Here is a 72,089-nt window from a genome sequence, read left to right as displayed (position 1 = left end):
TCACTGAAGAACTCATACAGCGAGTCAAACGCTGAGTCATAGCTACAAGCCATGACTCAGCATTTTTAACTCACTGTATGAAGTAGATTTAGTCCACTCTGCAGAAGGTCACCACATGATTAACCTGCAAGACACAGATATAAACCAATATTACATTTAATACATTGTAGAAAAAAGAAGAACCAAACAAAAGACATTATATACTCCTTAAAGGTAGGGTAAGTTATATTTTTGGTATTTTTAGTTTTTTTTTGTTAAAAGGTTAAAGTATTATATTCTGATAGTAATCATTGCTACAGAGCGTTTGTTTGGTCACAGGGGTCTCTCCAGCTCTTTAATAAACAGAATATAGTACATGTTCAGGTAGGTGAAAACATTTAAGCCAATCAGGAGAGGGCACTGAAAATGCATGTTCTGTTTAATAAAGAGCTGGAGAGACATTATGGGTGCTTTCGGAAATTGCGCACCGGAGCACACTCGCCTATTAGTTTGTATTGGCCAGTGCGCTCAGTGCTGTATTTTCGAACGCGCCCGAAGACTCCTTTTACTGAACAAACACTCTATAGCAATGAGTACTATCACAATATAGAGCTATTTAACACTATTTTAACCAATGTAAATCACTTACCCTACCTTTAAGTTTTTTAGGCTAGTGTTTGAAACTGTCAGGCAGAAATCTCTCGTCCTACTTGATCTATACTACAGCGTCGCATAAAGCATCAACAGTAGAAGATCTACAAGCTTGAAACGTGGCGCAAAGCGACACGTTTTGAGCTTGTAGATCTGCTACTTTTGCCATTTTTGAATCCTGAAAAGGTTTTGGACATAATGAGGTTTCCTCCCGATGGAGACATTATAGTTTCATCTTAGCCTTGGATCAAGACTCATCATTATTGTTATCGGTTTTGATATCGATATTAATTTTAGATTAATCTAAAGAGTAAATAGAGTTTTTAATCTCCTGTTACAATGTAGCACTGTTATCTCTCCCAATAGGCTTTTATTTGTTTTGTTATAGATATTTTTATGAAAAGTATGAAATGTGAAAGGTGCTGTACAAATAATGTTTTATTATGATCTAGCCCTGGTCCAAAGCGTCAGTGAGTTCTCTCTAACGCTCTGCCAGGCGCTCTGCTCTGCTTATAGACAAGGAATTCCACTGCCCTGCGAGGGCTCCCAACAGTAGTGAAAATAAACAAAACCATTTCGCTACACACCTAAACAAAGGTTGTTTTGTGTTGTTGAAAGTTCTCGGAGGTGGGAAGCCTCTCAGCACCGCACCTTCTCTGTATAATACACTTTTTGGCCAGAAAAGAAAGTATATCACCGGAAGAAAAAAATGTTTTTGGTTGCTCCACTGCGCCCTCTACAGATCTGGTCAATGGATTTTTTCTATTGACCAGATTTTGCCTTCCGGTGAAATATTTTCTTTTCTGGCCAAAAAGTGTATTTTACAGAGAAGGTGGGGTGCTGAGAGGCTTCCCACCTCCGAGAATAGACTTTCAACAACACAAAACAGTCTTTGTTTTGGTGAGTAGTGAAGTGGTTTTGTTTATTTTTTACTACAGTTGGAGCCCTCGCAGGGAAGTGGAATTCCTCGTCTATAAGCAGAGCCGAGCGCCTGGCAGAGCTCACTAACGCTCTGGACCAGAGCTAATTATGATCCTATCTATTACATTCTTGAACACTCCAAAAAACAGTGTGTGTAGTTAGTTCCATGTTAAAGTCTCAAACATCTTGATAAATGTATATTACTCTAAATATAAAGTGTTTATCCCAAAGCTACAGATGTTATCCCACCATATGGACCCTTTATGTTCAGTAACATTTTCACTCTTCATACCAGTAACCTGTAAGCTGATTGTATGATATTCTGTATAGTAGTTGTCTATGTCTGTCTCTTGTATGTCATCATGATTTGTGTGCATGGGGATCTCATCTTAAACAAGCTCAGTGCTTAATGAGTCTCCCAGTTTAGTAGACCTTGTATTGTGAATGTACTGATGTTCTCATGTCTTACTATAAAGTACATCAATCAATCAAAATATCACTGTATATATACAGTGATATATATGTGTGTATATATACAGATATATATATCATTCAATATGGATGTAAGTGGTGCTGATGCAGCAGGTAAACGCCGGTATTACACCCCATGTAATCCAGGAAATACAATGATGTTCATCCACAGACGGGATTAAAACACTTCATAATAAACTATACTGAATATCAAGAGAACACCAACACCCCGTATGTACGGATAACATCTGTGTCTTTAAGATAATCACTTTATATTTACAATGTATACAGACATGTAGACGCACGAGCCTTAAAACACAGAAAACCACACAATTTGGGAAAGTGTTGCAGCAGGTGACCGCAGGTATTACACGCCAAGTGAATGTGGAAATAGAACGGCGTTCAAAAACACACGGGATTAAAACACATCTTTACTAAATGGTAAGTAATATTACGGAACAAACCTGACCCGTATGGATGGGTAACATCCGTGGCTTTGGGTTTAAATGCTTTATGTGTTGGATTGGGTTCATTTATGGGTATTTACGAGCCGTTTAAAACTACCAATAAACATCAGACTCGATCACCATAAATAAAATCCCTGACCAGTCTTGATTCAAGGCCTAAATAGATTACAAGCCCACATGAATGTATGTATGGTGGGGTTAGATCTACAAACCCCCACGCAGTGAGCGTGGTTTAAGGTTTAAACTTTAGGTGACAATTTAGTTGTGATCATTTGGAACAAATGTTTGTTTGATGCAGTAGCCTTGGATCAAGACTTATAATAGATGTATTTGATCATTTTTTACTTATTTGCATATCTATGAGGTAAAAGTCAGACTCGACATAAAATGACTAGTTTGATGCATTTCTCCCTCGGTTGTAAAACACAATATTTCATATTTATGTCCATTTTGGTGTGATAATAATTCACAGTAGAACACCTCGAATGCTTAAATAATAATGGTGTTAAATATTGGTGGATAAAAACGTGTCATGTTGATATAAATCAAACATCAGTTTACCTTCTGCTACAGGGCGGCATGCCACGTTACAAACAAAACTGTTCGAACCAGCCGTGGCGCGCCTGTGTGCAATTTAAACCCGTATTCACATCCGGTCTAGAGCCCCGCCTTCTGGATCCGGTGTGTTGAACACGTACATTGAGCCATCATTTCCGTTTCCGTTTTCCAACCGGATCTTCACCCTGCAGAGTGAATTGATCACCAGACTGCTTTCAACATAGACATATAAAGGTAGACGCCTCCTTCGGCTCTGAAGCGTTCGTATCTCGGGCGCGCTTCCTTGTTCCGCAGGGCTATCCCATATGCGAACAGCGTATTACTCTAATGTCGAAGCAAGGGGGCGGGAGCCTCGCCCCGAAGGGGCGAGGCGCCCCCGCCCTCTTTCTTCTACAATAGAAGAGTTAGGACGTCACATTCTAATACAAACAAAATACCCAATTTCGGCACCGGCCTCAGTGGCGCACCTCGCTAATCACTAGACTCCCACCCCACTACCATTGGTAGGCTGGGTTCGACTCCCGCTTGGGGTGAAACTTTTTCAGTCATCCGCGGACTTCTTTTTTTCGCCGATAAAGTATATTTTTGGACCATGACGGAGGCGCGCCGACTCAGCAGACCTTGAGGCCGAGGAGTTGCGCCCGAGCGCCTCCAGGCGCGAGTGCCCGCAACGACCGGCCGAAGGTCTGCTAGTCGACTCAGCGCCGTCCGAGTTATGTACCGATAGGGACAGAATCGTAAATATTTTTGGTGGGGACTGTGTTTGACCCACTGACTGCGTTTGCCCCAACTGCCACTCAAAGTGACTACTGGCCAATCACAGTGCGTCTCAACTTCCGGGTACACCCGCACCCCCCGCCCCCTTGCTTCGACATTAGAGTAATAGACCGTTCGCATCCCATATAAGGCTTGGGCAAGCTGGAAACTTCCGTGTGCGTCACAGAAGGGGGCGTTCGGTAGGCCAATCAGAGGCAGGTGGGGCGGGTCTTTTCTTAAGAGGCAGCCGCGCAGCAACTAGTCAGTTAGACGCGCTGTGATTGGCCAGTAGTTAACGCGATGTGATTGATCAGTAGTCAAACAGCCCTGCGGAAGAGCCTTGTATTGAGATACCAGTCGCTACAATGAACTGCAGAGGCCAATGAGGTATCTAGGTTTCTATATCTATGGCTTTCAAGCCATCAACACTTAATCATCTACTCCTGTGTGGAGGGTGCAGTGGTGTAAAGTAACTAAGTACATTTACTCAAGTACTGTACTTAAGTACAATTTTGAGGTGTTTGTGCTTTACTTGAGTATTTCCAATATTATTATAAACAAATGCTAAACTTGTTATATTAAAAGTAGTGATAATATAAACATAGCTACTCTGTTACAAGTAAGTCCATCTATTCTCAATTTGCATGAGTAAAAATAATAATAAAACATTTTGGACGTTCAGCTGATATGGGATTCTTCTTGTAGTTTAAATCGTGCACATTTAATGAGACAATTTACATATTTGAATAAATTGTCTATTCAAAACCACACATCAATATGAACTTGTTTTATTTATAGCTTTTGTTTCTCAGATATACACGCTCACAGCAGCACCACTGATATTTTAGAAATGTTTTGAAAAATCTCGAAAATGTGTGGGAAACGTTTAATAATGTTTAATTTCTTAACCTAAATCTTCTCTTCTGGGGGTCCCTGGGGGTCCCTGGCACAACATCATTTCAGATGGGGGTCTGTGGCCAAATGCATACATTAATGTGGGGTCCTTGACATGAAAAAGTGTGAGAACCACTGGTTTATAGCAGCCATAGTCAGACACATGATGTAGTGTCTGCTGATGGACACTAGATGGCGTCTGAACAGCGGTTTTGCCAAGTGCTGCTGGAAAAGGAAATCAGCATCTTATCTCCATTAAGATGGTCAATGTAGGAAGAAAAACTACATTTAGATTAACTTCCCATGTATGAAATATTACCCAAACTATTCTCTGACAGTGGTGGAAGAAGTACTCAGATATTTTACTTAAAAGTAGCAATACCACAATATAAAAATACTCTGTTACAAGTAAAAGGCCTGTGTTTAAAATGTTACTTGAGTAAAAGTACAAAAGTGTTGGCATCAAAAATGTATATAAAGTACCAAAAGTAAAAGTACTATTTGTTTGAAAATAGCCTAGGTATAACATAGGGCTGATGTGGTTAATGTATGTTTTATAATACAATATATTTATATCTGCAAAGTAACTAGTAACTGAAGTTTTCAAATAATTGTAGTGGAGTAAAAGTACAATATTTGCCTCTAAGATGTAGTGAAGTAGAAGTAAAAGTACTGAAAATGGGAAATACTCCAGCAAAGTAAAAATTCCTCAAAAGTGTACTTAAGTACAGTACTTGAGTAAATGTACTTAGTTACTTTACACCACTGCCCAAACTATTATCTGACTATGCCGATGATGATGATGATGATGATGATGATGATGATATCTTGGACATTTAGACCAGTGGCTCTCAAAATAAATTCATGTCAAGGACCCCCACAATAAAATGTATTTGGCCACGGACCCCCATCTGAAATGTTTTAATGCCAGGGACCCCCATCTGAAATGATTTAATGCCAGGGACCCCCATCTGAAATGTTTTAATGCCAGGGACCCCCCATACAAGCATTTGTGTTGTTAAAATGTTAAAGAATATATATATATATTGCAATTTCTTTCCAATTTCTTCCGAGATTCTTTTTGTATATAGCAGATCTACAAGCTCACAACATGTTGCATCATGTATGTAGCAGAGTGGCTCACAGCCTGATGAGATAAAAGTCTGATATCTATAAGAAATAATAAAGTCTGCACACTAAAAAAAGAAGAGGCTCCCAGTCAAGGCTTTTTAAAGCCTTGACTGGGAGCTTCTTTTACATCTTTCAGTGTGCAGGCTTTATTATTTCTTATATATATCCACTGTTGGTCCTGCACCTGCCGTCCAGTGGATGTGCCAGTTTTATTGTTTCTATAAAACTCTGATATAGGCTCTATGCACAGCAGCCATATTGTGAAGACATTCACAGGTGTTGCCAATGATACTAATGAAGGCTCTGTTCCATTCTGCTCAAACAGAGGTCAGGGTGTTGATATTGTGCATGTTGGCTCACTGGAAACACTCTGCTACACTACAAATCCACCGTGCACTAACTTATATGGCCTGCTGCACTAAGTGCCTCTAAGATGTGGGTCCAGGGACCCTCATGGTTCCTTAAGGGGTTTCCAAATGGCCCCTTACGAGTGTGTAACTCTGAGAGTGTACAAATGGAACCAAATGGACCCTTACGGGTCCATTTGGTTCCATTTGTACACTCTCAGAGTTATGGGGGTCGTGGAAATTGAAAAATCTGAGAACCATTGTGCTACACTAAATGGAACAGAGCCTTAGTATCTTTGGTAACACCTGTGAATGTATTCACAATATGGCTGTCCATACACGCGTACAGCCTATATCCCCCAGAGTATGGAAAATACCCTTTAGTCTAGCGGTTAAGATGTTGGCTTCCCACGTGGGAGACCGAGGTTAAAATCCCGGCCATAACATATTTAGGATAAAAGTAGTCAAGTTGATCTTGATGCTGAAATAACTCATTTAGATGGGGACCCCCTGGAACCCCCTCAAGGACCCCTGGGGGTCCCCGGACACCACTTTGAGAACCATGATTTAGACAATTTAGCACTCACGCACTTGCACACGCACACGCACACGCATACGCACACGCACACACACACACACACACACACACACACACACACGCACACACACGCACACGCATGCACACGCACACACACACACGCACGCATTCATACACACAGAGAGAGACAGTAAAAAGTCCAGCCTTTCAACCCTTGTAAGTGGTTGTAGCAAGATTTCTATTTTTCATATAACTTACAGTACAATAAAATAAATGAAATCTACCATTCGTTTTTGGATACAATGTGGTGAAAAGGGTAAACAGCGGACCCTTTGCGGCCGTTCAACCGATTCTGGGAGACCTCGGCATGGGACCTCATCTCGGAGCTGTATAGCGGAGTGAGCATTATATTTTACCTCTATGGGAGTGAAAGGTTCTTAATGTGACCCAATACAACAGCACTACAACACACCACTGGTTTAACAGTCTTGTCTGCACTTAAGTAAAACATTTGAGTACTTTTTCCACCATTGAAGTGCAATACGTCTTGTTGAAAGCTGGTGGTTCTCAAATGAACCCTTACAGGTCTGTAACTCTGGGAGTGTACACATGGAACCAAATGGTCTCGTAGGGGTTCCACTTGTACAATCTCAGAATTAAAAAGAATGAGAAAGAAGAATGATTTTTACATTGTAGATTGGAGTCCCAGAGATTCAAATAATCAAATGGGAGTCCCCAGACCTGATGTTGAGAAACCAATGGTTTAAAGAAGCATGACCAGTTAAAGCTGCAATACATAACCTCTTTTAGTGAATAAAACATCATTTTAACCAATCTGTATGATAAGAGTGTTAATACAGTAACTTTCGATGCTCAACTTTATTCAGGACCAGAGAACAATAAAACAAGCCAATATCGTTTCCGGAATTCCAGACAATACAACTTTCTCCACCCTCCCTGGAGCCAGGTAGCTTATTGTGGGCCAGCAAAGTTGAAAAAAACGCAACGTGTTGGAAAACTTGTCAGGTGGAAATGGGTGTGGCTTATTTGTGGAGTTGCGTTAGAATATAGAATATTTTGATTGTATGACCTAAGGTTCAATTGCTACAGTATAGGGCAAAATGTGAATCTGCCTGTTACAGCGCCACCATGTGGCCGATTTGAAAAATGTTAGGTGATATTTCTTTTTTGGCCTAGTTGCCACGTGAGTGCAAAGTTTCACGGCAATCGGGCACTATGGCTTCATGATTTCAGGCATTTTGTTCAACACGTGCCACTCCTGCAAATTCTGGAGGGCAATCATAGCCAATCAGGATGGAATATGAAAAAGTGGACAGATCCGTCGTGATCACATGACTATAGAGATGATGTGTACCGATTTGCCTGATGTTTGGACAAAATCTGTAGGAGTATTAAAAAAAAAGTTTTGAAAAACTTAACAACATTAAATAAAATAATCTCTTTTATTAACACGTTCCCCCCGGAAAATCCTGGGATGAAAGACTAAAAAACGAAAAAGAAAAAAACGACCATCCAGATCCTACAGCGGCGTGGAACAGATCACCGTCTGGAAGGGAAGGAGGTTAGAAGCCCAATCAGTTTGGATATCAGATGTTTCCTAATCTGAGTTCCCAGAAGTTTTCGCCAGCTCTGGCGAGGAACTTCTGGGCCACAGCCCTGGTATTTGTGGGCGGGATGTACGTCACGCTCTGAATCTGAGCGGACACGCCTCTTACCGGTCTGAGAGCTGTGCAACTCGTCTAAAAAGTCCGACGAGAGGCAAACAGCAGTACACAACAATGGCGGCCGAAATTTCTCAAGGGGAAATTGCTTCCCGTCGATCCTATTTAGATGCATCACCCACTGCATGTGGATCCCGCCCCCTTTTCTTCATTGGCTGTTGATTTGAATCACAACGCAGTGGCCGCGCCCCTGCTGTCCAAGCTCCGACGCTAACCCTCCCAGACTAGATGTTTCCTGGCTGTGACCTTCATGTATTGTAATTCATCGTGCAACATTGTTGTGTAATCATTAACATTGTAATGTATGGAACCTGGCTGGTAGCCTACCTTGCCTAATTGGTTGACGATGCCATCCGCTTGCTGAAAAACAACACAGAATACGTTGACAAAAGTGTCTATGAGATGTTATCTGTGTGTGTGTGTGTGTGTGTGTGTGTGTGTGTGTGTGTGTGTGTGTGTGTGTGTGTGTGTGTGTGTGTGTGTGTGTGTGTGTGTGTGTGTGTGTGTGTGTGTGTGTGTGTGTGTGTATCTGGAGCTAATCTGACAAATCATTGTACTGATCAATGCCAAATGTCTTGTGCACGCTTCCAGTAAGCCAAGGAAGGCAATTTCCTGAATATATATTTAAAAACTTTTTCTGTACATTCAACTTTTTATCAAGTTATAAATTCAATAAAAAGTGATTGCCTGGAAGTCAATGGATGGTTGGATTGGGCTGAAACTTTGCCTAAATATGGATATTACTGAAATCATAGTAATGACATCATAGATGCGTCTTGGACTTTTTTTGTTCCAGAGGGACAGAGACGTAAACAGAGAAGGATTGGGAGAGGGTATTGGTAGCAGTGGGCCATGAAGTACTCTGATTTATTAAGTGAAAGTAGCAATACCATAATGTAGTATTGAAAATGTGACTTCATAAGTCACAGGTTTTTTCTTTCAATCATTTTAAAAATGTCATCATAGGCCTTAATTGTTAATGTATGTTTTGTAATAATAATTTAAATTACAGTAACTTGTAATTAACTTTTCAAATAATTGTAATGGAGTAAAAAGTACAATATTTACTCTGATGTAGCAGGGTAGAAGTATAAGGTACTGACAAATGGAAATAACCAAGTAAAGTAAAAGTACCTCAGAATTTTACTTAAGTACAGTACTTGAGTAAATCTACTTTCCACCAATGGTTGGGACGGAGTGTGAGAGAGAGGCAGGGGGAGAGAGGTAGGGGAAGAGGGAGCCTTTTTCACCCATGCCGTAACCCACCCACTGAGCATTTTTCGGGCTATTAGAAGTCTAAAATACGTCTAAGGGTTAGGCTAAAACGGGGTTATAATTGGTCTAACAGTGAAAGTTTTTTAGCGGTCTAGGCTTAGCCTAGACGTTGATTAGCTGTTTTTTAAGCGTCTATTTATAGACCGTCTATATTATAGACGTTGAAATGACGTCTATAATATAGACGTCTATAAATAGATGCTTAAAAAACAGCTAATCAACATCTAGGCTAAGCCTAGACCGCTAAAAAACTTTCACTGTTAGACCAATTATAACCCCGTTTTAGACGGAGGTCTAATAGACGACTATGGCTCAGTGGGCAGCCAATGCTGGGAGCAGACACTGAAACCTGTCAATGTTATCGTGCATCATCTAGGTTCTATACAGTGTCACACATCTACGGTCTACAGATCTACAATTTCACACGTCTAGGTTCTACAGATCCATGTATTGTCTTGTTGTGTTTGTGTTTTACCAGGGTCTCACCTGGGTCGAGGTGACCACTTTGCTGCCAGAGATGTATGGACAGACGGAAACGATGAACACCAGCAGATTGAAGACACACTGCACCCCGGATAGAACCTTCAACAAGCTCTGGAAACAAACACATCGTGAGAACAAACGCACAACATGTGAACAAACACGCTTCGTCTAAACAAACACGCTTCATGTAAACAAGCATCACGTAAACGAGCAGTCTAATCAGGTTCTCATTTGGACCTGGTGAGTCAGGTGAATGGAATGAACTAGCTGGTCAAATAGAAAGCTAGCAGCAGTCTTCAGTGAACTAGTCCAGAGATTCTCAAATGGGAGTACGAATACCTCAAGCCCCCAGAACCAGTCCCAGAGGTTGCATTGAAGCGCATTGGACATGCTGGCCATTCTAGGTACTGCAGCTTAAAACGGACTGGGCTGGGGTCACCAGGGTTGAGCTGTAGGGGGTGCGGGAGGTGCGCCGCACCCTTAGTTCTGACACTGTGGGGGCTGGGGGCTCGCGCGTGCTCCACATGCACGCACCGTCAGCGGCGGTCTTTAACGTCTTAAAGTTTAAACAATAGCCTCTCAACAAGGTTCGCGCCGTCAGTGGCGAGCCGTTCTCAATAGCGTCTACCTGGCTGCTTTTGCATAACATTAGGCTACTGGAGAAAAGCCATGGACTTGAATTGAATGTGTTACATTCCTCTAACAATGACAGACAACAGTCTCTGCACTGCAAGGTGTGAAGGGGATCGCTTAGCAGAGGACCCAGTTCTCTGAGACAAGACAAAGACAAGTTGTCTGATTATTTTAACTACATGTGTGGGTGAGTCTATGTAAAGGGCTTTTATAAAAAAATAAAAGGAAAATAAAATAATTAATTTGAAACAAAAATAAAAACAACAAATTAACAATGCAACAAAATAATAATACTTATAATTACATTAATAATCACATGTTGAATACAGTATTTCAACTAGCACTGAGCTGAGTGGCTATGTGCACATGCCTGCGCACGTGACGTCATAAAATACAGCACCCTTAGTTCAAAAATCCACAGCTCACCACTGGGGGTCACTGTCGCGAACAAGCGAAAGCGGTTTCCACCAATGGGCTTGACTGAAAGCAAAACGCGTCACCTCCGCGTCACCTGACGCAAAACGTGTCACAGAAGCCCCAAATAGGCCCCGCCCGTCAAAAAAACAAGCAACCAAGAGTATACCTAGCGCTAAGGTAAAAGTGCAATATATCAGCTATCTACTTTCTTCAACAGATGAAACAACATAGCAAAATCAAATGAGCAAGAGCTAAAACAAATAAGTGTATCGACTAAACAAGATCCAATAAAACAATACAACAATAAAACAAGAGTTCGTACAACGATATTTTCGTTCAAATGTGTCGAAAAGCCAAACAAATGGCCCAGATGTAGCCCAGGGCATACTGTAATTATTTAGCTAGGGCACCCAAGCCGGCAACCTTCAGGGTCACCATAGCGGCCAATCCAAAATGTCCGCCACCAGATGAGCTACAAATGCAACTTGGAGTCTATTTAATGTTTTTAGACAATATTAGAAACACATTGGAATGCTCAGATGTATGATTAAATCTATCTAAGCACTCTAATTTGCTTATTTTCAATATGGCCACTATATCCAACAAAAATCACACCCTGTGTGAAGGAAGCGGTGCCTTTGATGAGTTTATGTAATTGGGCTATATATGAAGTAGAGAAACAATGTTAAATCCCTGTAAATTTATTCCAAAAATGTGTTTTACTAAACTCTGCCTCCTGGTGGCTGAACACTGCGTTTGCGCGCGCGTGTGTGTGTGTGTGTGTGTGTGTGTGTGTGTGTGTGTGTGTGTGTGTGTGTGTGTGTGTGTGTGTGTGTGTGTGTGTGTGTGTGTGTGTGTGTGTGCAATCAGCCGCAGCTGTTGAGGTCATCCTGAGTTCGTGCTCAAACATACACAGAGACAAACATACACACGGACAAAGTCAAATGTAGAGCGGTTGGCACCGCTAAAAATGTATGCACGTTTCCATCCATTAGTATGCACTTATTAGGAGATGGTTCATGAGATAAGCAGTAGGTAGCAATATTTTCCTTTTTTGATTAAGCCGGCAAGATCCGTCTCCCTCAAACGTAAAATACCTTTTTTGGCCAAATATATAATATATATATTTTAAATGTGCATAGAAAGTGGTTGATGGAAACCCAACTTATGTGTAAATAAAAAGTCTTACCAATGATGTGTGATTTGTTTGCTTAGTCATAAGCATCATCCCTGTGGCCTCGATGCCGTAAAAGACGATGGCAATACATGACACCGGAATGATCAACACGTTCATGTACACAGAATGTTGAATCTGAAACATAGAACAGCATTAGAATATAACTTTTATATGACTATGAGGAAAATAATTTAAACTGGAATACAATTAAATGAAATAAATATAAAGTGGAACACCACAAAAACGCAATTATAATATCATGTAAACATTGTAATTGGTGGGGAAAGGTCAGCTCATATTTTTTTTGTAGAGAGCAGTGAGGGTGTGGTCGTGGGTGTGGCTTACTGACCGTGCTGCGGCTCATCGTCCTATCAGCAGTCACCGTCAAGGACCCTGCAATGATGTACTGTGGGAGGAGCCAATTAAAGAGAAACAACCAATCAAATGCTATACGATGGTGTTCATAAAAAATATTGATGACTCTTCTTTCAAAACAGAACAGTAGAATTAAAATGAATGATGACAGTATGCTTAGTATGTGTGGATACTTGCAGGAAATCAAATACCTTAAATAATAATACAGTTTACAATCTAATCCTGAAGAATTTCACTGTCCCTGGGTTTTCTCTGGCTTTGTGTATTTTTAGTCACACACAAAAAAAGTTATGGATTGCAGCTCTAATCAAAAGATTTAGATGCATATATTTTTTGTATATATATAAATGTACAGTATTGGTTGGGTGGAGGCTGTAGATGTGAACTTACAAGTAAACAAACAACACCGACAAACAAGACAGAGTACCATGTTAGAGACACACCGGAGGAGCACACGTTCACCCCACACAGCAAGAGCAGCAAACCCACCATTATCTGCACTGTCTGCAAGGAAACACACACACACACACACACACACACACACACACACACACACACACACACACACACACACACACACACACACACACACACACACACACACACACACACACACACACACACACACACACACACACACACACACACACACACACACACACACACACACACACACACGAGAAATAAACATGAAACCAACCTATGACACACAGTGGTTTACACTGTCTGTCTGTCTGTCTGTCTGTCTGTCTGTCTGTCTGTCTGTCTGTCTGTCTGTCTGTCTGTCCCCCTTCCTCTGCTGCATCAACCTTCATGTGTTTCATTCATCTGAACACTAAACCTGGATTCAGCTAAACATATTTTTTAATCACTACAATCTTAGTGTAGTGTATGTATATATTACATATTAGTATATACATTAGTTTTAATCTGATATCTTTATGCTTATGCCATCAACTTCACTAGACAGATTCCTTGCATGTGCAAACATACCTGGCAATAAAATCATTTAGACTTTATGAAATATTAACTCTTACACTGTGTCGATTAGCTGATCACTGAGGTTATTTTATTCAAACAAAGACTTGGATCTGAATAACAAATAACAGAGTATTTAAGAATGCTTGTTCTGTGACTACTTCGACCATACACTGCACTTTTACTTTTCTGAGAAGGTTTTGCGCTGAGGCCAAACGCAGTCTGATCCTGAGGTTTCATATCATAGAAATCATTTCACAGTGATACTCTGATAGAATGCTATAAAGCATATTTACCCCCAGAGCTTGTGGGCTTAGCCTGGTAACCGGTAGCCTGGTGTCTGGACTGGACCCCGGAACCAACCCCGTCCCAACAGATTGCATTTGGACTGGAACCAACCCCGTCCCAACAGACTGGATTTGGACTGGAACCAGAACCAAGCCATTTGGCATGTTCAGTACGTTAGTAGACATGCTGGAGTCTAGTGTCTAATGCTATTGTGTCTGTTTTGAATTCAATTCAACTCTATTCTAATCTTAGAGGAAGGAAGCGTCTGGCTGTGTCGACTTCTCCGAAGTCAAGTGCTCTTCGACTTGATTACAGTAAGTCTGTTAATGGTTTATGAAGGGAGTTGTAATCAGCCTGCAGCTCCTCAATAAACACATTTCTTCTTTGATTCCCAACAGCTCTGTTCTGATTGTAAACGTCTACATCATTTTGACAGATATGAACAAATATGTTCATGCATTTGCATTGTTAAGCGGTGATTCCCAGACCCGGCTGTGTGTCGAGGTGTCCGTGAGCAAGACAGCAAGCCATTTTAAGCTTTCCGGCAGCCATCGCGGACGCCTTTCCAGTAGTTAGATTTTCATATAGATTTTTAGCATACCCAATAGTAACCGAATCCATTTAAAAAAAATAGCAATTATTTGGGGGTTCAACCATACTGACCCATATAATATTGGAGTTTTTGTATACCAACCATGTTTGCGATGGTTTTTGAAAATCTTATGCCCATACCTAACACTATGCCAAAAATACAAAATGCGTTGCCAAGTGCACTATCTTTATCAAGGTTCAAGGTTCAAGGTTGTACTTTATTGTTACATCGTGTGTACAGGTACATAAGAGTAAAACTTATTTTGGTTTGGCTTCCTATAGACAATGCAGCAGAATAGGTAATAAAAACAATAGAATAATGATAGAAAAACATAAAAAGATTTCCCTCCCAGCTAAGAGTTGGGGGGTTATGGTCTGAACATCCTCACCCAACTGAACTTTTACAGACATTATTCATGCCACTCATATTTCAAGAAGACAGCGACTCTCAGAATCAACTTTATTGTCACATCACACGACTACAGGTGTAACAGAGTGGGTGACATTCTTTTTTGTTCAAGCTCTCAACATTGCAGTTTCAGGAAGCAGTAGAATGAGGAAAGAGAGAAGAAAGGAACACAGAACAAGCTGAATAACAGAAAGACAGCACAGACAAATTAAATATTCAAAGTCCAATATACAGTACTCTACATAAAGTGCATGTTTAAAAATGTGCAATGGATGGATGCATAGCACCACAACGGCAAACATGATGCTTCATACAAAAGTAGCAGGTATATAAAATCACAGTTTCATGTAGAAATGAAAAACAGAGCATCGCACATCAAACAGCAGCAGGTACTGTATAAAAGCATGGTTTCATGTAAATAGTTAAAGTGGCATGGTTCATTCATGAAGTTCATGAAATCAAATTCATGAAGTTCATGAAGTTCAAGAATTTTCAACTTCATGAATTTGAATTTATGAACTTCATGAATTTAATGAAGTTGAAAAATGTAAGATTTTAGATTTTAGTAGAACAACATTAAATAAAAAAAATATCTCTCTCATTAACATGTTCACTCAGAAAATCCTGGGATGAAAGATTAGAAACCAAACAACCATTCAGATCCCACAACGGCGAAGAACAGATCACTGTCTGGAAGGGAACGAGCTGAATCAGTTTTGATATCAGATGTTTCCTTGCTGTGACCTTCATGGATTGTGCAACATTAAATAGTTTTGTCATTAACATTGTAATGAATGGAACCGTGATTTGATTGATTGATTGAATTGAATTATCTATTAGTCAGAAATGTAAACAGCACGTGGTACGGTATTGGTACTATATTGTATAAAATTGTGTTAAAGATTAAACTTTTTTTGTTTACTTGGTCTGCTCTTTTTTCCCTCTACACCTATACCTCTTTGCCAAAAATAGCCGATCTACAAGCTCACAACGCCTCGCAGCGCAAGGCGTTGTGAGCTTGTAGATCGGCCATTTTTGGCTAAAGTTCTCCTCAGAAAGGGGATGCTAAGGTTCAAGTAGTTAAGGTAAAAAAAAAAATCATATCACACAAAGATTTGGCGGACCCCCTGTAGTAACTCTGAGGACCCCCTAGGGGTCCCGGACCCCCTGTTGAAGACCCCTGTTTTAATGGATGGTGTCAGGTCATTCCACATTTTGGTGGCAGAGCAGTAGAATGAGAATTGTTTGTTCTCTATTTGAGTAACAAAAAAAAAGCATCGGTTTCCGAGGCTACTATTTGAGTGGTACCAGATCGTTGGCTCCCTCTAGTGTTGTGGCCGCGGGTGTCACTCACTTTGGAGAAGTGGTCAGGCATGAGGCAGTGTTGATTTTGACAGCAAACTTTGATTTAGTTTTAGTCATAGTCTTTTGAATAAAATTCCATTTAGTTTTAGTCATATTTTTGTAATCTGAAATGTTTTAGTTTTTGTCTAGTTTTAGTCGACTAAATATCATGAGATTATAGTCGACTAAATCTACAGTTGATTTAGTCGACTAAATTGTATTTAGGCAGGCCTTGATGGCGTCGTAATGGCTAATTTTACACTTGGTTGCATGCTGAAAATAGCAGATCTACAAGCTCACAGCGCGACGTGTTGTGAGCTTGTAGATCTGCTATTTTCAGAGCGCAACACCCGGGACACAAACATAAAATGACTTGTCTTTTAGTTCTACTGGATCTCTTCTCCACTATAGTCCCTCACTAACATTTTAGTCTATTTTTATTTGTTGACGAAATTGTCCATACATTTAGTCTTAGTTTTAGTCATCATAGCTTAGTTTTTATTTAGTTTTTATCTAGTTTTCGTCAGTGAAAAAAGGTAGTCGACGAACATTTTTTGTCATAGTTTTAGTCAAAGAAATCAACACTGTCTTGAGGGTACTGCCCCTTTGACAATCTTAAATACCAATCCCATTTTTATTTGCTTAACCCTGTCTTCTATACCCTGAGCCCAAACTATCAAAGTGTGTTGGCAGTTGGTGTTGGGTGGGTCATGGGCTTAAGGCCGAGAAGTAGTCAAATCAGTTAGTTTTGGGAAGTCTGAAGCTTAGTTTTTAGTGACATTGAGATGTTGGAGAACCAAGCCATGCATGCATAGTCAAAATGGCATTGAAGAGGGCTCCAGCTAGAGTCTTGAGCCCTCACCTAATTTTTTTTTGGTTGGCGATGACATCAGATTGCTGATAGACAACTCAGAATAGACCAATGAGATGTTATCTCTGTCTAGAAAAGGGTGTGTGTGTGTGTGTGTGTGTGTGTGTGTGTGTGTGTGTGTGTGTGTGTGTGTGTGTGTGTGTGTGTGTGTGTGTGTGTGTGTGTGTATGTGTATGTGTGTGTGTGTGTGTGTGTGTGTGTGTGTGTGTGTGTGTGTGTGTGTGTGTGTGTGTGTGTGTGTGTGTGTCGTGTGTGTGTGTGTGTGTGTGTGTGTGTGTGTGTGTGTGTGTGTCCTGCTGTGGTCCTGGGCATGACGTTAAACTGCCCCGTTGTAACTACCATCGTCAATGTAGTAGGTGCAGTGGATGCATTTGTAATTTCTGTGGACTATGTAGCTTGCATACAAGAAGGCACTTCTCACTGGTGGAATCTACCAACAACCGACGCTACCTGACGGCCCCTCCCTCCCGTGAACAGCTACCGGGAAGAGAGACAATAGACCCGGCGGCCATCCATCGGTATGTCTGTCCGCTGTCGGAATAGCAACGAGTGAACTTACAGACAGCCTGTTGGCCCAAACAGTGTGCGCTATCTGTGCATGATTAGTGCATGTGAGTGTATGATCTGTTTGTCACGTACGCAGTGTCTCAGAGGTCATGTGTAGCTATTTTTTATCATCCTTTTTCTCACCCTTTTTGTCACCTTTTCGGCAGTCTACGCTCTTGTAAGGGCCTAGTTCAACTCTATGCGTCATTCGCTGACCACAAACGCTTCACGTCCTGTTCTAAGCAGGATTGTATGTTTTCTGTGAAGAGTACAGGAAAGAGACAGATGAGAAAACCGTGTAATAAGCTGTATGGGGGCAGCATAGACGGGCCGGGGGCATCAAGGCCACTAGTGGCCTCAGGGCATATAACTTTTTGAGGGGAAGAAAGGCCAAATTTACAGTCCAATAAATTGTCTTGTTCAAATGGCAGTGTAGCCAAATGTAACCCGGTGTAAAAAAGATACATAAATACAAATGAAAATACAGAATAGCCTTCGTTTTACATCTTGAGAATGAGGCAACACAAGGAACAAGCAGTTACAGTAGGAATTCTTACAAATTCTACTGAGAAATGGCCCGTCTGGCGTCTGCCTATAGACCAATTATTTGTTTACTAACATTGAGCCTGGACGCACAGGTGATTGTTTCACGCAATCAATTCCCAACCTGTTTCGGGGTGCACTGGTTTCAGCACACCCCAACCCCCTCTTGTGTGTGTTGGCTAGTGAGACGCGTCCTAACGAGACCTGATATAATGGGTTTCGTTGCGCGCATACTGGCTGCACGCAGCCAGTATGACGTCGTCTGTTAAGGGGTCTATAGGTTAATTTCAAAACATTCCCAATCAATTACATATGACTATACTGGCAGGCCATGAATAATACATTTTAAAGAATCCCAAGGCCATATTGATTTTAGCCCCCAGGGCCAGACTTTGGACATGTGTGGTTTACATCATTGGTTCTCAAAGTGGGGTCCGGGGACCCCCAGGGGTACTTGAGGGGGTTCCAGGGGGTCCCCAGCTAAATGATGGATAGGAACCAAATGGACCCTTATGGGTGTGTAACTCCGTTTGGTTCCATTTGTACACTCTAAGAGTTAAATTGACATTGATTTTACAATATAAATTGGGGTCCCAGAGATAGAAATGCCATTAAATGGGGATCCGTAGCCTAATGCATGTCAAACTGGGGGTCCTTGAAATTAAAATGGTTGAGAATCACTGCTATAGGGCCATAGAAATCTTCTCTTATGGGGGTCCCTAGCTTATCTTTTCAAATGGGGGTCCGCGGGCTAATAAGTGTCAATTTGGGGGTCCTTGACATGAAAAGGTTTGAGAACCACTGGTTTACATGATGTGTTTGTTTCCAGAGCTTGTTGATGGGTCTCTCAACAGCAGTTCGTCTTCAATCTTTTTTTCTTCTTTCTTTTTTATAAAAAAAATACCAAAAGTAGTTCCCTTTGGGTGGCACCTGTCACGATCCGTCAAGAATGAAGAAACACAATGCAGGACTCAAAACACAATGCAGGACTCAAGGCAAAGATATAATCAAAGATCTTACAGGAGCTGAACGGACTGACACACACACACACACACACACACACACACACACACACACACACACACACACACACACACACACACACACACACACACACACACACACACACACACACACACACACACACACACACACACACACACACACACACACACACACACACACACACTAGCGCCGCTAACAACCAATCAAGTGCTATACAATGGTGTTTATAAAAATATTGAAGCCCCCTCTTTCAAAACAGAACAGTAGAATTAAAATGATGATGACAGTATGCTTAGTATGTGTGGATACTTGTAGCAAATCAAATACCTTAAATAATAATACAGTTTACAATCTAATCCTGAAGAATTTCACTGTCCCTGGGTTTTCTCTGGCTTTGTGTATTTTTATTCACACACAAAAAAGTTATGGATTGCAGCTCTAATCAAAAGATTTAGATGCATATATTTTTTGTATATATATAAATGTACAGTATTGGTTGGGTGGAGGCTGTAGATGTGAACTTACAAGTAAACAAACGACACCGACAAACAAGACAGAGTACCATATTAGAGACACACCGGAGGAGCACACGTTCACCCCACACAGCAAGAGCAGCAAACCCACCATTATCTGCACTGTCTGCAAGGAAACACACGCACGCACGCACGCACGCACGCACGCACGCACGCACGCACGCACGCACGCACGCACGCACACACACACACACACACACACACACACACACACACACACACACACACACACACACACACACACACACACACACACACACACACACACACACAAACACACAGAAACAGACAGGTGTACTGTATGTAGACAGTGTAGACAGGGAACTAAGTTACTAACTAGAGGCAGGTGAACTCAAAAGACAATCAACACAGGATAGTCTGGGGCAAACTAGTCTGGGAGACTTCGGCTCAGAGCCTGGACAGCAGGGGCGCGGCCGCGGCCACTGCCTTCTGATTCAAATCAATAGCCAATGAAGAAAAGGGGGCGGGATCCACATGCAGTGGGTGTTGCATGTAAATAGGAGCGACCATAGATATAGAAAACTAGATACCTCATTGGCCTCTGCAGTTCGTTGGAGCGACCTGTTTCGTATGGTGGCCGCCATACACGCTGTGATTGGCCAGTGCCCGTTCCCCCCGGAAATGGGGGGAACGGGCACTGGCCAATCACAGCGTGTCTTTTCCAGGATTTGTCAGAATCTAGTTGTCCCGCCCCCACCTGCCTCTGATTGGCCTACTGAATGCCCCTTCTGTGGCGCACGTGGAAATTTCCAGCTGCCCCCCAAGGAAGCGGAAGCGCGCCCGCCATACAGACGCTTCAGAGCCAGAGGAGGCGTCTACCTTTATATGTCTATGGGAGCGACGGGAAGCAATTTCTCCTTGAGAAATTGCGGCCGCCATTGTTGTGTACTGCTGTTTGCCTCTCGTCGGACTGTTAAGACGAGTTGCACAGCTCTCAGACCGGTAAGAGGCGTGTCCGCTCATATTCTGAGCGTAAGTTACATCCCGCCCACAAATACCAGGGTTCTGGCCCAGAAGTTTCCTCGCCCCTCCCGTTTCTATGCGAGAGCTGGCGAAAACTTCTGGGAACTCAGATTAGGGGCAAACAGGAAGATAAGAAGCACAAGAACACTAGCCTGGGATCCAGCCTGATTCGCTACGTTCGGCGGACTTTTTTTTCTCTCTCCACTTATCAGTCTGGAATGCACCCCATTGACTCGTTTTGCAGAACAACACTGGAACTACATATGTTACGTTAGACAACGTCGTTGCTGATTGGATGTTGTTCAAACGAATGACGAATCACAACGATCACACTGTTTTTTTTGTCCCGCCCCGCACCACAGACCAATCAGAAGCCACGGCACGACTCGAAATGTTTGTCATGTCCCGCCTCCCTTGGAGATAGGAGGCATTCCAGACTGAGAAGCGAAGAGAGAAAAAAAAGTCCGCCGAACGTAGCGAAGCAGGCTGGATACCAGGCTACAAGAACACCACTTTGGTCTATTCTGTGTCTGGATGAGGACAGACATGATTCATGTTCCCTGTGGGACCAGCCAAACTTTGAATAATGATAATTAAAGTGTATGGTCAGCCCAGTTCAAAAAATATATATATTATTAATTTATTATTATAATTTCTGAAAATGTGACATTGTAGACATAGCTTGATCTAGGATCCACATAGTTACTGTTGGGGCAGAAACCTCTTATCTTCATATTTTATTTATTGTCTCCGCCAGGCCAAAAGGCATGGCAAGAGAGTATGTTTTGCACCCTGTCCGTCCATCCGTCCGTCCGTCCGTCCGTCCGTCCGTGTGTTCGTCCGTCCGTCCGTCAGTGTGTCCTGTCCGTCCGTTAGCAGCTAATCTCCGGCACCGTTGGCCCGGTCACTGCGAAACTGTGCACACACAGTCCCTCAATACCAATTCAGAACCTCTGCCCCACATTTTTCACATTGGCCTGTTATAGCGCCACCAGGAGCCCAATTTGTGCAAAACCCTTTTTTTTAATATTACTCCTACAGATTTGATCCAAACGTCACGCAAATCGTTACACAGTATCTCTATAGTCATGTGATCAACCCGGATCTGTCCGATTTTCCAGAATCCATCCTCATTGGCTAAGGTTGGCTTCCAAAGTTTGCAGGATTGGTCCGTTTTGAACAAAATGCCTCAAATCATGAACGCAGATTGCGATTTCCGTGAAATCTCACACACACATTCCCACTAGGCCGAGGAAGAAATGCCACCCTTTTCACATTGGCCTATTATAGCGCCACCAGGAGGCCACAATAACGTACCTGACCTGGCAGTGACCTGTGCTCCGAGGAGCACTTTTTCTATTTTATTCTGTCTGGATGAGTGTCTTAATTGAGTGACAGAGATGACATTTATTTTAATATAATCTTTTCTTAAATTTAAAGTAGGATTAACACCAAACCTCTTTAGGCTATTGTGTGTCTTGTCTTTCAGCCCGCCTACAAGGAAGTAGTATGTACAGCTGTTGACAGTAAATTCTGCAGTGAAAATGTTGTGGTAAGGTGGTTTCTGGTATATGCAAATAGGGGAAATGTTAGCTGCCTCTTCATAAACCACATACCAAGACACAAAACCACTCGTCGGTTCTCATACTGCCAACATCAACACTTCGTTCTAGCACAAAATGGAAGAGCTTATCGTCTCCAACAACTCCCGTTTCTTCACATCACCAACCTCACCTTCCAGCCCAGTGGAACTTACCCCAAGCCCAGCAGAACTGGCCGCAGCGGTTCTTTTAAGCCTGTGTTGTGTCCTGGGTATTCCTGGGAATGTGGCTGTTCTGGTGGTTCTATTACGCAAGCTGAAGCAAAACAACTTCACTCAACTCTTGATGCTGAACTTGGCTTGCTGTGACCTGATTTCTCTGATCACCCTGCCTGGCTGGATTGTTGACAGGCTCAGACAACCGGAGCTAAACTACCCCCTTTGCAAGTTCATCTCTTTCCTGGTCTACTGCAGCCTCTATTCCAACATTTACACTATAACCCTGATGAGCATCCAGCGCTTTGTGAGTGTGCTTCATCGTCACAGGTGGGCTCAAATAGGTCAAAAGGGTGAGAGGGCTCTGATAGTGGGACTGTGGGCTGTGTCTTTCGTAATGACTTGGCCATCAATCGTCCCCACTGGAAGGATGAAGGATGGACGCTTTGTCTGCAGCAGACCACCAAAAATGGAAGGACAGATCCTGGCTGCCGCAGTGCTTGAGCTATTGTTGGGTTTCATTGTGCCTTTCTCAGTCATGGCATCTTTCTACGTCTGCCTTTACCGGAAGGTGAAAGAGACAGCTCTGTCCAGCAACAAGCGAACAAGCCAGCTGATCTCAAGAATCATCATAATCTTCCTTGTTCTCTGGGTTCCAGCACACATTGTCGGCATTGTGGGAATAGTGGGAGCTTTACTTCGTAGCTCACAACCTGCTGTAGCATATAAACTGGATTGCTTCACGGATAATTTTGCGGTGAGAATCGTTCACGTTTTTCCCTTGTTCAGTTCAGTCATAGACCCATTTCTCTATGCCTTTTCGTTTCGGGACATTTTGCAAAAGAACAAAGAGAGAGAGACTGAAGATGATGTCGTGTAAACTAACAGTGTGTTATACGAGCAATCGTCCAGAATCTTGTTCTGTTTGTTTGAAACCAGAGTTTTGGTTAGTTATCCTACATGCATTATGGTTGTTATAGTTTTTTAGCCATGTACAGTATTGCAGTAAATTGATAAACAAGTACTTGCAACAACATTGTTGAATTAAAACATTCCTAAGGACGGAAAATGTAAAACATGAATGGACAGTGAATGAATGGAGTGTTTCTCAAATGGTGGTGAGAGTGCTCATGGTAGGCCTACTGTATGTGAGATAAAATGGACAATTTAAGATTACTTTTCAATGTTATGTTCAATGATTAAACATTGACAATTGCTGTGAACCTGCTGATATGTAAAGTGGCAAACCAAATTAAATCAAAAACTTGACTAGCTGACTGTTATTGAATAGAAAGCAATATTTGCACATTCATTGGACATATTGACATCAAAACTGGACTTACTGAATTGTAATGACCACAGCTTTAAATAAATCTGCCCAGGAGGCACTGAATACAATCATTCCCTCCATTCTTTATTTGTAATGTTATATTATCCAAAGGGTGGGTTATCATTCATTGGCATCATAATGCTATGGTTTGCAGTGAGGCAAGAGGCAAATATGGGAAATAGGGGAAATGTTAGCTGCCTCTTCATGAACCACAGACAGACCGCATGAAGGCACAAAACCACTCATCAGTTCTCATGCTTGCTGTCAATGCCAACATCAACATTTCGTTCTAGCACAAAATGGAAGAGCTTATCGTCTCCAACAACTCCCATCTCTTGCATCAGACTACAGAGTCTTTGATTGTATTAAAGAAGAGCTGACACACAGGGACGTGCACAGATAGACTCTAGGTGGTGCTAGAGCACCTGCCCTTTGCCCTCTTGACCAGAAGTGCCCTTTTGAAAAAAGACGTTTTTTTTTCCAGTTTACAGCAGGGGTCTTCAACAGGCGGTCCGGGACCCCTAGGGGGTCCTCAGAGCTACTACAGGGGGTCCGCCAAATCTTTATGTGATATGATTTTTCTTTTTACCATAACCACTCGAAACCTAGCATCCCTTTTCTGAGGAGAACTTTAGCCAAAAATAGCAGATCTACAAGCCCACAACGCCTCGCAGCGCACCTGCCCCTCAAAATGTCTGTGCACGCCACTGCTGACACAAGTCATTTTCTCCCAGTGTCCTCTCTCATCATCTCTTATATCTGTATACCATAACCACACCCACCGCTCGCTCTTATCCCCTCATCACCTGTCTTCACATTAGAAGAGAAGAGAACAAAGGACTGACCCTTGGCGGGGCAGAACTGCATGCACCAGCTTAGATAACACCTCAGCTGTTTTGATGTGTTTCAGCTTTTAGGGTTTCAGTTTCAGAGTTTCAGCTAGTGGTGGAAAAAGTACTCAATTTTTTTACTTAAGTAAAAGTATCAATACTGCAATGTAGAAGTACTCTGTTACAAGTAAAAGTCCGGAATTCTAAATTTACTTGAGTAAAAGCACGAAACTGTTGGTATCAAAATGTACATAAAGTACCAAAAGTAAAAGTACTAAAATGTTTGAAAATAGCAGATCTACAAGCTCACAACGCGTCGCGACACATTGTGAGCTTGTAGATCTGCTATTTTCAAATAGCCTATGTATGAAATAGGGCTAAAGGGGTTAATGTACTGTATTTTTTATAATTGAATAATGTATATCTGCAAAGTAACTAGTAACTAAAGTTTTCAAATAATTGTAGTGGAGTAAAAGTACAATATTTGCCTCTGAGATGTAGCCTCAAAATGTAAAAACAAAAAATGTAGCCTGAGATGTAACCTCAAAATTGTACTTGTACATGTACTTAGTTACTTTACACCACTGGTTTCAGGCCAGCCCAAAACAAATGGTCTGTTTATACTGATAAAGCCTTATTGTGCAACATGCTTATCTGTACATGAGATGTCTTATTGCTTTGACCGTGAGAAAATGTGTGTACAGTAAGTATAACACTTATATCATACTAAATGGAGAAGTAGGGGAATTTATCAGATGGTGTGATTAGGTGTGAGTTCAGCGGTTGAAAGTTGAAACAGAAGTTAGAGTTGTGGTAAAACTAGACTGCAGAAGCAGAGGAAAGAGAAAAAAGGAAGATGACATGGAGGCTCCCCTGTGAAGATAGAGCAGAGAGAAAAGAGTATTATTAAGATATTTGTTTTGTAAGCTGTATTATTGAGCTGTATTAGTAAACTGGTCCTTCTCAATCTCTGTGTCGGTGTGATTTCCAATGGAGGAGAATGCAAGGCAGGATCATACATTTGAATTATTGGTAGCACTCATGTGTATAACGCATCATGAACATACTTATAAGGCATTATAATCTGCTCATAACCCTGTATAATCAAATTTATAAGAGCTCATAAATACTCATAATGCTTTATAACCATAACCATAACACATTACAAGGCCTTTTATAATGACTTATAAGTATCAAGTGTTATAATACTTCATAATTGCTGCCAAATTGGTAACAGTTGCTATGCATCCCAAATTAATTCTCATAGTTATAATCCATTCTAATCAATTGATAACGCTTTATTATCACTGTTATAATGTGTCATAACCATTATAATGCATTACCATAATGCATTATACTACCATTATAAGTTATAATAAGTGGTCATTTGTTACTGTATGATCATTTTATAAGGCTTTATTATCACGTTTATAATGCCTTATTATCACTTATAAGGCGTTATACCGTGATTATAAGTTATTATAAAGTGAACATTTTTGACATTATGATTATGATTGCATTTTTATCGCCTTTAAATCACTGTTATAATGCATTATAATTACTGTTATAATGCATTACACTATGATCATAAGTTATTATAAGTGGCTATTTGTTACTTTATGATCATTTAATAATGCTGAATAATAAAGTATAAAATGCCTTATACTCACTGTTATAACACATGTTAATCACTGTTATAATGCCTTATTATCACTTATAATCTATTACAACTGTGATTATAATGCATTGTAGCAGTGATAATAAAGGATTGATTATAATGGATTATAACTATGAGAATACATTTTGGGTTGCATAGCAAGTGTTACCAAGTGGGTAGCAATTATTAAGTATTATAATACTTGACATTATAAGTCATTATAACATGCTGTATAATGTGTTAGGATTACATTATACGTTGTTATGAATATGTATAACTGTAATCATTACGTGTTATAAGCATAATACAATGTATTTATACTTGAACGTATAAGTCATTATAACAAGCTTTATAATGTGTTATGGTTATGGTTATAAAGCATTATGATTATTTATGAGCTTTTATAAATATGATTATACAGGGTTATGAGCAGATTATAATGCCTTATAAGTATGTTTATAATGCGTTATACACATGGGATGCATAGCAAGTGCTACCGAATTATTCTTGATTGATTGGTTGGTTGGTTGATAAATTGATTGATTGATTGATTCCACCCATCGATCGATCGATCGATCGATTGATATCGTTATTCACCAAATATACTGAGTAGAATGTCACTAACATTTTAGTCTAGTTTTATTTGTTGATGAAATTGTCAATATATTTAGTCTTAGTTTTAATCATCGTAGCTTAGTTTTTATTTAGTTTTCGTCAGTGAAAAAAGGTAGTCGACGAACATTTTTTGTCATATTTTTTGTCAACGAAATCAACACTGATGAACCCTATATAATATATATAATATATAGTCAACAAACAGCAAGGTAGCCCCTATAATAGTCACACAAGTAAAGAGCAAACAGTAGTGCCTCAAAGAAACCGTGATAACAGGTAAACATCAGACATAGCATCTGTCTAAACAACATGGCGTCTAAATAGCGTTCATAACATGTCATCAGTAAAAAAAAACAATGTGTCTGCATCATAAACTTAGCCTAGCATTGGCCAGACTGATAACGTGGATTCACTCTCACGTACCTCCCCGGTATCAGTCTGGACTTCGGCCCATAGGGAAAATTATTTTGATGTTTTTCACTGTTGTACGGACAGCAATTGAAACGCAGTCACTGATTGGCCCGATCATTTTCTGATTTCTCATACTCGCTCCCTACTTATAAACAGTGTGAAGTGTCCTTACAATAATTCATTAGTAGAAGTGATTTCAACCAGCAGAGGTCACTACAGAGCCTCAACAGAATGTTGTTGTCAGTGGACAGTTGTGTCAAGTCAAGTACATTTTATTTAAAAAATATATGTATATATATATATTTTTTTACTACATCTCAGAGGCAAGTATTGTACTTTTACTCCACTACAATTATTTGAAAACTTTAGTTACTAGTTACTTTGTAGATTTTGATTATTATTACAAAACATACATTGACCACTTCAGCCCTATACATTTAAAAATAGCCGATCTACAAGCTCCCAATGTGTCGTGATGTGACGCGTTGAGCTTGTAGATCTGCTATTTTCAAAACATTTATGTCAGGGACCCCCAGAAGAGAAGATTTGTTCCAAATTATTCAAAAAGTTTCCAAAATTTTATATACTTTTTCAAAATGTCAAAATACCAGATGTACAGATGTGCCACTTCAAAACTTCACACGTTACTGTTCTTTCCCTGAAAGTGGCCTGAAAAGGCATGTTTTCCTCCCTGTTCTGCCCTTAAAATTGCACTGTTTTGCCCCTGAAAATAAGTTGTCACTAAACCCCCCCGTTTTTCCCTTCAACAGACACCCATATGCATGAGAACAAAAGAATGTGTGTTGAGAAGGTGTCAGACTCATTATGAGGCGAAAGGTGATTTGAAGAGTTGCTCAAATTAATTAGCATCATAAAAGCAGTGATCATCAAAATAATTCATCATTTTAAATGCCCTTCTTTGTCCCTCTTATTGCCCTGGGAATCCCCTGAAAATGTACTGTCTTGGCGATGGCAGGACATGTGAAGTTTTGAAGTGGCACATCTGTACAAACTCGCTGTGAGCTTGCATATCTGCTATTTCTGAAACGTATAAAGCCAACGTATAAAATAGTGGGAGTGTAGATCGGCAAAAAGTCAGTGAAAACCCTTAAACGTTCAAAAACGGACTCGGAGGCAGGTTTTCCCTTGTGCTTTATACCCCTTTTTGTCCCCAATGTAGACGTTTTGCCAATTGATTCTTCCCCCCACACTTGGGTGTTGTCTCCTAGTAACGCACCTGCCAGTGAGGAACCCCCACTGGGAGGACTAAGGCACTGTTTAGACTGGCAGCCAAATCCAGCCTAAAGATCTATGTCATATCCAGAATGGAATCCGATTTGTTGTATGAAGTCTGAACAGGTCACATGGAATCCGATGTTCACAAAGCCGACTTCTTCCAGATTCAGAGGTGGTTTCAAATCTGATCCAAATCAGATTTCTTAAAATGCGTCCCAGTCTGAACGCAGTAACCTGCTCAAACCACCCAAGTCGCATATCAAACTGTCCAAAACGTCACTTGCAGCACGAACCGAGCGCCACTGACGTCATTACAGAGCGTGATAATTCTGATCATTCTGATTTACGAGAGCAAGGGGTGTAATGAAAACAAAACAATAGTGCAGCATAGATTTTAGAAGAAATGGCGAGCAGCCTTCAGTGGACAGACGGAGAAATTCAATGTCTCCTAGCACTTTGGGGGGATGCCTCAGTACAAGCAAACTTGTAGGAATTTAGAATTTGCAGAATGTCCTTGACTTTTTCTTCTTTGTAATATGTCTGCTGATGTAAAGCACTTTGTGAGTTGTCTTTGTGAGAAGTGCTACCTAATATATGTATATGCATTAAATGTACTTACTTACTTACAGTAGTTGGACATATTAATTACTCATCAAGGATTACATTTACCTGCATTTGGTCAAATATTATGCTTCAAATAATGAATCACCAAGCCAGTGTGCAAAAGTAGGTCACATTTACATATTTTTGGCACCTCAAATATATTCTGCTTAGGGCAGCCTTGCATAGAGTATGTGGTCAGTCAACTTACCAGGTATGTTCTTAATGACTTAATGACTATGTTGACCTGAGCAGGGAGACACGGACACATTTTGTCAAACAGGATTCCTACATTCCTGGTGTCACAAACACCAGATGAAAGAATGTTTATGAAGAAAGGCCTGAATAGATATGATTCATTCTACATTTATTTATTTGCCATCCTGATAGGAACATGTAGAGAGTTTGATATTATTCATTCTTTTTAAAAAAAAGTTTAGTTCATTTCGATCCACATCAGCAGTATCATAAAACATTACACACAGTAATCCAACATTTCTTTCTGGTTGATCGAAAAGGCATAGGCTGAAGCTTATTTATGCCTATCCTTTATACATCAATTACAAAGTTCATAGTGAATGAACACTCAAAAATATTCTGTTTTTACACTCAAGACTACTTGCATTGTTTGTAATAACCAAACACTCAAAAATATTCAACGCGACGCGTAGGCTAGCATCATGTTGATGGGCTACTTTCATCATTTGATTTGTCCTAATGTTGGTGCTAAATAACACTTTAACTCACTGCCAGACCGGGTGGGGAGGAGGGGCCGCTTCAGCTCTGAGCAGATCCACATGGGCACGCATGCAACTTGAGGACGCACACAGGCTATGACTCGGCGGCGGAGAAAATTCCAGTATAGGCTATTATCATTGCCTAAAATGGTCTAATGCTATGGTGCCTATAATTGTAGTTGTGTTTTTAATCTTATAATTAAATAAAAATAATTCATAATTTAGTTATTATGACGATCGTCTTGGTTCATTTTGGGGACCTCTCGGCACCGTGGTGCCCTACTCACAGTGCGTGTTGTGCGTGTGCCTAGCGGCGGTACTGGCTCTCTGTCTCTCTCTCAATCATCTATCAGGAGACCACAAGGGGAGATAAATGCATTTTCTTTCCCATAGAAAGGAGGTGTCGTTCACCGCTACCGTTTACAACAACCTGGCAGGGGTGAAAGTCTTCATTAAGCCAGAAGTTATTGAGAAACTTGTGATTGACTTGAATCAATCCGTGTGTGTGTGTGTGGGGGGGGGGGGCACCCACTGTGTTCCCTGCCTGTGCTGTGACTCTATATGATATAGGATATATGATGATGGGATAACTTTGAATGATTCGTTCTTATGTTCTGAGAAACCACTGTGAGTGTTCCTGCAAACAAACCCAAGCAGAAAAGTGAGCGATAATTTGTCGCCCACTAAGGCAGAGTTTGTGTTTGATGTGAATAGAGACGCATTCATTAAAAGTGCAGCAGAATGACCGTCCATCAATTCAATTCAATTCAAAGGGCTTTATTGGCATGAGAAAACATACGTTTACATTGCCAAAGCAAAAAGCACAATACAACAATACAGCAATACAATCAAAACAAAAAATGTACATTTGAAAGTCAGAATCTTCAATAGATCAATTTCTATGTACCAAGATCACTGGGTGCAGGTATAGTGCAGGAATACAATGATTAGTCTTTAGGGTGGTTGTGTTCCGTTCGATATCCTTCTCCTATCACAGCAACTCACGAATCTTGCTGCTGTGTTTGCACATAGTTGTACTTCGCCCAGCAGATATGGGAGTTTTTTGTCATTGGTCATGTTTTCAAAATCTCTGTGTGTGGTTGTAATCTGTGGGAAGTATGTGTCTCTGATGTCTTGGTACAATGGACAGACGGTTAGGAAGTGTAGCTCGGTTTCCACTTCCTTTTGTGTGCATAGTCTGTCTTCTCTCGGGATACAGGTCTGCCTGTGACGACCTTTCTCGATCGCAAGACTGTGCTCACTGAGTCTGTACCTAGTTAAGATTTTTCTTTGTTTTGGGTCGGTCACGGTCACTGTATGTTGGGAGGCATAGTGTGGCATTATACCCTTGGCACAGAAGCAAAATGCTTATGGAGCCCTATACCCCAGGCCCAGGGATAAGCATAATGCTTAATTCTCAGTTGCATGTGTTTTGCACATATTCATACAGCATACCCTCCCACACACGTGTGTCCCTCGTTCACTCTCTCTCTTACAAAACACACACACACACACACACACACACACACACACACACACACACACACACACACACACACACACACACACACACACACACACACACACACACACACACACACACACACACACACACACACACACACACACACACGTTGGACATTATGCCTGGAATGGGCCACTTAATTGCAGCTTTCTTAAAGGACAACTTTGGTTTTTTACAACCAAGGCTTATATTTTAGCTTGTAATTAAAGTAAATAAAAGATGAGTGTTAAAAAAAATATATTTACTGCTTTCTATAGTTTTAGCAATTTTCGCAATATTTTTTACAGTGTGTGTCTAGTGGGCGGGGGCATTCTGTCCGGTGGTTAAATATGTCTTTTTTTACACAATAACCCAGTGTTTTCTTTATTAGTATTTACAGAAGCTTGTTTCTAGCCCCCAATAACTCACATCTGGCCATCAAAGACCACAGGACCTTTTTTTATTGTGTAAAAAAGGCATATTTAGCCACCGGACAGAATGCCCCCGCCCACTGCAAAAAATATCGTGAAAATTGCTAAAACTATAGAAAGCAGTAAATGAAAAAAAAATAACACTCATCTTTTATTTACTTTAATTACAAGCTAAAATATAAACCTTGGTTGTAAAAAACCAAAGTTGTCCTTTAAGAACCGCTCCTCCTGGGGAGTTAAACTCTCTCTGACAACTCAGACAGGTCAAGTGTAGCTAGGCTGTGACCCCCTCAGGCAGGTAGAGGGGAGAATGTATGGGTGATGGGTGCAGGGGAATCCAGTGGGACCAGATCTCTCTAGCTGAATTCACTCCCACTCGTTCACTCCCACTCGGTCACTCCAGCTTGACCCAGAAATAGCTGCCCATCACACACACACACACACACACACACACACACACACACACACACACACACACACACACACACACACACACACACACACACACACACACACACACACACACACACACACACACACACACACACACACACACACACGCTTAACTAAAAAGCATTTCTGTATCGGTTTGTTGAAGACACACATTTTCATAATTATAGAGAATTATTATTATTATTATTATAGAACCATCTTACTACTATATAATTGACAAAAGCTCCGAAGTTCGGCAGCGATTCGCAAGCACAGGATCACTCCACATTCCACACTCCACACGCCTGTCCTGGTTATCTGTCGAATAAAAACTGGCCTGTAGTCTCCTTATGTTCTTCAAGAACATTATTTTAAATCAAACACCAGATTATTTTTGCAAACAGTTATTAAAATCAAATAACACACACAATTATTTCACCAGGAATGCCAGCCGTGGCCTTTTAACACTTCCTGCCCCAAGAACTGATCTACTCAAACATAGTTATATATAGAGCTATATCCTTCTGGAATTTGTTACCATCTCACATTCATCTTATATAAAATAAATTATCCTTCAAAATAGCGTTAAAGACACACTTGTTGCAGCAGACCACATGACCGGAATCTTAATCTTGTGTTGTATTTAATTGGACCCCCCAGGAAGACTAGCTGTCGCTTTGGCGTCATCTAATGGGGATCCATTCAATAAACAATAAACAATAAACATGCCTCCAAGACCGTCACAGACTGTTGATCAGAGCTATGGCTAATATGTTTTAGGCATCTTACCCCACCTCGACAGTGATCGGACTCTCGGTTTGATTGATTCTCTGATTCGCCTATCAGACCCTCAGCCTGATCTGGCAGGTTGCCATAGCAACCAGATACAAGAAGTCTGACCTCTTTATCACATGACCGAGGTTGGGAGGTTGGTATAGGATGTGACTAGAGCTTAGGGCCGCAAAGCAAAGCGGGGAGGGAGGAGAGGGGAGGAGAGGAGCCGAGAGGAGAGGAGAGGCCAGAGAGGCCGGACTTCGCATTTATTAATTAGGCCAGCTATAATTATCTATAATAATAATAATAAGCTATAATTAGGCACATGCCACGGAAAAGAAAACTATCTCTGGGTCGTCGGACCCGAAACGCGGGTGAGGGCAAGTGTGAAAGTTTGTGGTTTGGAATTCGGCTTCTGTCACTCCGCCCCGCTCACTACCCTGGTCTATTATCTGACACTGTGACTGTTGACTTTCTACAGACAGACGAGGAGTGTGCAACATCAGGACGTGTGACAGGTAAGGGCTCTAGCAGGAAAACAGACAATACAATAATGGTCTACAGTAAGTTATATTTGAAACAGATGAAAACAGACAATACAATAATGGTCTACAGTAAGTTATATTTGAAACAGATGAAAACAGACAATACACTAATGGTCTACAGTAAGTTATATTTGAAACAGATGAAAACAGACAATACAATAATGGTCTACAGTAAGTTATATTTGAAACAGATGAAAACAGACAATACAATAATGGTCTACAGTAAGTTATATTTGAAACAGATGAAAACAGACAATACAATAATGGTCTACAGTAAGTTATATTTGAAACAGATGAAAACAGACAATACAATAATGGTCTACAGTAAGTTATATTTGAAACAGATGAAAACAGACAATACAATAATGGTCTACAGTAAGTTATATTTGAAACAGATGGAAACAGACAATACAATAATGGTCTACAGTAAGTTATATTTGAAACAGATGAAAACAGACAATACAATAATGGTCTACAGTAAGTTATATTTGAAACAGATGGAAACAGACAATACAATAATGGTCTACAGTAAGTTATATTTGAAACATATGAAAACAGACAATACAATAATGGTCTACAGCAAGTTATATTTCAAACGGATTTCTTATTTTGTTTAAGATTTTTTCCCTCCTATTTGTCTCTATTTCTGTTCTTGTTTTTTTGTGAGTTCTTGAACAACAAAGATGAGAGACAAGCATTATACTGGATTGGAAACACAACATCAGGGAATGAGAAATGATGATGGGAAGGGAGGAGGAAGTAGAGAGAGTAAATTATGTTTTCTACTATTCTCCATGACTGCTTCCCATGTCTCACCTGCATTCTCTTTTATTGGGAACGATGTAATTACCATCCCCCCTGTGGGCATCTGATGGGTTTGTCTTATTCGGTTGTATTTAAAAGAAAACTGAATTAAATTAAGTGAAATGAATGGGACAGAAATGGCCCAAACATCAACTTGGGCCATGATTTTAAGAGGGTGACAAATTGTGTTTTATTTTACAATAAATACAACTGTCAGGGTCATCACCAGACTGGCTTGTGGCGGACATTTTTGTCAAAATTCTATTGTTTCCATGGACATAGAAAATGAGCTGACAATATTACTGGAAACACATAAAGAGCTCTATAGCCTTAAATGTATTAGTGTAGTTGTTCTCAAAGTGGGTCGTTCTTATGGGGGTTCCAAATGGACCCTTACAGGTCTTTAACTAAGTGTACAAATGGAACCAAATGGACCCTTACAGGTCTGTAACTCTGAGAGTGTACAAATGGAACCAAATGGACCCTTACAGGTCTGTAACTCTGAGAGTGCACAAATGGAACCAAATGGACCCTTACATGTCTGTAACTATGGGAGTGTACACATGGAACCAAATGGACCCTTACATTACTATTTGAGAAATACCCACTCTTCCTTGAATTTGAACATGTAATTTGAACGTGTAATTATTTTATAATTACATGTTCAAATTCAAGGAAGAGTGGGTACTTCCAATTAAAATGTTGTCTGAAATGTAAACAATGGTCTTAAAGGAGTAGTTCCCCCAAAAAAATTACTTAGTTTCTATCAATTACATACGGAGCCCGGGAGTGGCCGTTGAGGGGAATTGTTTTTTAATGTGTGCCCGCAAATTACTAATCCGTGGCCATGGATTAGTAATTTGAGGGCACACGTTAAAACATAATTCCCCTCCGCGGCCACTCCAGGGCTCCATCATTACACACCCCGTGATTTGTTTTTGCTTTTGTCACATTCCTAAGCCAATAATGCAGGTGAGAGAGGTGTGTTTCGTAGAGGTGGAGCCCTGCACCAGGCAGTACCAAGCACCATTGTACCAGCACCAAGGAATGACCTCCGCTGTCAAATATGGGGAGCTCATTGTCCTGGGGTATGAAATGTACATTATTATTAATATTCATCGAATCGACCATGTTCACACTGCGGCTCATCATTAGAAATAAACAAATAATTGATGTTCATCATATAATCTGGCCAGGTTGATCTGATGATTCTTTTATTTCGCCATGTTACATGACAATAAAAGTAAAAGACAGCATCTCTCTACACTAGATAAGGCATTAGTGGATTACTTACAACAAACAATGTTATGAATAGCATAAACTTGTGAGTAAAGCATTTCTATAAAAACAAATGAAGCTCCATATTACTGCACTGTCCACACGTTACTGATGTTCTAAAGATCTGAACAGATATGAAGCTTGTAGCAGCAAGCTTGCTTTATTAACCACAGCGCTCCCACCTCTGTTTCATCTTCTCTTCTCAGCGGGGACGAGGCCAGGAGGAAAAGCCCCTTCGCTTTGTTGCAGAGACCCAAGGCCAACGGTGTGAAACCAAGCATCACCAACCAGATCCACCATCCACAGGCAGCTAAGGTACAGTCAGTGGTGGAAGAAGTAGCTACTCAGATATGGGACAATACCACAGTGTAAAAAAAATACTTTGTTCAAATAATATTCCTACAGTAGAAATCTTACTCATGTCAAAGTTCAAAAGTACTATAGCATCATTTTGTGCCCATAAATGGAGCTTACTGACTTGTTTGCACCAGATGCCATGACGACACATTTAGCACACTCCATATTTGGGCGTAGCTTCTATGATAACTCCTTATATGGTTAGGGCCGAGTCATAGTGACATGAGCATTACAACGTGGTCCTCCCTTAAGCCCTCCCTTGAGTGTACAAAATGGAAACACATGTGGTTCCATTGGTTAATCTCAGAGCTACAGACACATAAGGGTTCATTTGGTTCCTAATTTACCTGGGGACCCACTGGAACCCCCTCAAGGACCCCTGGGAAGGTGGTTAAGTACCAAACGGCATTTGAAAATAACATGTGGTTTCCAGTGGTTGCGGTAGTAAGAAAATAACATTTACTAGAGCTATGTACTTAGGCACATTTTTTATAGTATCTGCACTTTGCTCAAGTATTTATTTGTAATTTTGGATACTTACTTATGACTTTGAGTACACTTCAAGACAAATATTGTACTTTTGACTCCGTTCCACTCCACTGTTACTAATTATTCACTTGTGCCCTATCTCAAATATATTGTAAATAGCAGATCTAAAGTACAGGCACACAACCTGTCGCGATGTGACACCTTCGAGCTTGTAGATCTGCTAATTTCATTATTATTTACTTTTTTATTTCAGGATTCTTTTGGGGAAAATGTCTAAATTTCAATACAGCAATGCCTTGGTATTAAAAAGAAAATGTACTTTTGTTTTAATGTCTTCTTTTGAAGTATTTTTTTTTTACAAGCATGCACTTTTGAATAGTATTTGTTTTACTACAGTACAAATTTGACAGAGCAACTTTCACTTGAAGTTGATTCATCTATGCTTTGACTCAAGTACTGAGGTTGAGTCCTTTGTCCATCACTGGTGGTTTCTATCTAACAGTGAACTTCTCTGTGTTCCATAGACTATCGGCGTCATGGACCAGTACAGCATATCCTACGCTCTCTCCGAAGTGTCCACGGCCGTGGTGGAATACGCTCCTGACAGCAATACAGACATGTTTCAGGTCTGTAGGATCCATTATGCATACGTTATGTTTTCCACTATATACACCAGCGATTTGTTGGCCGTGAGGATATTGCAAATAGGCCCCCAAATAATTGCCAAAACGCTAAGATTGTATTGATAATATAACCAATACATATAGCAATACATAGGAACTTAAAGTACTGTATACTATGTTAGTTACCACTGACCCAAGGTAGAACACAATCGATTGATTGATCATTAAAATAAACAAGCTCTGCTCTGAAAATACATGCTATATATTCTGATAGTTACAGCGTGTTTGTTCAGTAAGAACTCTGTCTCTGGCCCGGACCGCTGGCGTCACGGTCTGGGTACCTATATAGGCTACAATTTAGCCTAGCAAGTCGCGGATTCGAGTCCTGCTCCCGACGGCCTTTGCTGCGTGTCACTCCCCAACTCTCTCTCTCCCCCATTTCCTGTCAGCCTATACTGACCTGTCCATAATAAAGGCATAAAACCTAAATAATTCAAAAAAAGAAGGAGAAAAAAAAGAATCCTGTCTCTCCAGCTCTTTAGTAAACAGAAATAAAAAAAATCACCAAAGCATAAGCAGACAAAATTTAAACTGCACATTCAAATTGATGAATAGTCTTTGTGTGGGGTTCTCTCTCCTGATTGGGGGATAAGTGTCTTGCTAGGAATCAAACCTGGGACCTTTCCCAGGCGGCCTATCTATTCAGCTATCGCCACCCTCCTATAATGAGTAACTATAATGAAATGCGAAGAATATAGGGACACTAGGGTGAGAGTGCTTAACACTGTGTACAGATGTGCCACTTCAAAACTTCACATGTCCTGCCATCGCCAAGACAGTAAATTTTCAGGGGATTCCCAGGGCAATAAGAGGAACAAAGAAGGGCATTTAAAATGCTGAATTATTTTGATGATCACTGCTTTTATGATGCTAATTAATTTGAGCAACTGGTCAAATCACCTTTCGCCTCATAATGAGTCTGACACCTTGTTCAACACACATTCTTTTGTTCTCATGTATATGGATGTCTGTTGAAGGGAAAAACGGGGGTGTGTAGTGACAACTTCTTTTCAGGGGCAAAACAGTGCATTTTAAGGGCAGAAAAGGGAGGGAAAAAAAGCATTTTCAGGGCACTATCAGGGAAAGAACAGTAACGTGTGAAGTTTTGAAGTGGCACATCTGTATGTAAACAAGCTGTGGGTAATGTGAAACCCCTTGTGTGTTTGTCTACAACAGATCGGTTGTTCCACGGAGAGTCCCATTGACTTTGTGCTGACGAACACAACAACCGACAGCCAGAGGCGAATCTCGCGCTTTGCCTGCCGCATCATCTGCCAGAGGAGCCCGCCCTACACCGCGCGCATTTACGCCGCCGGCTTCGACTCCTCCAAGAACATCTTGCTGGGTGTAGGTTATGAAATATCAAATTAAATTGTGTGTGTGTGTGTGTAACAGGGCGTTGCTGAAAAATAGCACTCATGCTCAGCATAATAAAGCAAAAAAACTAAACAGGTTTTTCATAACTTGTTTGATGAATTGATCAATCCATTATGAACAAATGCGTTCAAAATGAATACCTCGAAAAATAGGCACATCACATCACAACACAGCACATCACATCACAATGTGCTGTGGTCTGAGCTTTTAGATCTGCTGCTTTAGAAAAAGAGTTTGGTATACTTCTACTTTGCTACTATTACATACATATTTTGATGCCAATACTTTTGTACTTTTACTCACGTAAAATTTTGAATACATGCCTTTTTACTCCCCCCCCCCCCCCCCGGCAGAAGGATGCAGTTACATGGAAGACACAAGATGGACAGGTGGACGGACTGACCACCAACGGCGTGCTGGTGATGCACCCGCTCCATGGCTTCACTGACTACTCCAAGCCCGGACTGTGGAGTGAGATCTCGGTGTGCGGCAACGTCTTCACCCTCCGTGAGACCGCCTGGACTCGAGGGAAGATGGTGAGGACTATATACAGTATATACATGCAAGGACGTGCACAGATAGACTCTAGGTGGTGCTAGAGCACCTGCCCTTTGCCCTCTTGACCAGAAGTGCCCTTTTTACAGCAGGGGTCTTCAACAGGGGGTCTGGGGGGGTCCTCAGAGTTACTGCAGGGGGTCCGCCAAATCTTTATGTGATATGATTTTTCTTTTTACCATAACCACTCGAAACCTAGCATCCCTTTTCTGAGGAGAACTTTAGCCAAAAATAGCAGATCTACAAGCCCACAACGCCTCGCGCTGCGAGGCGTTGTGGGCTTGTAGATCGGCTATTTTTGGCAAAGAGGTATAGCTGTAGAGGGAAAAAAGAGCAGACCAAGTAAACCAAAAAAGTATAATTTACATGAGCACCTGCCCCTCAAAATGTCTGTGCACGCCACTGTATACATGTATACAGCATATCGTCTCTGTCTGGCAGAAACCAGCTAACTATTTTTCAGCTTAACTTTGTTTTTTTTCATAAATCAGTGCTATTGAACACCCTTTACGTCTGTGTGTTGGTTAAAAAATATTGAACCATTCATATCCATGTAAACACGTTTTAAAATATTACGTTGGGTTAGGGTTAGGGTTTCATCTTTCAATATATCTCGTTTTCAATTATAAAAATGTTAAAATTCACTCATTACATTTCCTATAATGAAGACAATGGATAATGATATCTGATGATGTCATCTAGCTATAATAGACTAACATCAGAAAACACTTAAAAAAAGATAACACAAAAATCTCTTAGCTTATTTTCACCTAATGTTCACCTATTGTGACATGCCCAGAATAGGGATACTAGGGTTCATGTGGTTAATATTAGTTAGGTAATTTATTTTTATGTACAGTATGCAGTGGTGGAAAAAGTACTCTAATGTTTTACTTAAGTAAAAGTACCACTACTCCAATGCAAAAGTACTCTGTTACAAGTAAAAGTTTGGAATTAAAAATGTACTTGAGTAAAAGTACAAAAGTATTGGTATCAGAATGTACTTAAAGTACCAAAAGTAAAAGTACAAAAATGTTTGAAAATAGCAGATCTACAAGCTCACAACGCGTCGCAATGCGACGCGTTGTGAGCTTGTTTATACATAGGCTATTTTCAAATAGCCTATGTATAAAATAGGGCTAAAGTGGTTAATGTAGGTTTCATAATATCATCATTTATATCTGAAAAGTAACTAGTAACTACAGTTTTCAAATAATTGTAGTGGAGTAAAAGTACAATATTTGCCTCTAAGATGTAGTGGAGTAAAAGTAAAAGTATTGGAAATTCGACATACTCAAGTAAAGTACAAATACCTCAGAATTGTACTTAAATAAATGTACTTAGTTACTTTACACCACTATGTCTCTGCTACCCTCCTCCCCCAAACACATGGCACACACTCAATTTACACTTGTTAATTTTTTTTTTTATCCTTTTGACTTAATATGTACAAATCTATGTTTATCATGTTTATGCATTCTTGTCAACAAAAACATCAACCACATCTTATCTTCTCATATTTCCGTTCCAGGTGCACGGCGAGTCTCAGGAACTGGTGGACGGCTCGCTGATCGACCTGACTGGTGTGACCCTCCTGTGGCGCACGGCCGAGGGCCTGGCGCGCAGGCCCACCAACGAACACCTGGATAATTACTGCGCAAGGATCTGCCCCGGGCCCCCGAGGGCCCCGAGGTCCCCAAGGCCCCTGAGGGCCCCGAGGTTCTCGGGGCAGATCCTTGCCCCAGTCAAATATGGGGAGCTCCTTGCCGTGGGGTATGGAACGTAAATGTGTTTTGATATTCATCGAATTGACCATGTTCACACTCAGTGGTGGAAAGTAACTAAGTACATTTACTTAGGTACTGTACTTGAGGTATTTGTACTTTACTTGAGTATTTCCAATTTCCAGTACTTTTACTTCTACTCCACTACATCTCAGAGGCAAATATCGTACTTTTACTCCATTACAATTATTTGAAAACGTTAGTTACACGCTACTTTGCAGACATAAATGATTACATTATAAAATATACATTAACCCCTTTATACATAAGCTATTTGAAAATAGCACATCTACAAGCTCACAACGCGTCGCATCGCGGATACCAATACTTTTGTACTTTTCCTCAAGTACATTTTTAATGACGAACTTTTACTGGTAACGGAGTACTTCTACATTGCAGTATTGATACTTTTACTTAAGAAAAACACTTGAGTACTTTTTCCACCACTGTTCACACTGCGATCATGTCGCTCATCATTAGAAATAAACAAATAATTGATTGTTAATCATATAATCTGGCCAGGTTGATCTTATGATTATTTTATTTCGCCATGTTACTGTACATGTAATAAAAGTAACAGACAGCATCTCTCTACACTAGATAAGGCATTAGTGGATTACTTACAACAAATAACGGGTCTGGTCGGAAATGTAGCACTGGTGCGCATTGCCGAACGCACCCAATGTCATGAATAGCATAAACTTGTGAGTAAAGCATTTCTATAAAGAAGTGAAGCTCCATATTACTGCACTGTCCACGCGTTACTTTTGGTTCTAAAGATCTGAACAGAAATGAAGCTTGTAGCAAGCTTGCTTTATTATCCACAGCGCTCCCACCACTGTTTCATCTTCTCTTCTCAGCAGGGACGAGGCCAGGAGGAAAAGCCCCGTCTTTTTTTTGCAGATACCAAGCACTGTACACGCCCCGAGGTCCCCGAGGGTCCCAAGGGCCCCGGGGCAGATCCTTGCCCCAGTCAAATATGGGGAGCTCATTGTCCTGGGGTATGAAACGTACATTATTAAAGAGGTGGTGCCATGGTTTTGCACTTTTTCTGTTTTTCATGTGTCTATGAGGTTGATAGAACTTCATTAAGTCCCCTGGTGGTGTTTTTATGGTGTTTTATGTCTTCTCTGACTATTTTGAGTTTCTTCCTGGAGGCTGAAACCTTGAGGGTCAAACGTGCCAATAGAGAAACAGCGCTTTAGTGACATAGTAAAAATATACCCTCCCCCTCATTATCATAACACAACAGGTGTGGGCATGAGGAGGAGGAGGGACTAGGACAGGTGGGTGGTGCTAAGGTGGTGGAGGAGGTGCTAAGGTGAGAACCAGGTATACTTAATGAACTGGAGGCGTGTCCACATAAAAACGTAATTTTAACAATTTCTGTACACTTTTTTGAAAAAAATCTTCCTCCTAGTATAACCATAATACCTGATGATTATGTTTTTTTTTGGGGAGGGGGGGGGGGGGTAATTGCTGTTCAGCATATAATCTGGCCAGGTTGATCTAATGATTATTTTATTTCGCCATGTACTTTTGGTCCTAAAGATCTGAACAGAAATGAAGCTTTGTAGCAAGCTTGCTTTATTAACCACACCGCTCCCACCACTGTTTCATCTTCTCTTCTCAGCACGGCCGAGGCTTGGAGGAAAAGCCCCTTCGCTTTGTTGCAGAGATCCAAGGCCAACGGTGTGAAACCAAGCATTGTACACATGGACTGTAATCCACAGGCAGCTAAGGTACAATCAGTGGTGGAAGAAGTACTCAGATGTGGGACTTAAGTAAAAGTAACAATACCACAGTGTACAGTATTTTGCACTTTAACCTGGTTAACTTGTCATTGCATAATCGCACTTTATTAGCACCTGCACTTTGCTTGTGAAGTTGTTGTTGCACATCCTGTTAATATTTGCACCTTTCTACTTTTGCACATCGGCCTCATTGTATTTTAAGTGTTAATTGTACCTGTGTATTTTAGTTACTTTAGCGGCGCCATAGGAGGTTACTGTTATTTTTAGGATTATATTTTTGGCTTTGTAATTGTATTTTATCGGCCTAGAGGCCTATGTAAAGGTAACCTAATAATAAATGTGTACTTACCTTTTTGCAAACCGTTTCTGTGTCAGCTCTCTCCTGGGTTTAGTGTGTTGTTCTCAAGTGTTCTCAAACTTACCTGGTATTAACTCGAACCTTTGTGTATCCTGTAATTGAAAAGTGGTGTGTACTATATATAGGGGACCTTCCTTTTAAACAAAGGTGGCGTAGTCGACAAACATTATTATTTATTTGGGTTTTACAACAAGTACGCACTCCGCACTTTAAAGAGTGTACCTGATATTTTATAGTTTGTAAGCTCAGTGTAAATAATTGCAAGCAATTAAAACTTAACATGACATTTTTGAGTATAACTGGGCAAGTCAAATGTGACATAGTTGGCCACCTTCACACTGTGAACTTCTCTGTGTTCCATAGGATATCACCATCATGTGCCAGGGCACCATTTACTACAGTCTTTCTCAAGCCGTGGTGGAATACGCTCCTGACAGCAATACAGACATGTTTCAGGTCTGTAGGATCCATTATGCATACGTTATGTTTTGCACTATATACACCAGTGATTTGTTGGCCGTGAGGATATTGCAAATGGGCCCCCAAATAATTGCCAAAACACTAAGATTGTATTGATAATATAACCAATACATATAGCAATAAATAGGAACTTAAAGTATACTATGTTAGTTACCACTGACCCAAGATAGAACAAAATCGATTGATTGGTCATTCAAATAAATATGCGTCCCATTGACCTTGTGGTGACGAACACAACAACCAACAGCCAAATCTCGCGCTTTGCCTGCCGCATCACCTGCCAGAGGAGCCCGCCCTACACCGCGCTCATTTACGCCGCCGGCTTCGACTCCTCCAAGAGCATCTTCCTGGGTGTAGGTTATGAAATATCAAATTAAATTGTATGTTTAATGTATGTGTCTGTCTGTTCACAAACAGACAAGGTCATTCAAATAAATATGCTCTGCTCTGAAAATGCATGCTATATATTCTGATAGTTATAGCGTGTTTGTTCAGTAAGAACCCTGTCTCTGTCCCGGACCTCTGGCGTCGCGGTATGGGCACCTAGGCTACAATTTAGCCTAACAGCGAGTCGCGGATTCGAGTCCCGCTCCCGACGGCCTTTGCTGCGTGTCACTCCCCAACTCTCTCTCTCCCCATTTCCTGTCAGCCTATACTGTCCTGTCCATAATAAATGCATAAAAAGACCTAAATAATTCAACAACAAAAAAAGAAGAATTCTGTCTCTCCAGCTCTTTGGTAAACAGAAAAACGTTATCACCAAAGAATAAGCAGACACATTTTAAACTGCACATTAAAATTGATGAATGGTCTTTGTGGGGTTCTCTCTCCTGATTGGGGGATAAGGGGGGTTAAGTGTCTTCCTAGGAATCAAACCTGGGACCTTCTATTTCCCAGGCGGCCTATCTACCCATTCAGCTATCGCAGCCCTCCTATAATGAGTTTCTATAATGACATGCCAAGAATAGGGACACTAGGGTGAAAGTGGTTAATACTGTGTATGTAAACAAGTTGTGGGTAATGTGAAACCCCTTGTGTGTTTGTCTATAACAGATCGGGCGTTTCACAGAGCGTCCCATTGACCTTGTGGTGACGAACACAACAACCAACAGCCAAATCTCGCGCTTTGCCTGCCGCATCACCTGCCAGAGGAGCCCGCCCTACACCGCGCTCATTTACGCCGCCGGCTTCGACTCCTCCAAGAGCATCTTCCTGGGTGTAGGTTATGAAATATCAAATTAAATTGTATGTTTAATGTATGTGTCTGTCTGTTCACAAACAGACACACACACACACACACACACGGACACACGGATGGACGGACGGACAGGGTGCAAAACATACTCTCGCCATGCCTTTCAGCCTGGCGGAGACAATGAATACCTCAAAAATAGGCAATCACAGCTTTCAGATCTGCTGCTTTTGAAAAAGAGTTTGGTACTTTTACTTTGTTACTATAAGTATACATATTTTGATGCCAATACTTTTGTACTTTTACTCAAGTAAAATTTTTAATACAGGACTTATTACTTTTACTCCCCCCCCCCCCCCCTCCCCCTTCCGCAGGAGGATGCAGTTACATGGAAGACACAAGATGGACAGATGGACGGACTGACCACCAACGGCGTGCTGGTGATGCACCCGCTCCATGGCTTCACTCAGCACTCCAAGCCCGGCCATTGGAGGGAGATCTCGGTGTGCGGCAACGTCTTCACCCGCCGGGAGACCGTCTCGACTCGGGGGAACATGGTGAGGACTATACAGTATATACATGTATACAGCATATCGTCTCTGTCTGGCAGAAACCAGCTGACTACATTGTTCTGCTTTTTAACTGCAGATGACAACAGGTTACAAATGTGTGCATTTAGATGAATCTTGTAGGCCCGTGCTGAACATGAAATGAAAGGAAGCTTGTTGCTTGGTGGGTGGCGTGTGCCCGAATCGCTCCGGGCACACGCACAATGCCCACAGCGCTTCAGAGGAAATCAGAATGGGACATTTCTTTCAACAGATATATTGGCATGAAAATAAGCTTTTCAGTGTAGAGTAGTGTACATATTTAGCATCATTATTTTTGATGGTTTGCCAGGTGGCAATCAGGAGGTCCAAGAGACCCTTATTACATGTATTCTGTATACATTTGATATGAGCATGTTGCTTTAATTGAAACCCTATACTTAATTGGCCGGGGTCCCCCAGGGCTCTATACTTTGTCCCCTCCCCTTTCCCCTCTACACCAAATCTCCTATTTTCATCTAATGTTCACCTATTATGATTGCCCAGAATAGGGATACTAGGGTTCATGTGGTTAATATTAGTTAGGTAATTTATTTTTATGTACAGTATGTCTCTGCTACCCTCCTCCCCCAAACACATGACACTCAATTTACACTTGTGCATTCAAAGGACCACATAGAAACATAGAAATAAACTTTCAAGCTTTTCTTTCTTTTTTATCCTTTTGACAAATTATGTACAAATCTATGTTTATCATGTTTATGCATTTTTGTCAACAAAAACATCAACCACATCTTATCTAATCATATTTCCGTCCAGGTGGACGGCGAGTCTCAGGAACTGGTGGACGGCTCGCTGATCGACCTGTGTGGTGTGACCCTCCTGTGGCGCACGGCCGAGGGCCTGACACGCACGCCCACCAACGAACACCTGGATAATTACTGTACAAGGATCTGCCCCGGGGCCCCGAGGCCCCTGAGGGCCGGGCATAGACGCACGGTGGTCTTCAAGTAAAAGGCTTTTCCCCTGTATGGCCCCTCAAGGGCCTTTCTGTGTGGAGTTTGCATGTTCTCCCCGTGTCCCCTAGGGCAGTGGTTCTCAAACTTTGTCATGTCAAGGACCCCCAAATTGACACTTATTACCCCATGGACCCCCATTTGAAAAGATAAGCCAGGGACCCCAATAAGAGAAGGTTTTTATGGCTCTCTAGCAGTGATTCTCAACCATTTTAATTTCAAGAACCCCCAGTTTGACATGCATTAGGGCTGCGGACCCCCATTTAATGGCATTTATACCTCTGGGACCCCAATTCATATTGTAAAATCAATGTTAATTTAACTCTGAGAGCGTACAAATGGAACCAAATGGACCCGTTAGGGTCCATTTGGTTCCATTTGTACACTCTCAGAGTTACAGACCCATAAGGGTCCATTTGGTTCCTGTCCATCATTTAGCTGGGGACCCCCTGGAACCCCCTCAAGTACCCCTAGGGGTCCCCGGACCCCACTTTGAGAACCAATGCCCTAGGGTAGGTACCCTCGCAAAAAACATGCAGTAATCCTGGTCTCTATACTGCCTCAACCCTGCATGGTCAGCCGGGGCGCCTGATGGAGGGGAAATGAACTGGTTGGAATAACGTGTTCCTTCCACACGTTACGTCCTACCAGGGAAACTCCCCCATCAGGTGATGAGAAGCGGCCTGCTCACTCCTCATGCATTGAAGGAAGCATTAGCTCAGTTTGGGGCTCTCCCCAGGCTGGCAGAGGGAGAGTAGCGCCCAGGATTACAGCTTAGGCAATTGGCACACTTTCTTCAAGGAGACCACAACCAAAACGTTACGTTTTTACTGCCCTAAAGATACACCTTCAGGCTGCAATTCGAAAATGGCCCCTGTCTAAGTCTTAACCTACACCCCCCAACCCCGCCCCCCCATTTTTTTCTTCTCTTGTACATATTTTTCACTCTTCATACCAGTAACCTGTAAGCTGATTGTATGACGCTCTGTATAGTAGTGTGTTTATCTGTCTGTCTCATATGTCATCATGATTTGTGTGCATGGGGATCTCATCTTAAACAAGCTCAGTGCTTAATGAGTCTTCCAGTTTAGTATACCTTGTATTGTGAATTTGTACTTCCATGTACTGTTGTTCTCATGTCTTACTAAATAAAGTACATCAATCAATCAAAACACATTAGTAGACATGCTGCTACATTTATTGTATTTTGGCTGTTTTGAATTCTATTCTATTCTATTCCCAGAGGACGGAAGTGTCTTGCTTCTATCAGAGCATTAGAATGTGTTGACTTCTCTCAAGTCATCTGCTCTTCTACTTGATTACAGTAACTCTAACTGTTAATGATTCATTCAGGGAACTGTAAACTACATTTCTTCCTTGATTCAGTTCTGTTGTGTAAACACATTACTGTCTAAGTCCTCTGGAGGGTAGACTACCACTGCAGATGTACTGTATTAGTTACATTGTATTAATATACTCTATTGGTTAAAATAACATTTAGTCATTAAAATAAGCTCCGGATTGCAGTTTCAACTTAATTAGCTGTTTTAGTAGTTGCTGGAATTATCCTTGGGGGCTTTGGTTTCAATTTACAATGTACAATTTAGGCCTATTGCACTTATCCAGAGCGACTTACAAGTGCGAGACCAGAGTAAGCAGAGTAAGCATGAACCATATAGTCAACAAACAGCAAGATACCGTATATAATAGTCACATAAGTAAAGTGCAAACAGGCGTGCTATAGGGGGTGAGCTAGAGTCTGAAGAATGCTGCTGACAATAAGGGAGTTTATTTCACATTTTGTTAAATTCCTTTTTTTTTATTTATTAAAAAGATATATATGAAAAATAAATGAATTAAAAACACAGCTCTCTTATCTGTTCTTATGACTCAGCTGAAAACTAAAGGGGTCTAGATTGTGCTTTTTCAGTCAGTCAGTCCAGATAGAACGCCCTACCTGACTATTGCAAGAGTGCTACATTTGTGACGAATTTTAAATCACTCCTCCACTTTTAATTATTCATTGTGGTGCTTTAAGTTTTTTTTTTGTCTATGTTGTCTACATTGTTTATTTTATTCAATGTGTGTTTTATATTGATAAAATCAATATTTGTAATTTGCCCTTGAAATCTTTCAAGTCAAGTCAATTTTATGTATACAGCACGTTTAAAAAACAACCAAAGGCCGACCAAAGTGCTGTACAGCATGAAAATTACAACACACAAAACATAACATTTAAAAGCATCAAATACAGAATAAATCCAAACAGGAAGACAAATAGCTGAGGTTAAAAAACTTGGGAGTTTACAAAGCACATGAAGAAGTGTCCAACCATTTATCGATGAAAGCAGGACGTTTTTAAAAGGCCAGGGAAAACAGGTGCGTTTTGGGTCTGCTTTTACAAATACCCAAGGAGGGTGAAGAGGTAGAGGTTGGTTGTTCCACAATTTTGGAGCAAAGACCTGAAAAGGCAAGGTCAATTTAAACTTCAAGCGGGTGCGTGGTGGGACTTTGAGGAGCAGATCTACAAGCTCACAAGTTGTGAGCTCGTAGATATTGCTATTTTCTAAAAACACATCTCTGGAACCAAAACTGGTTCTTCTATGGCATCACTCTGAAGAACCAGTTTTGGTTCCAGTTGGCACCTTTATTTTGCTGTGTATTTCCAATTTTTAGTACTTTTACTTCCACTCCACTACATCTCAGAGGCAAATATTGTACTTTTACTCCACTACAATTATTTGAAAACTTTAGTTACTAGTTACTTTGCAGATATACATTATTATATTATAAAACATAGGTTAACCACTTTAGCCCTATGTTATACCTAGGCTATTTGAAAATAGCAGATCTACAAGCTCACAACGCCTCGCATTGCGACGCGTTGTGAGCCTGTAGATCTGCTATTTTCAAACATTTTAGTACTTTTACTTTTGGAATTTTAAGTCCATTTTGATACCAAACTTTTGTACTTTTACTCAAGTACATTTTTAATTCCGGACTTTTCTTGTGTAGCAGGGCCATGTAAAGCAATGACTACGCCCCACATATATAGGAGTGAGGGATCCTTTAAACACATTAACCATATACTGTATATATATATAGATATATAGGACTGAACAAGGTAAGGTTCCCCAGGAAGGTACGGGTTCAGAATTAACAGAACCAGAGGCTGATGTATCAAATGTGTCAAGTTTATTCAACAGTTGGTATAAAAATAGTCAGGTTAAAATATGGAAAGGAAGAAAGCGGTTAGTATTAGAGTTCTGCAAAAGGGACTAAACTCAAGAGGCAATAAGGGTAAGGGCTTTGGGGCCTACCTGGGCCTCTAAACTATACAGAGATTAAACAAATCAAATCCAAATAATGCAAAACCAAAACAAAATAAAGTAAATAAGTAACCAAAAGCAAATCAGCAAATCAAAACAAACTACAAATAAGCAAAACCAAAATCATGCAATGCTACTTAATGGCCCAGTATAGCTCTGTCCTCAGTCAACCCTATTGCACTCAGTCTAAATAATAATTTAAAAAAATAGATAGATAGATAGATAGATAGATAGATAGATAGATAGATAGATAGATAGAGAGAGCACGGTGGGAAAAACAGTGATGTTAGTTCAGCTCCTACAAAAATCAAATAATAAAGCATTAGACCAACCCTCCAACAATTCATCCCAATTCATTAGGCTCCTATAGCAAGATGACAAAATACAGCAAAATAACAAACGTACCCAAATATATTCAATATATGCTCATGGCTCCAATTGATAAAGGCCTGCACAGCCACAGGGTAGGCTACGGCTGCTCAAAGGACCTGGAGGCTTCTGGAAGTACAGATATATATTAGTATAATTAACAACAGGCCTAATATTGTCAGCCTATCTAAACTCTTATATATACAGGGGTGCACATAACTGGTGCGCAGGTGCGCATGCGCACCCAAAATAAAAAATGAGCACCACATCAGACGACGCGAGGCGCTTTTGCGTACCAACAGCTGGGACAGGAATTTCCAAGCTTTTATTTTTTAGCAAAAATAAAAAATAAAAGCCTGGAGATCGAGGACGCATGCTGCACGTGATTGTGTGAGTGTCTCGCATCGCCTCGCGTGCACGCAGCCAGCAGCGGCTGTTTAGAGGCACTCGTCACCGATGCTGAACGCACCGTGATGGTGCAAAATATGCCGTGAACGTCCCAATCTGGCGGATAAAAGCAGCGCAGCACAGGGCAGCAACCTTGGGGGCTTCACCAAACGATGTGAGAGAAAAAAAACGGCGAAAATCGGCGGAATTTGCAAGCAGAGCGTCCCCTCATGCCTCCAGGTCTCTCTCACAAACACTCAAACCAGGCCTCTGGCTAGACAGGAGGCCACAAACCTGGCCACCCCTCTTTATGCACTTTCCTTAAAGGGCCAGTACTACACTTGTAACAGATTACTTCTGCATTGCAGTAATGATACTTTTACTTAATTCGAACCCGCAACCTCCGGACAGGCACTTTACCACTGTGCCACCCGAGTGCCTATAGGAGGCAGGCTTGCAGAACAACAAAAAAAGGTTTTTCATTGGATCCAGGCCAGGACAACAAAAGAAGTGGAAAGTCAAGAAAATACAACTGAAAATACATGACAGGAATACATGTTACAAGCAGTGGCGTGCACAGACATTTTGAGGGGCAGGTGCTCAAGTAAATTATACTTTTTTTGTTTACTTGGTCTGCTCTTTTTTCCCTCTACACCTATACCTCTTTGCCAAAAATAGCCGATCTACAAGCCCACAACGCCTCGCAGTGCGAGGCGTTGTGGGCTTGTAGATCTGCTATTTTTGGCTAAAGTTCTCCTCAGAAAAGGGATGCTAGGTTTCGAGTGGTTATGGTAAAAAGAAAAATCATATCACATAAAGATTTGGCGGACCCCCTGTAGTAACTCTGAGGACCCCCTAGGGGTCCCGGACCACCTGTTGAAGACCCCTGCTGTAAACTGGGGAAAAAAACTTTTTTTTCTTCTTTTTTTCAAAAGGGAACTTCTGGTCAAGAGGGCAAAGGGCAGGTGCTCTAGCACCACCTAGAGTCTATCTGTGCACGTCCCTGGTTACAAGCATTATACAATAGATTTCAATATGGATGTGTACTGCTGAACATAGAGAATATTAGTCTGTAAGAGGCTGCTCTGCTCTTGAACACAGGACCTCCTCAGCAGAATGAAAAAAAATATTATTGAAATATGTTTCTGGCCGCGGACCCCACATCTGAAAATATTTGGTTCCATGGACCCCCCAGAAGCAAAGATTTGAGTGACAAATGTTCACTTTGAAATAATATACATATTCACAAATGTTCACACATTTTCAAAAATAGCAGATCTACAAGCTCGTAGCTCAGCGAGCTTGTAGATCTGCTATTTTTGAATAGCCAAAGTGTAAAATAATGTTTTTTTTTTCTTCTTCTCAAATCTAAAAATGACACTGATGCGTTCCCGCTCTTAAAGGGTTAATTCTATTGGCTTTTCTGTTGCTCCTTTTCGTTTTCCTTGGCTCCTCCCATTGAGTGTATAAATACTGACCCGGGGCAACTTTGGAGCTCAGAGTGCTTTCTGCCAACCAGTCTGAACGACCAGTCTTCCCAGTCAGACCAATGGTGGTACACATCAGATCCAGAGGCCATCAGCAGTGTGTGAATACCATGGAAGGACATCATCATCATCATCATCATCATCAGAAAGTGGAAGCCAACATTCTGTTATATGGAGCTGATCACGTTGGAAAATCAGGTATGATTTGTTCCTCTCTATACACAATGTTTATTCAATACTATGGCCAACCTGTAAACCTTGTCAGTTTTTTTTGTCACGGAAAGTAGAATTTCTTTGTTTTTTGTTTGTTTGGTGCTTACATTACATAATTTTATTTTTGTATTACCTTTATATTATATATATAAATAATATATCAATAATAACATGTTTATTGTTTCTAATGAAGCCTATCTTTGTGTTTTCAGCGCTCACTGTCAGATTTCTAACCAGGAGATTCATTGGGGAGTATGGAGATATAGGTAAGACTCCTGTTACACTGTTCTGTAATATAAAGAATGTTTACTAATATTCCAACTTTACTGGAAATGGTTTGAGTGTCCTCGCACCATTTCCAAGTCAGTTACAGTATGTAATGTAAATCAAGTCACTCAGATAGTTTTAAGCAATACCACAACGTAGAAATGCTCTGTTATTTGCATTAAAAATATTACTTGGGTAAAAGGACAAAAGTATCTGCATCAAAATATACACTAAATATCTAAGCCGAAAATAGATGTTCTAAAAGCTCACAACGCGGCGCATTGCGAGTTTGTAGATCTGCTATATTTTCACCAAATGTTTGCCCCAGAATTGGGTTGCTGGGGTTCAAGTAGTTCGGTCAAGTAGATCCACTCAACACTGTGACTTTCCTTCTGTTAACAGAATCAATATACAGTCACGTCGACAAGATTGATGGACGAGAAGTATCCTTCAACATCTGGGACTGTCTTTACTCACAGGTAAGCCAGCTCTTTGTGGCAGTCATGTCATTACAGGTGAAATGTTCCAAAATAGTGAAAACAGACTACCGTATCGACAAGCTCACAACGCGTAGCCTTGCGACATGTTCTGAGCTTGTACATCAGCTATTTTCACTATTTTCTTGCATGATAGCCTACTGTTGTACGGCAAAGTATAAAATAGGGTTTAAGTGGTTCATTGGTTCCTTATGCATATATTTTTTTTAAATATAAAAAAAATGCACTTCTTGATTATTCGATTAATGAAATTAATGAAAAAGTAATCAATAGAACAACAATCGATAGTTCCGTCATGTCTCCATCATATCGTCTCTGTCAGGTGGAAATATGTAAAAAAAAAGACAATAGAATTGTAATACTAGTCATTAAGCTACTAATATAGACTGAAGTAATTAAAGCGGGTCATGTTTGCATGTTTGGAATTGTAACAGCTGAAATCAATAATATATCAGTTTTCCGATATTAACCTGCGGGCTGCATTAAGTGAAGGTGGGGGCCGCATGAGGCCCCTGGCCGCCAGTTGCCCATGTCTGCTGTATATGATCAAGCAGGGCAATACATTTACGGAAAAAAACAAAAAGTTAAACGATGGAGTTAAGAGGTTTCTGCCCCCGACAGCAATGACATGAACGTTCTTGTCCAGGGACGTCACGGGCTCTCAGAAGGTGGGGGGAATGGACTTTCGGTGGACTATACCCCTTATTTTACACTTTGGCTATTCAAAAATAGCAGATATACAAGCTCACAGCGCGGCACCGAGTGCCGCGCTGTGAGCTTGTAGATCTGCTATTTTTGAAATATTGTGAAAAACATTTGTAACTGTCAAATGTAAACAAATTTTGTATTTTCAAAATGTTGCGTTTTTTGGGCGGATTTTGTTAGTTTTTTTTTTCGTGTTTTGGTTACTTTATTTTGGTTTTAGGGTTAGGGTTAGGTTATTTAATTCTTATTTTTGCCTGATTTTACCGATTTATTATCAAAAAATATATATATATATTATTATTATTATTATTTTTTTTTTCAAAAAGTGGGGGGTATGAAATCACGGATCTGTGAGAGTGAGGGTGTCGCGTCGTACGCACAGTGAATGGCCGTGACGCCCCTGTTCTTGTCTCATCCTTGTAGGACAGAGCCATCAGTGACAAACAGCTGCAGTGGGCCGACGGCATCGTCCTCGTCTACAGCATCTGCGACCAGGACAGCTTCGACGTGGTGCGACGGCAGGTGCAGCACCTCCGCTGTCCCAGGAAAACCTCCTCCTCCTCCTCCTCCTCCTCCTCCACCCCCATCGTCATCGTCGGGAACAAGCGAGACCTCCAGCGCCACCGGACGGTGTCCAGCGAGGAGGGCCACCTGCTGGCGCTCTCCCAGGACTGCGGCTTCTTCGAGATCTCGGCCGCCGAGACCTACCACGGCGTCCTGCTGGTCTTCCACGGACTCGCGGACCTCATCAAGGGGTCCCCCGCCCTGAAGAGGGGCGCCGCCAGCGTCCGGAGCATCGTCAGGACCGTGTCGGCCGTTTTTGGCAAGAAACGTGCCGAGTGAGAAAAAAATAAAATAAACTGCCTACGTGATGAAAGGACTGTGTGAAAGGCCTGGCGTCTGTAACGGGGAGGAAACGGTCCATTAAGATAAGATGGACTTGATATGTGATGATTAAAGCTGAACAGTGCATGGCTCGCCTTGTAATTAGGAGGTCACCACCGGGTTCACCTCCCCGGGGGCCGGGCCCATGTCTACGTGCCGAAGTCTTCCTGCATGAGCAAGTCAAGACACTTGACATCTAACAGCTCAGCACGACCATCTGAGCAGCCATCAGCGGGTTGAAGCCATGGTGGGATTTAAGCATGGCTTCTTTGGAGAAAATCCCTGGCACTCACTTTGTCCTTTTAAGGATCTCTTATGTCATTATTCACGCTGAGGAAGGCTGTGTGTTTGATCTGCTGGGGCTATTCAATAAATGAGAGATCCTATTAGGAACAAAGTGAGTGCTGGTGATCTTTTCAAAGACACCGTTTCTGCCAGAACCGTGCACCCGTTAACGTGGACTGTGAACTTTTTCTCTTTCTCAAATTAAAGAAAGGCTTCCCCTCATATACAGTGATATGAAACGGTTACAAACTGGTTATTGTCACTAAATGAAGGGGTCAATAATAGAAGGGTTAAAACCATGCAGTTAAAGCCAGTTTCACAACTACATGTAACACGGATTCTAGTGCAGATTTTTTCAGCACATCTCTTTATGAAGAGGAACGTAACCGGACATGTTGATCTGGAGAAAGTTATCATAATAGTCAGGATTTTGGGTTGGCCTACAGCAGGGGTCTTCAACCTTTTCAGGCCAAGGACCCCCTAGCTGAGAGAGAGATGAAGCAGGGACCCCCTCTATATTGTATAAAATTGTGTTTCAGATAAACTTTTGCTGCTATTTTTTCCCTCCACACCTATAACTCTTTGCCAAAAATAGCCGATCTACAAGCTCACAACGCCTCGCAGCGCGCGAGGCGTTGTGAGCTTGTAGATCTGCTATTTTTGGCAAAAAGTTCTCCTCAGAAAAGGGATGCTAGGGTTCAAGTGGTTAATGTAAAAAAAAAAAAATCCTATCACACAAAGATTTGGCGGACCTCTGAGGACCCCCTAGGGGTCGCGGACCCCCTGTTGAAGACCCCTGGCCTACAGTATATGATTTTAGTAACTTGCACCCATATGCTGGAAATGCAAACTCCATGCATGCCTCCATAACTACAGGTTATTTAGTCCAGGGGCCAACACTGATATTTTCACAAATTGGTACCACCTGAGTTGGCCGTAAAGTTTTTGTATTTTTGTATTCCTACATGTCTCTAGTTTATATTTTGGTATGATACATCTTCCAATTCAGTAGCTTAATGGCAGTTATCACTACCTACCGGCTAATGTATCCGGTAGGAGACACAAAGTAGAATCTTTGTGTCTCCTACCGGAAATACACCCGGGCATCAAATTATAGCGACAAAAAACAAAATATATCCATGTATTCAAGGCTTCATGGGGTGTGCAATTGATAACTTCTCAGATTTTTGGTGTTTGCAAAAAGACTGCTTTCCATAAGCTTGTAAAAGTTGACCCTCCTTCGGTCTAGGGTGGTCATAGCTGAATGGGTAGAGAGTCCCCCTGGGAAACTTAAAGGAGGAGTTCACCCAAAAAATAATTTATTTTCTATCAATTGCACACCCCATGAAGCCTTGAATACATGGATATATTTTGTTTTTTGTCGCAATAATTTGATGCCCGGGTGTATTTCCGGTAGGAGACACAAAGATTCTACTTTGTGTCTCCTACCAGATACATTAGCCGGTTTAGAGTGATCACTGTCATTAAGCTACTGAATTGGAAAATGTATCATATCAAAATATAAACTAGAGACATGTAGGAATACAAAAATACCCAAAATGTACGGCCACCTTAGGTGGTACCAAAATCTGGCTTGGCCCCTGCACTAATTGTTCAAGATAACAATCCTGCCCTGACTTATGAACTTTGTCATAAGACACAGACATAATACATATACATACTGTATTTTTACGATGGAGTGATGCAGAAGAAATACAGTAGCACATCTCCAAGCTCACAGCGATCTGCGGCTCTGCTACGCTGTGCTACGGCTCTGCTACGCTCACAACTTATCATCAGTTCTTATCAGAGCTCATCAGATCTTATCAGGATCTCATGTATGCAGGGTTGATTTCTAAAAGAAAAAAAGAGGGGGGACGGCACATTTAAGTTCTATACTTCTTTGTATGACACATTGTGGAAATAGCCCGATTTGCATCACAATGCCTTGTGAGTTTGTAGATCTGCTACTGTATTTTTTTCTGCATCACTCCATCGTAAAAAAATGGGTAAATTTAGGCAATTTGCCCCAAATAGTGACCACGGTTAATGTTAATGTTAATGTATTATTACATTGTTAAATTATGATACAATCAAAGGAAATGCATGTATTTACTTAAAATTTGACTAGAAGCAGGAATAAAACGTAACCCCTTAAAAGGTATGAACCCTCATCAAATCCAACCCTGAATGTATTGTACTGTATGTACAGTTGTAAATGTGTTAAAAGTGTTCTGCATCACCTGCAGAATGGCATATCTGACCTGCTACACTTTGATAGTGTAACCTTTGGTTTTGGTTTACTTTGTTGTCTGGATGAGCTTCTAATTTGTATAATAAACATGATAATAAACATTAAAGTGTTGGAGTTACAACAAGCTTTACTTTACTACTTTTACAATGAGACACATTATGTTGGAAAGGCTACAGGTTTCATTTATTAGTTTAGTTATATACATTTATTCTTTCAATTATTGGTAGTTTCGCACCTGTCTCATTAGCTTGTGAAATTCCAGTAATGAAATTATTGGAGTTCATTTTACCATAGACCTGATTTGGCCTCATACTTTTGAACTACACTCAACAATCAATAGTTTAGACCTAAAAGAAAGAAACATAATAAAACAACTGACCCTCTCATCTCACCATACAGGCCCAGATTACTGCAACAGCAGTTAACACCAGACTAGTCGGGTTGTCACAGCTGTTAAAGATCCAGTCAAGCACTAGGACAATATCTTCAGTCAACGTATTCAAGGTATTAGCATTAGACATTAAAATCCAGGTGCCATAAAGCTTACAGTATCAGTGTTGTCTTTCAAAGTCTTTAACCACCAGACAAGATAGTTCTGAACAAGATCTTAACCATCAGTTCAGCATGCATACATTCTGTCTTTCTGGCACCCATTCTCACGTTCAACACAGCAGCGTTTGAAAGGCAACACCCTCGTTGTTAATGGAACTCCCAAGAGTGTACAAATGGAGCAAACTTTGGTTCCATTTGTACACTCTTTGGAGTTAAATTGAAACAAAGGATTATTATGTAATGTGTAATATACAGTACATCACAACATCAACAACCCAACACTGTGTGAGTTCATGGCCACACACAGCCAGACCTATAAATACATGTTACCATCTAGGAAAGGCACAAGAAACACAACAACACTTAAGTCAACAAACAAGCAGCACACATGTCCTCAGTTCTAATGTACTTCACTGTGTTACCGTAATCTGTCCATCTGTCTCTCCGCCCCTCTTATCTCATCTTTTTGTCTGTCTGTCTGTCTGCCTGCAGAGAGGCTTCAACCCTCACGTAGGCAGCAGCTGTGTGGGTGGGTGGTTGCATGGGTGCGTGGGCGCGTGCGCGCGTGTGCGTGTGTGTGTGCAGAGAGAATCTTAGGGCCTCAAAGAGACTGGGATACCAGGTAAACAATGAACCTAGCATCTGTCTAAAACAACATCCTCTAAGTCATATTCTGTATACATTTTAATCGATAACAGGTAGACAATGAACCATTTGACTAAATAACTAAATAACATCATATTCTTGATATTTGGAGTTGAACAAAAAAATAATCAGGGGGGAAGAAGCATTCAGCTGCTTTGGACCGTCAGAAGAACATAATGTACCTCATGCCAAAGTGGGGAAAATACAAGATTAACAAAGTTCCACTGCATGTGCAGTGTCCATTGTTTTGCTAGTCCAGCTGTTCTCAAAGCAGGGTCTGGAGAACAGGGTTGCCAGATCGGCTTATTATAATTTCCCCACAATATTTTATTTGAAAATAGCCGATCTACAAGCTCACAACGCGTCGCATCGCGACGCGTTGTGAGCTTGTATATCTGCTAGTCTCAAATAGCTGATGTATATGTTATAAGTGCTCATGTGGCCCCTATAGTCGCTTCTTTTGGCTGGTTTTCCTAGACCTGGTTGCTTGTTTCCCTCACAGAATCTGGCAACACTGCTGGAGAACCGTAGGGATCCTTGAGGGTGTTCCATGGGGTGCCCAGGAAATGTTATACTTCGGCGGTTGTTGAAATATCTGAAAAGTCTTGAAGAAATCATGAAAAATCTTGAAGAAATTGTGGAAAAGTTTGAATAATTTTCAAAGCTTTTAACACAAATCTTGTATTATTGGGGCTTCCTGGCACACAATCTTTTCAGATGGGGGTTCTCGGCCAAACACATATCATGTCCTTGACATGAAAATGCCTGAGAACACAATTAAAGGACCACAATATAATAATCTCTCTTTTTTCGTATGTGTTTTATCCTTTTGACAGATATGTACACTGCAAACATACTGTATGTGAGCATATTATGGTCATATTATATGCAATTGTTTTCCCCAGTAAAACACACTAAGGGCACGCTCCCACCGCACTTTTATTTTACCTCTGGGGCAGAATCTGCCAATGCTTTGTCAATGCAAATGCGTGGATTCATGGTCTTGCGGATTTTTTTCCAAGAATCCACGCATTTGCATTGACAAAGCATTGGCAAATTCCGCCCCAGAGGTAAAGTAAAAGTGCGGTGGGAGCGCGCCCCTAACTATGTATTAATGTTGAAATTTCGAAAAACAAAATAACGCACATCCTCCGTTCTTTGGTGCTGAGCTTTAACTGTAAGAACAGTGATAATGAGACAAAGATAGGGCTCGCAACTCACTTTTGTGCTCCAGGTTTTATTTAAACAAGACAGCTGATGATACGACGTTTCGACTCTTTCGGCCTTTTTCAAGTATATGATACTTGAAATACTTGAAAAAGACCGAAAGGGTCGAAACGTCGTATCATCAGCTGTCTTGTATAAATAAAACCTGGAGCACAAAAGTGAGTTGCGAGCCGTATCTTTGTCTCATTAATGTTGAAATTTGACATAAAGGTAAGGGATTTATATACAGTGCATGCCCATTCTGAGTGCTGTGCAGGCAGCCTATTATTTCAAACTCATGTTTTCTGTGGCTACGTGTGGCCCTGCACATGGTCATTGTGTGTGTGTGTGTGTGTGTGTGTGTGTGTGTGTGTGTGTGTGTGTGTGTGTGTGTGTGTGTGTGTGTGTGTGTGTGTGTGTGCGTGCGTGCGTGCGTGCGTGCGTGCGTGCGTGCGTGCGTGCGTGCGTGCGTGTGTGTGTGTCAACAGGAACACATGGGGTCTGATGTTGATGTGTCATTGTAAACAGATAGAAGGATAAGTCCAGTGGGTCTGCAGCTTGCCCCGAAGCGCCACACAACAGGAAGTACATGGCAGCCAGCACGTAGCACAATACTCTGGGATACACACAGCTCTCTCTCTCTCTCTCTCTCTCTCTCTGTATCTCGGAACACAGTTATAAAAAAAAGTAGCAGTGTTCCAATGGGTCTTTCACAGTGGCGTGCACAGACATTTTGAGGGGCAGGTGCTCAAGTAAATTATACTTTTTTTTGTTTACTTGGTCTGCTCTTTTTTCCCTCTACACCTATACCTCTTTGCCAAAAATAGCCGATCTACAAGCTCACAACGCCTCGTGCTGCGAGGCGTTGTGGGCTTGTAGATCGGCTATTTTTTGGCTAAAGTTCTCCTCAGAAAAGGGATGCTAGGTTTCGAGTGGTTATGGTAAAAAGAAAAATCATATCACATAAAGATTTGGCGGACCCCCAATAGTAACTCTGAGGACCCCCTAGGGGTCCCGGACCCCCTGTTGAAGACCCCTGCTGTAAACTGAAAAAAATAAAAAAAAATAAACCTTTTTGTCTTTTTTTCAAAAGGGCACTTCTGGTCAAGAGGGCAAAGGGCAAGTGCTCTAGAACCACCTAGAGTCTGTGCACGTCCCTGGTCTTTCACTTAAAGAATTTAGAAAATAGCAAAAACAAATTAGCCCCTATTTTTGCTACTTTTGTGTGACCAATAGTATGCCATTAATGTATGAAAAAATAAAAAGTTAAAAAGTTGAAATATGGAGAGTTTAGCATATTGCGCAAAACGTACAGTCATACAAATCATAGCAACTGAGAATCATTCATAGCCCCTGATCCTGCTATTCATTCTCAAATTCAAGTCATTTCTTCACACAGCGCTTTAACTACAAGCAAAACATGAGATACAAATTATGACTCGCTCTCTGCATAGACTATTAGGAAGACTCCTTAGACAGAGACTGAGAAAATAGTATTTATTTTATTCTAACATGCTCATATAGTGCTCTGTGCTCGAAGAAAGGGGGGGGGGGCAAAAAAAGTAGCAAACGTTTCGGTCCTAGGACCATCGTCAGTGCTGTATGAGTGGATCACAGACAGACAAGTTGCTCTTCTATAGATCAGCTCAGGTGCTGATGATCACTACTCAAGTCCCTCACTTTGAGCACAGAGCACTACTTTATGAGCTTTATATCACGTAAACCTGCTTATCTCTCTTCTGTTCTGAGCTGTTGCTTGCTAGTGATAGTCATAACTATGGCACCAGGCAAGCCAGGGACGTGCACAGATAGACTCTATAGGTGGTGCTAGAGCACCTGCCCTTTGCCCTCTCGACCAGAAGTGCCCTTTTGAAAAAAAGAAAAAAAAAACGTTTTTTTTATTTTTCAGTTTACAGCAGGGGTCTTCAACAGGGAGTCCGGGACCCCTAGGGGGTCCTCAGAGTTACTACAGGGGGTCCGCCAAATCTTTATGTGATATGATTTTTCTTTTTTACTATAACCACTCGAAACCTAGCATCCCTTTTCTGAGGAGAACTTTAGCCAAAAATAGCAGATCTACAAGCCCACAACGCCTCGCGCTGCGAGGCGTTGTGGGCTTGTAGATCGGCTATTTTTGGCAAAGAGGTATAGGTGTAGAGGGAAAAATTAGCAGACCAAGTCAACAAAAAAAAGCATAATTTACTTGAGCACCTGCCCCTCAAAATGTCTGTGCACGCCCCTGAGGAGAGCCCTGAGAGGTGCTTTCACCCAGCCTAAACCCAGGGGCGTCACAGGGGGGGTGTAAGTGGGACTGAGTTACTAGGGCCCCAGGTAAGGGGGGCCTAATTTTTTTTTTTAAAAACATATTTTTTAAAGGGAAAAAATCATAGGGGGTTCCACAGTGAATCTTTGTCCCCAGGGCCCAGAATTTGGTGCTACGCCCCTGCCTAAACCCAAAACTTATGCTTTTAAAAAAAAGAAACGGTTATGTGCAGGGCAATCACACACTGGAATAGACTTCCACAATATTTAGTATTAATCACCAGCAGAGTTGGTTTTAAGAATAGACTGAGAAGAGATGAAATGCGTCTAATGTCTGACAGTTTACTATTCATCATGAGTTATGCCTGTTTCATTCTGGTTATTGCTATATTGAAAACAAATCTTGATTTTTTATGCACTTTTGGTACTTTTGGTATGCGGTCAGGCTTGGGCCTGGCTCAGGGAAGAGGACGCCCCTGCCAAGCATAGTCCACTATGGGAATTGTATTGGTTCTTTAATTGTTATTTTATTTTTGCTCGTCAATGGTATTTTTTTAATTGCACTGTTATTATTATTATTTGTTTAATTGTACTGTGTGACCTCAGGAAGAATAGTCACTGCTGAGGCAGTGGCTAATGGGGATCTAAAATAAAAAAATAAAAATGAGCATGTTAAAATAAAATAAATAGTTTAAATAAAATAAATAGATTATTTGCCCATTAAGACCGGGAAAGAATCTGTGTATTTTTATTTTATTTCTTTGGGCTATTAAAAAATAGCAGATCTACCAGCTCATAGCGTGACACCGAGTGCCGCTCTATGAGCTTGTAGATCTGCTTTTTTGGAAAAATCGTGAAAATTTGAGCAAATCTTTGAATATATATATTTTCAAAGCAAACATTTTTAACTCAAATCTTTGCTTAGTGGGGGGATTCTACAAAATGTCTTCTGAATCCTAGTTTAAAGAGAAAAAAAAAGAAATCTTTTTCATGTCAAGGACCCCCAAAATTATATGAATTTTGGCCGCGGACCCCCATCTCAAAATATTGTGTTCCAGGGACCCCCAACAGAAGTTGTAACAGAGCACAAAAATGTGCGCTACAGAAAAGAAAAAGATATTCAAAGATTTGCACACATTCTCACGATTTTTCAAAAAAAGAAATCTTAAATGCTGGTACTTTAAGTACATTTTGATAGAAATACTTGTGTAATTTTGCTCACGTACATTTTGAATTCCAAACTTTTACTTGTAACGGAGTACTTCTACATTGCAGTATTGATACTTTACTTTAAAATGGAGTTTATGTTTCCACCACTGTGTGAAACATAAAAATGTATGGTGTCGACCTTTTTTCTATGGTGTCGACCTTTTTTCTATTATTGGCAACACTTTTGCACGCAGTTTAAGTAAATACAGTATGAAAACATGTGTTTGTATTTTAATGTAAATCTATCTATTTTGTCCTAATATGCCCAAAAGGTTATCAAGTTTCTTCTTTTTCCTCAATTCTATATATTGTTCCTGTTTTTCCTCCCTATTTATTGTCAATCCCCAAGTAACCCTTGCACGGTACAAGTGAAACCCATGTCGCTGCTGACCCCTACTGGTTGATCTTAGGGAGGGTGTAGGAGTCAATACACCAGGGGCCAGTTGCACCACCTCACACTAACTTCAAACTTAGCCTAGTTATAGCTTAAAGGAGTTACACACATTTTTTGGGCTCCCCAGTGTCTATTGTACCCCAATTTTTTTTTTTTTTTTTTAACATTCAGTCATTCATTCTCATTTCAGAGATTTTCAGAATGGGCTTGTCTGAACAGGCCATCTCAGAATGGCAATGCAAGTGACATCACTTGCATTTCTGCCCATGTATTTTGACAGACAGAATTGCTCAGTAGCACCCCTCTGCCCAAAAGGACGTTTTGGTATTGCAGCTGAAAGTGCTTTATAAGCCAGAGAGAAGTTAGTTGGAATGAGTATATCTGAGGCTTGATTTAGGCTCAAACCTTTTGAAAAACGTTTGAGGGACATAAACAATATGATATTAAATATTATTATTATTTTTTAAATTCATGGTGTAGACCCTTTAAACACATTCAATCCGGTAAAATATCTCTGTCATTTTAGATTTCTTTGGCTATTCAAAAATAGCAGATATACAAGCTCATAGCGCGGCACCGAGTGCCGCGCTATGAGCTTGTAGATCTGCTATTTTTTGAAAAATCGTGAAAATGAGTGCACATCTTTGAATATATATTTTAAAAATATATATATATATAAAAAAAAAAAAATAACAGATATTTTCCGCCTCGGTGCATAATCACCCTGTCAGGCTTCAAATTTCAATAATGACCACCTCCCCATGCATTATCCCTTGCATAATCTAAATCTACAAAGTAACTAGTAACGAAAGTTTTCAAATAATTGTAGTGGAGTAAAAGTCCAATATTTGCCTCTGAGATGTAGTGGAGCAGAAGTAAAAGTATAGACAATTGGAAATACTCCAGTAAAGTAAAAGTACCTCAAAATTGTACTTAAGTACAGTACTTGAGTAAATGTACTTTAGTTACTTTACACCACTGTCGGACCCTTTTATTTTATTTTTGCGCACAATGCTCGGCAGCAACAGTCAGTCTCTGCGAGGCGGAACAGTCGGCACTCGGTCATACATATTCAGGCATTGAAGCGTGGAAGATATTACCTGACTCAGATGGCTGACTCATGGGGCGGTATTGAGTTCACAATACTTCTGAAACAATTAACAAATGTGTGTTATTCCATCTGGCGGAGTCAGGTTATGGAAGATGATACAGACCAAACATTATGTGAAAAGGCATTTCTGGCTGACTGGTCACAATGTTTATTAGCATTTTAAGACTTTTTCAAAATGTTGAGTTTCTTATAGCGGAAATAGCCAATCTACAAGCTCACAACACAAGGCAAGTTGTTAAGCCTGTCATGAAGAGGTTTTGCAGCCTATATTTTCGTTATTTGATGTACAATAGGCTATAGGGCGCAAGTGGTAATTTAATCGCAATGTGTACCTATGTAATTAATTTAATGCAGACTAATAAAAATAAGGCAACATAAATTGTAATTAATTGAATGCAGAATAATAAAAATTAGGCAACATAAACACATAAGGATGGAATAAGTATGAAAAACCCATTGGTTTGTGATCAGATTGACTGCTTAATGAACAGGCACCAGGATGACTTAAACCTGGCGGTCCAGACCAGACTAACTTCACAGGATAAATCTCCATGGTAACTAAAGTGGCATTGCTTTCATGATGTTTTGTGTTGTTGTGATATACTCCTACTTACCGTGTATTGTACTTACCTTAATGTGATTTGTACACATTGTGATTGCATGTCAGTTTTACCCTGCTGCCAGTTGCTACAGTAAAGATCCTCAACTGGACAGGTGAACTGGAACATCTTTGTCTGTGTAGTAATTGGGGATGGAGTTTATCTGCCTATCGGATCAGGGGCGTAGCTACGGGTGGGCATAGGTAGGCCTGGACCCACCCATTTGGGTTTTGTCCCCCCCCCCCCCCAAGAAAAAATAAATATACATATATGTATTTTTTTGAGCCATTTTGATAACAGTATGTATTTTTATTTTTAAATGTCATATTAAAGGGGAAATCCACCCATTTTCAATATTTAACTATGTCATTAATATAGCATAAAGGAGTTGTGTGGAAATAAGAAAAAAGTTCCCCCCTTTCTGTGTTGCCTTGACTCATCATGTTGTAATTTGCAATGTTAAACCCACAATCAATCCTCCATTTCAAGGCAACACAGAAAGGGGGGAACTTTTTTCTTATTTCCACACAACTTCTTTATGCTATATTAATGACATAGTTAAATATTGAAAATGGGTGGATTTCCCCTTTAAGTCATTTTCAACTAAAATAACATAATATAATGTGGACAGCAATCTCTGCATTCAAATTCACACTGTTAAGCTGCTAAATTGGGCAGTGGGTGTCAATTTCTTGCTGATTGGACCTGTCTATTATCTACTCAACCAATACAAATTCATTGTGCTGCTAAATCATGTGCAAATAGGCAAAAATAAGTATTAATGAATTAATGGAAACATCTTGCACACTGTGCCCACCCATATTGTTCCAGGCCTACCTACTAATTCCTGGCTATGCCACTGTATCGGATCATGCAAGGCGTGTGAAGGGGACAGTTTGATTGAAACAGATCAAATGTCAGTTTCTCATAAATCATTCACAGAGTAATCAAGTAGAGTAGAGGATTTGAGTCTTTGTTCTCAGTCGATGTTCTCAGGCGATGTTCTCAGCAGCAACTTCTGTCCTCGGAACAGAACAGAACAGAACAGAACAGAACAGAACAGAACAGAACAGAACAGAACAGAGTCAAAATACAATAAATATACAATTTGACACCAGCATCCAGCAGTATGTCTACTAACGAACTGAACATTCCCAATGGCTTGGTTCCAGTCCAAATGCCGTCTGATGGGACCGGGTTGGTTCTGGTCCAAATGCAGTCTGGGACAGGCTCGGTTTCGGGGTCCAGTCCAGACACCGGACTATTGGAGTTCAAACGGACATTACCACAAGCTCTGGGGGTAAATATACTTTACATTATTTATCAGAGTATCACTGATAGCTTTATTTTTCCTAGTAAATACCGGTCCATATCTATCGGTCAGATAAGAATTAATTACATCAATAAACGGAGGAAGTTAATAATAGTATTTGGGTTTATTCCAGAGAAGAGATCTTACAAGCGTCGGAAATGGTTCCAGGTATATTCTTCTGACGTTAAAACAGAGATACAAAGTTATATACACATAACGTCTTTCGTCACCACGTCAGGCATCAGTTATGTCTTGAGTGGCTCCGTTTCCTGGGCAACCAAGGTTGGGGTATCATTTATGCACAGAGTTTATAACAACAAATCCGTGTGGCAACAAGGTTAGCCTGCTATCTAATATTGTTGACATAGCTGAAGGGGCCCATCAGACCAAAACAATGTTGCAGGCTGACTGAGAGGCACTGACACTTGTAACCATATTAACACATTAATGGTACACTTTAGATCCATAAGAAAATGGTACGAAATTAGACCGATCAATCACTATGAAATGATTAGAGTGCTTTTAAACGGATTGTTTATTTTTTTGTCTCTCTGCAAAACCTTCTCAAAAAAGTAAAATAATAATGTAGAAGTAGTCACAGAACAAGCATAATAGTACATTGTTAATTTATTATACATTGTTAATTTGTTACACATTCATTTGTAATTCAGATTTTTTTTTTTGCATGAGCAAAAGACAGACTCAGTGATCAGCTGAAGTCAGTATTTATCAGAATCATAATCATTTTATTTGTAGGTATGTTTGCTCATAGGTTGATGCATTGCACTGACTAACAACAGTGTATAGATTTGAACGGGGGATCTCAAGCGTTTTTATGCCACGACCCCATTTTATCAAGGACTTTTTTTTGTCAGCCCCAGACTTTATTTAAAGAGCAAATCAAAGTAGAAATAAAGTATATCTTAAAATAAAATCATACATTGTTGGCCTTATAAGAATATTTATTAGAAAATTAAGTTAAAGCAGTGATTCTTGCTGATTTGTAGGCCTATCTTTTCTTCTTTTTTTTCCTGTTTATTGCAGTTTTTTCACACAGGTATTTTTCAATGAACAATAAAAACAGGATTTGAAATACCACAATACAAAATATAAATGGCCTATCTTAATCTTATCATGAAATGAATGAATACTATTTTAGAGCCGTCCAAATAGACTGAGTTTCGACTCGCTCCTCACGTGAGCAATATATTTTATTGGCGCAGGTTACAGTTAGTGACAGTTACAGGAGTTCTTACTGTATGGAGTTCTTAAGATAGGTTTATCACGCCTTATTCATGATTGCAATCAATGACTGTAAAGCACACCCACTCATGTTAACATTGCTTAATTTGAGCTGTTAACCTGTTAACCTATTGTGTGTGTGTTTCCTTGCAGACAGTGCAGATAATGGTGGGTGCGCTGCTCTTCCTGTTTAGTGTGAACGCGGGTGCGATCGCGGGTATGTTGGTTGTATATATCACTGGAGCGTTTGTCTGGGCACCTTTATTTGTAAGCACACATCTGCATCCTCCACCAAACCCTACGGTACACTGTACTGTGTTTATATTCATTCAAATAATTTGAGCTTTGCATGAAATACACATACTGTACTTACTCTCTATCTTACTCTCTATAAGTATCTTACTTATTACTGTAACTAGTATTTAAACAGGATTTGATTGCCTGTAAGTATTCACACATACTGCATGTTTTGTAAGAAGAGTCATAAATGTTTCATTTTGAAACATAATTCTTCATTATCAGATTGGTTGTTTCTCTTCTCCCCCAGTACATCATTGCAGGGTCATTAACGGTGGCTGCTGATAGGTCGATGAGCCGCTGCATGGTCAGTAAGCCACGTCCTCGACCACACCCTTACTGCTCTCTACAAGTCATTCCATTTGTTACTAGTTGTTTACTCTATTGCTGTTCTATGTTTCAGATTAAAGGTTCTATGGGGATGAACATTGTGGCTGCTGTGATGTCAGGTTTTGCCACCATCTTTTACGCCCTGGACGCTGTATGGGCGTCATACTTCAATAAATTCGAGGTATGACTTTATTGTCTCCGCCAGGCCGAAGACGTGACTATGTTTTGCACCCTGTCCATCCGTCCGTCTGTCCGTTCGTTCGTCTGTCCGTCTGCGCGCAGCTAATCTCCGACACCGCTGGCCCGATTGCATCGAAACTGTGCATGCTCACTCCCTGGGTGCTAGAGCAGAACCTCTTAAGGGTCGTCCTCAGACAAGCCTTCCATCATCGCATGCAGTCATCCCGGTTCTCCATACATCTGGCCAGCTCATTGGTACTTTGTGCTCCTGCTTCATTCTTGAGTACATCCACGTATGTTAGTGTGGGACGCCCTTGTGACCGATGCCCGTGTGTTGGTTCCCACAGCACCAATTTCTTGGCTGGCAGCTCTTGATGCCTTTGGCAGTGTCCTGCTAGTCTCATTCTCCTGGCTGCAATTCTCTTGCTCACCCTTGGTATTCCCTCGTACAGGATCCTGTTGGTTACATGTACACTCTTGCTGATGTTAAGTATACTGCTTGCAACATTCTGGTGTAGCACCCGTCTAGAGACTTCTGCAGGGTTGGTTTTGTCTGTGGGGCGTCGTCTCGACTTCCTTGGTGTTAGAGTGAAGCCAAGATCCTGCTCTCGTCCACTGATGGCCTTCCTGAGCACTTGATCCAGGACTATGATGAAGAGGAAGGGGGTTAGGGGGTCTCCTTTCCTCTGCCCCAAATGTTTCACATCGGCCTGTTATAGCGCCACAAGGAGGACGATTTTTTTATATTACTCCTACAGATTGTATCCCTACATCACGCAAATCAGTACACAGTATCCCTATAGTCATGTGATCAAGACGGATCTGTCCAATTTTTCATATTCCATCCTGATTGGCTAAGATTGGCTTCCAAAGTTTGCAGGATTGGTCCATTTTGAACAAAATGCCTCAAATCATGAACACAGGGTGCGATTTCCGTGAACCTTTGCGCGCACATTCCCACTAGGCCGAGGAAGAAATGCCAATTGACATGTTTCAAATCAACTTCATGGTGGTGCGATACAGGCCGATTCTCGCTTTCACCTATAACTGCACCGATCTGTGTGAAACTTTTTACGCACACTCCCTAGAGGCCAAGGAAAAATCTCTGCCCTGCATCTTTTACATCTGTCTTTTATAGCGCCAACAGATGGCCGAATTTTGTAAAACATTTTTTTTTATATTACTCCTTCAGATTTAGTCCGAAAATCACGCAAATTAGTTCACAGTATCTCTATAGTCATGTGATCAAGACTGATCTGTTCGATTCTTCATATTCCATCCTGATTTCCTTGATTTCCGTGAACTTTTGCACGCATATTCCCACTAGGCAAAGGAAGAAATGCCACTTGAACATTTTCAAATCAACCGCATGGTGGTGCTATAACACCACCGATCCAATGAAAAACCTTTGCCCTGCATTTTCACATCTGCCTTTTATAGGCCCACGAGCAGGCCGACTTATCTAAAACACATTTGGATATTACTCCTTCAGATTTTATCAAAATGTCACGCAAATCGGTACACATGATCTCTATAGTCATGTGATCAAGACCGATCTGTTTGATTTTTCATATTCCATCCTGATTGGCTAAGATTGAAATCTAAAGTTTGCAGGGGTGGCCCGTTTTGAACAAAATGCCACAAATCATGCACGCTGCATCCAATTGCGGTGAAACTTTTAACACACATTCACACTATGTTGAGGAACAAATACCACCCTTTTAAAATTGCCCTATTATAGCGCCACCAGAAGTCAGATTTTTGCAAAACATTGTTTTTTATATAACTCCTACAAATTTTGTTCAAACATCACGCAAATCGCTACAAATTATCTCTATAGTCAAGTGATCAAGACAGATCCATCCTGATTGGCGAATTCCAAACATTGCTGGCCCACAATAACCTACCTGACCTGGCGGAGACCTGTGCTCCGATCATGTAAACAAAACATGTAAACGAACACATCATGTGAACAAAACATAATGTAAACTAGAAAAAGTGCTCCTCGGAGCCGCCAGGTCGCGTAGGTTATTACACACTGAGTTGACCCACACTTTACATAATGTGTACATAATGTGTTTTTTTTAAATAATGTGTTTCTGTTTTTACATGTGTGTTTGTTGTCTCCGCCAGGCCGAAAGGCATGGCGAGAGAGTATGTTTTACCCTGTCCGTCCGTGTGTCCGTCCGTGTGTCATTCTGTCTGTGTACAGCTAATTTCCGGCACCGTTGGCCCCGTCATTGCGAAACTGTGCACACACTCTCCCTGGATGCCAAATCAGAACCTCTGCACAAAAATGTTCACATGGGCCTGTTATAGCGCCACCAGGAGGCTGATTTGTAAAAAACACATTTTTGGATATTACTCCTACAGATTTTATCCAAACATCACACAAATCGGTACACAGTTTCTTTATAGTCATGTGATCAAGACGGATCTGTCTGATATTTCATATTCCATCCTGATTGGCTAAGGTTGGCTTCCAAAGTTTGCAGGATTGGTCCGTTTTGAACAAAATGTCTCAAATCATGAAAATGTGCACGCACATTCCCACTAGGCCGAGGAAGAAATGCCACCCTTTTCACATTGGCCTATTATAGCGCCACCAGGAGGCCACAATAACCTACGTGACCTGGCGGAGACCTGTGCTCCGAGGAGCACTTTTTCTAGTTTACATTATGTTTTGTTCACATGATGTGTTCGTTTACATGTTTTGTTTACATGATGTGAGTTTTTCTACAAATCCAGAGATGTTGTTTTGTGCTGAACTCTTATGTAAAGGCTTTGCGCCTCATTCGCAAAACTCTTAAATGTAGACTATATTTTAACATCCGTAAAAAAAACAACGAACCATTGTGGTCCTTATGTATTTGCTTACATGATTGTTTGTTTGTTTGTTTCCAGCGCGTGTCGGCACATACGGTGCAGTGTGTCTTCAGTCTGTTGGTGTTCATCGTTTCCATCTCTGTGTCCGTTTTTGGCTGCAAAGCCACTGCATGCTGCCAAAAGACCCCGATCCTGGTGAGACCTGAACACAAACACAATCTACATGACCGGGCCCGTTTGGCCGTTTCACAAAGGCAGAATTAAAACATTAAATCATCATGTAAGACAAATCCAGGTTCGACAAAGTCTGCTCAGTGCAGCCTGTTTTTTCCCGTTCCACCAACGCCAAGCCAGGTTGAGAAGGAGGAGATATGAATTGTTATAAACAATACACATGTTTATACATTTTGGAAATCTGTGTTTGAACGGCTACATCTGCCCCGCCCCCACGTTTCCCATATTCAAGGCTGTTGTATCAGGAGTGAAAGAAGATCCACCCTGTTAAATTCCATATCATTATATTCAGAAACCAACAGATATTGTTGTCTATATATTGTGGTATGTAAATATCTGAAGTTGTCCCTCATCTGCTGCCCTGTCTTTAACATCTCAGGGACTCTTTGGTCTGTTCTGTGTCTTTCAGCAACCTGTTGTCATGGGCAACCATTTACCTGAAGTTAGTACAGTGATGTCACCGGCCACACCCTCTTTATCTCCCCCGCCTTTCTACAATGAAGTAGGCCACACCCTCTCAGGTCTGTTGCCCTGTCACATGTGATTTCATACAGGCTCTGTGCATGACTGTA

General features: G+C 40.9%; 1 protein-coding gene and 2 long non-coding RNA genes across 3 annotated transcripts; all 3 read left to right on the top strand.

Annotated features, from left to right (window-relative positions):
- Nucleotides 1-52,045: 52,045 nt before the first annotated feature.
- Nucleotides 52,046-55,444, top strand: LOC311042810 (ras-related and estrogen-regulated growth inhibitor-like protein). The gene is made up of 4 exons (XM_084053832.1): nt 52,046-52,210; nt 52,438-52,491; nt 52,895-52,971; nt 54,118-55,444. Exons 1-4 carry the CDS (start codon nt 52,075-52,077, stop codon nt 54,535-54,537), a joined length of 687 nt encoding a protein of 228 aa, XP_083909958.1. The 5' UTR covers nt 52,046-52,074; the 3' UTR covers nt 54,538-55,444.
- A 1,186-nt stretch (nt 55,445-56,630) lies between these two features.
- LOC311042811 lies at nt 56,631-57,216 on the top strand. Its single transcript, XR_014600545.1, has 2 exons — nt 56,631-56,744; nt 56,884-57,216. It is a non-coding gene; the product is annotated as an uncharacterized lncRNA (long non-coding RNA).
- A 10,669-nt stretch (nt 57,217-67,885) lies between these two features.
- On the top strand, nt 67,886-68,435 carry LOC311042179. The gene is made up of 3 exons (XR_014600472.1): nt 67,886-67,917; nt 68,198-68,254; nt 68,351-68,435. It is a non-coding gene; the product is annotated as an uncharacterized lncRNA (long non-coding RNA).
- Nucleotides 68,436-72,089: the final 3,654 nt, after the last annotated feature.

This window comes from Gymnoscopelus microlampas (assembly GCF_963454915.1).
Source record: "Gymnoscopelus microlampas genome assembly, chromosome: 3".
Taxonomy (NCBI): Eukaryota; Metazoa; Chordata; class Actinopteri; order Myctophiformes; family Myctophidae; genus Gymnoscopelus; species Gymnoscopelus microlampas.
Note: the sequence above shows the minus strand (reverse complement) of the source record. Positions and strands in the feature narration are given on the sequence as shown.

What these genes read in the sequence shown, in the direction of transcription:
- LOC311042810 (XM_084053832.1), top strand. Translation starts at nt 52,075, where the DNA reads ATGGTGGTACACATCAGATCCAGAGGCCATCAGCAGTGTGTGAATACC. An exon ending in TGATCACGTTGGAAAATCAG is followed by an intron (nt 52,211 to 52,437) that starts GTATGATTTGTT and finishes TTGTGTTTTCAG; the next exon opens with CGCTCACTGTCAGATTTCTA. An exon ending in GGGACTGTCTTTACTCACAG is followed by an intron (nt 52,972 to 54,117) that starts GTAAGCCAGCTC and finishes TCATCCTTGTAG; the next exon opens with GACAGAGCCATCAGTGACAA.